Source organism: Salmo salar, chromosome 16 (assembly GCF_965601325.2).
Source record: "Salmo salar chromosome 16, fSalSal1, whole genome shotgun sequence".
NCBI lineage: Eukaryota > Metazoa > Chordata > Actinopteri > Salmoniformes > Salmonidae > Salmo > Salmo salar.
The window spans coordinates 6,827,156-6,899,244 of NC_138306.1; the positions used below are offsets into that span (position 1 = coordinate 6,827,156).

General features: G+C 42.3%; 2 non-coding genes across 2 annotated transcripts; both read right to left on the minus strand.

Moving 5' to 3' along the window:
• Positions 1-24,062: 24,062 nt before the first annotated feature.
• On the minus strand, positions 24,063-24,134 carry trnap-agg (transfer RNA proline (anticodon AGG)). The gene has a single exon. It is a non-coding gene; the product is annotated as a tRNA-Pro (tRNA).
• A 555-nt stretch (positions 24,135-24,689) lies between these two features.
• Positions 24,690-24,761, minus strand: trnap-ugg (transfer RNA proline (anticodon UGG)). Its single transcript has one exon. It is a non-coding gene; the product is annotated as a tRNA-Pro (tRNA).
• Between the last annotated feature and the right edge of the window lie 47,328 nt (positions 24,762-72,089).

Below are 72,089 nucleotides of genomic sequence, written 5' to 3' on the forward strand. Positions count from 1 at the left end.
GATTAGCTAACACAACGTGCCATTGGAACACAGGAGTGATGGTTGCTGATAATGGGTCCCTGTATGCCTATGTAGATATTCCATAAAACATCTGCTATTTCCAGCTACAATAGTCATTTACAACATTAACCTGTCTGGGCTAGGGGGCAGTATTTTCACGGCCGGATGAAAAACATACCCAATTTAAACAGCTTACTACTCTGGCCCAGAAACTAGAATATGCATATTATTAGTAGATTTGGATAGAAAACACTCTGAAGTTTCTAAAACTGTTTGAATGGTGTCTGTGAGTATAACAGAACTCATATGGCAGGCAAAAACCTGAGAAAAAGTCAACCAGGAAGTGGAGGATCTGAGAATTGTAGTTCTTCTTTCTAGTCCCTTTCAAAACTACAGTATCCGTGGAGTTACGTTGCACTTCCTAAGGCTTCCATTGGCTGTCTAAAGCCTTCAAAAAGTGGTTTGAGCCTTCTCCTGTCACTTGGCAGAGTATAGGAGCTCAGTTACTGAGTGGTCTGCCTGGCAACAAAGGGATTGGATATGCGCGGTCACGCGAGCACGCTGTTCCTTCTTTTTCTCCTTGAATGAATACGCTATCGCAATGTTACGTTAAAAATACCATAAAGATTGATTTTAAACAGCGTTTGACATGCTTCTAAGTACGGTAATGGAATATTTAGAATTCTTTTGTCACGAAATGCGCCATGCGCGTGACCCTTATTTACCATTCGGATAGTGTCTAGAACACACGAACAAAACGCCGCTGTTGGAACATAACTATGGATTATTTTGGACCAAACCAACATTTGTTATTGAAGTAGAAGTCCTGGGAGTGCATTCTGACGAAGACAGCAAAGGTAATAACATTTTTCTTATAGTAAATCTGATTTTGGTGAAGGCTAAACTTGGTGGGTGTCTAAATAGCTAGCCCTGTGATGCCGGGCTATCTACTGAGAATATTGTAAAATGTGCTTTCACCGAAAAGCTATTTTAAAATCGGACATATCGAGTGCATAGAGGAGTTCTGTATCTATAATTCTTAAAATAATTGTTATGTTTTTTGTGAACGTTTATCGTGAGTAATTTAGTAAATTCACCAGAGGTTTGCGGGGGGTATGCTAGTTCTGAACGTCACATGCTAATGTAAAAAAGCTGGGTTTTGATATAAATATGAACTTGATTGAACAAAACTTTTAGATTTTAGAGGAATTTGTATTTCGCGCCACGCCCATCATTGGATATTGGAGCAGGTGTTCCGCTAGCGGAACATCTAGATGTAAGAGGTTAACAGGTTCTCCAAACTGAAATAAACTCAATACAGACAGATAGTGGATGCATCCCTAATGGCAACCTATTCCCTATATCAGGGATCATCAACTAGATTCAGCCACAAGCCAATTTGTTTTGGAGCGAATGGTCTGGGGGGGGGGGGGGGGGGCAGAAAATACAGTAATTACAAACAATTTATAGACTGCAAATTGACTGCAAGAAGCCCAAACAGATATATTATTTGACTAAAACATAATCATTTCAAACGTTGCTTAAATTTGTATACAATCACGTCTCTTTACTATGTGTGGGAATACTTGGGAACAGATTTTCAAAATTAAAATCACTTGGAGCAGATTTCCTGGTGTTTTTACAGTATTTTATATAAAAAAGTATGTATTTTTATATATATACAGTGCCTTCGGAAAGTATTCAGACCCGTTGACTTTTTCCACATTTTGTTACGTTACAGCCTTATTCTAAAATTGATTAAATAAATTAAATCCTCAACAATCTACACACAATAACCCATAATGACAAAGCAAAAACAGGTTTTTAGAAATGTTTGAAAATGTATACAAAATTTAAAACAGAAATACCTTATTTACATAAGTATTCAGACCCTTTGCTATGACACTCGAAATTGAGCTCAGGTGCATCCTGTTTCCATTAATCATCCTTGAGATGTTTCTACAACTTGATTAGAGTCCACCTGTGGTAAATTAAATTGATTGGACATGATTTGGAAAGGCACACACCAGTCTAGAAAGGCTCCACACTTGACAGTGCACGTCAGAGCAAAAACCAAACCATGAGGTCGAAGGAATTGTCCGTTGAGCACCGAGACAGGATTGTGTCGAAGCACAGATCTGGGGAAAGGTACCAAAATATTTCTTCAGCACTGAAGGTTCCCAAGAACACAGTGGCCTCCATCATTCTTAAATGGAATACGTTTGGAACCACTAAGACTTCCTAGAGCTGGCCGCCCAGCCAAACTGAGCAATCAGGAGAGAAGGGCCTTGGTGACTAAGAACCCAATGGTCACTCTGACAGAGCTCCAGAGTTCCTCAGTGGAGATGGGAGAGCATTCTAGAAGGTCAACCATCTCTGCAGCACTACACCAATCAGGCCTTTATGGTAGAGTGGCCAGACGGAAGCCACTCCTCAGTGAAAGGAACATGTCAGCCCGCTTGGAGTTTGCCAAAAGGCATCTAAAGACTCTCAGACCATGAGAAACAAGATTATCTGGTCTGAACCAAGATTGAACTCTTTTGCCTGACTGCCAAGCGTCACATTTGGAGGAAACCTGGCACCATCCCTACGGTGAAGCATGGAGGTGGCAGAATCATGCTCTGGGGATGTTTTTCAGTGGCAGGGACTGGGAGACTAGTCAGGATCGAGGCAAAGATGAATGGAGCAAAGTACAGAAAGATCCTTGATGAAAACCTGCTCCAGAGTTCTCAGGACCTCAGACTGGGGCGAAGGTTCACCTTCTAACAGGACAACGACCCTAAGCACACAGCCAAGAAAATGCAGGAGTGGCTTCGGGACAAGTCTCTGAATGTCCTTGAGTGGCCCAGCCAGAGCCCGGACTAGAACCCTGATCGAACATCTCTGGAGAGACCTGAAAATAGCTGTGCAGCACGCTCCCAATGCAGCCTGACAGAACTTGAGAGGATCTGCAGAGAAGAATGGCAGAAACTCCCCAAATACAGGTGTGCCAAGCTTGTAGGGTCATACCCAAGAAGACTCGATGCTGTAATTTCTGCAAAAGATGCTTCAACAAAGTACTAAGTACAGGGTCTGAATACTTATGTAATAAATTAGCAAACATTTCTCTAAACCTGTTTTAGCTTTGTCATTATGGGGTATTGGGTGTAGATTGATGAGGGAAAAAAATATTTAATCAATTTTAAAATAAGGCTGTAAGCTAACAAAATGTGGAAAAAGTCAAGGGGTACGAATACTTTTCGAAGGCACTGTATATCTCAGCACAGGAAAGATTGTTTTAGTTTTAGTTTCCAGACCACTTGACTTTTTCCACATTTTGTTAGGTTACAGCCTTTTTCAAAAATGTATATTATAAAACAATCCCTGACGAAGGCCCTTCTCCCCCAATTGCTCAGCTTGAATGCACTGTATATTTATATTTTGTATATACAGTTGAAGTCGGAAGTTTAGCTTAGCCAAATACATTTAAACTCAGTTTTTCACAATTCCTGACATTTAATCCTAGTAAAAATTCCCTGTCTTAGGTCAGTTAGGATCACCACTTCATTTTAAGAATGTGAAATGTCAGAATAATAGTAGAGAGAATGATTTATTTCAGCTTTTATTTCTTTCATCACATTCCCAGTGGGTCAGAAGTTTACAATACACTCAATTAGTATTTGGTAGCATTGCATTTAATTTGTTTAACTTGGGTCAAACGTTTCGGGTAGCCTTCCACAAGCTTTCCACAATAAGTTGGATGAATTTTGGCCCATTCCTCCTGACAGGACTGGTGTAACTGAGTCAGGTTTGTTGACCTCCTTGCTCTCACACGCTTTTTCAGTTCTGCCCACAAATGTTCTATAGGATTGAGGTCAGGGCTTTGTGATGGCCACTCCAATACCTTGACTTTGTTGCCCTTAAGCCATTTTGCCACCACTATGGAAGTATGCTTGGGGTCATTGTACATTTGGAAGACCCATTTGCGACCAAGCTTTAACTTCCTGACTTATGTCTTGAGATGTGGCTTCAATATATCCACATCATTTTCCTACCTCATGATGCCATCTATTTTGTGAAGTGCACCAGTCCCTCCTGCAGCAAGCACCCCCACAAAGCACCCACGCAAGCCTTCCCCTTTCCTCCAAACATAACGATGGTCATAATGGCCAAACAGTTCTATTTTGTTTCATCAGACCAGAGGACATTTCTCCAAAAAGTACAATCTTTGTCCCCATGTGCAGTTGCAAACCGTAGTCTGGCTTTTTTTATGGCGGTTTTGAAGCAGTGGCTTCTTCCTTGCTGAGCAGCCTTTCAGGTTATGTCGATATAGGACTCGTTTTACTGTGGATATAGATGCTTTTGTACCTGTTTCCTCCAGCATCTTCACAAGGTCCTTTGCTGTTGTTCTGGGATTGATTTGCACTTTTTGCACCAAAGTACATTAATCTCTAGGAGACAGAACACGTCTCCTTCCTGAGCGGTATGACGGCTGCGTGGTCCCATGGTGTTTATACTTGCGTACTATTGTTTGTACAGATGAACGTGGTACCTTCAGGCGTTTGGAAATTGCTCCCAAGGATGAATCAGACTTGTGGAGGTCTACAGTTTTTTTTCTGAGGTCGTGGCTGATTTCTTTTGATTTTCCCTTGATGTCAAGCAAAAAGGCACTGAGTTTGAAGGCAGGCCTTGAAATACAGCCACAGGTACACCTCCAATTGACTCAAATTATGTCAATTAGCCTATCAGAAGCTTCTAAAGCCATGACATCATTTTCTGGAATTTTCAAAGCTGTTTAAAGGCACAGTCAACATAGTGTATGTAAACTTCTGACCCACTGGAATTGTGATGCAGTGAATTATAAGTGAAATAATCTGTCTGTAAACAATTGTTAGAAAAATTACTTGTGTCATGCGCAAAGTAGATGTGGTTGAAAAACGAGTTTTAATGACTCCAACCTAAGTGTATGTAAACTTCCGACTTCAACTGTATAGCTATAATAATCTCCAAGGATAATCAACATGGTGCTGATAACACTAATGAGCCTAATTCTGATGAATTTTGGACAAAATTGAGTCAATATTGGAAGAAGTAGCAGAAAAAACATGGGTGACCCCTCATCAACTAGTTGGGTACATACAGGAAGAGGGGCCTGCTTCTCCAGGAGATTTAAAGCCATACGTGTCTTGATCACTTGTTATAGGTTGACTCTCATGAAAACAGTGTTCTATGTTCTACGTCTACTAAGAGGCTAATCTTTTGTCACATGGAAACCCAAAGTGTATTTCTTGATATATACAATAATAATAAGTCACATCAGCAAAATACTTACATTTGGCCTATGCCAAATGTCTAAATACATCATTAAAAGATTTAATTTGTTTTAGAGATAAACTTGAAATATACTAAAACACTACCATTCCCCTCCTCCTAATAGACAGGCATGCAAGAAGAAAGCGATGAAAGATGGAAAAGAGGGTTAGGATGGAGGGGATTTGGTGATACTGACCTGCCTACTGTAAGTTCTAGTATACTCTGTGGAGTATGGTGGATTTCAATGAAACATTAACAATGTTACAAACTAAAATCTCCGTCTCTCCTTTCTAAATAATCTAGATTGCGAGCAAACAGTATCGCTAAAAAGCCAATTATTCCAATGCCTCGCTGACTAATGACAAAACAGGTGAAATAGTTCAGCACAATTGAAAACTGTACCTCTCTCTCATCCTCTTCATCTGTACTGTACCTCTCTCTCATCCTCTTCATCTGTGTTAAATAAGAAGCACTGAGTCATCTAGGGGGAGACAAAGAAAAAGGAAAAGATTCTAAAAGCTTCAACAAAACATTTGAAAACAAAACAGCTACCCGGCCTAATACATAGTCCATTGTGAATTAGCATACAGTACAATATAGTTGAGGCCTTATCTTCCAGTGATGCCTGAGAGCGTTTTCCTTATTTTGTCATTGCAATGAACTGTGATGTATAGGTATGAGGAAGGTGACTTATTTTTTTTGAAATGCTGCCAAAAGGATGATCAATTGCTTTTCATCTTCCACCAAAAAACTAGACCATATGGATCACTTCCGGAGACGATTTATAGTACAGGTATACCTACAGTAGGCATAAGTACCAGACTAGCCCTTTGTTATGCTTCAGTAAGCTCAAATAGCCTGACGCCAGACCAGTTTGTGCTATCTAGCCAACTCATTGTCGCTCATTGTAACGCCAAACAGTGTTTGCCATGACAATACAATAAGGAGTTGGAAAGAGGGCAAAAACAGACTGGTGTCAAGGCTGAAGCTATTGGATCAGATGAGAGCAATTTAGACAGGACAGGATTTGATGAGCCTTGAAGGCTGTGGAATCTATTTGTGTTTCTCAGAAGACTTAATCCTATTATGTCAATAGATACATCCCACAGAGGCCTAGGAAGGGCTAACTACTGTTGCTTGGTGGATAGTCTCTGCGAGGTAACTTTCTAAGGAAAGACAAATAAAACAGGCCTCTCTAAACTCTGTGACTCAATTAATAAGTATGGAATCTTCCATGGGGTGAATAGACAGTTGTATTGTGTCTGCTTTGCCTTCAATCCAATTGAACTGATTTAGGCCTATTTCAAAGTCACATGCCAGTAACGGCCATACGATTTAAAACATATTTGCGGAGTAGTGTCTGTTGTCAAGTAGTTTAAGAAATCTCAGACCATGGCAACATGATGGAACATTGGTAACATTGTGGGAGGCAACCGGTCTGTCTAAGGCAGGGATGGGCAACAATCTAAACTCATCATGAGGGGCCATAGTGACTCGCGAGTCTGTGTACCCACACCCACATGCAGTCAGAGCCATCCCTAGCCTTTTGGGGGGCCCTACATTTTTAGCGGTCCCCCCCTCTTGATAGCGGAGAGAGAAAAAAAAGGGGCTGCCAGTTAGGGCTGCCAGTTGCCCATCCCTGGTCTAGAGAGACTAGTTGTGAAGTGCACAGTTTGTGAGCAGAACAGGATACTCGTCTAAGCCGCTAAGGTGCCCTTATGAGATGGAGCTATATTACTTTTAATTCTGATCAGACATATTTACATAAAAAATGTAGGATTTGGGCTTTCACTGTTAACCTTCCTACAAACACCAACCTTTCACCTACAAGCTAATAACACTCTGAATGAACAGCTGGGAATAATAGGCTACAGAAAAAAGAGAACATAATAATAATCATAGTAGTTGTCGAGGGTGCAACAAGCACGTCCGGTGAACAGGTCAGGGTTCCATAGCCGCAGGCAGAACAGTTGAAACTGGTGCAGCAGCACGGCCAGGTGGACTGGGGACAGCAAGGAGTCATTATACCAGGTAGTCCTGAGGCATGGTCCTAGGGCTCAGGTCCTCCGAGAGAAAGACAGAAAGAGAGAAAGAGAGAATTAGAGAGAGCATATTTAAATACACACAGGACACCGGATAAGACAAGAGATATGAACCATTAACCGTTTTGTTGTAGGTCTGCAGTGCCATCAATGCCACATCTTGATCCCCCTTTTCCATGTTTTCTATAATGGCATTCAAATCCATGTTTATTATTATTATATTCCCGGTCCACCCGTACTGTATGTTTAGTACTGGGCTTTACCGATAGCTGCATGCACAATGCACATATGACTCAGTGTTCTCTTTACTCCTCCGCTCTGGTCCGTGGAACCAAAAAATTGGGTATAAGATTAGCGAAGGATTGCAAGTTTACCGCATAGCACATGGGATTTGTAGTTCAGTTCCGGTAAATGGCTATGGACATGTTATTATTTGGTAGGATCCTGTTCAGCACCGACCGTTATTATTTACACAGATGAAGATGATGATGCTGCTTGGGAGAAATTCACAGAGAAATGCTTAGACACGTTACAGAACAACAGAAAGCAGCATGGACATGGCCCTGAGGTCCACGCCTGTGGCAGAGGCCCTGAGCAATTGAACATTTTTACACGGGAGGTGTGCAATGCTTGCATTTATTGCACTTCGATGAGTTTCTCTGGTTAGTCACTGAACAATGTATCTACATTATGTCAAATGAAGTGTATCGCACTGTCAGAGTTTTTTTACCAACAGAAAAACAAATGGATATGGGCGGTAGGTAGCCTAGCGATTAGAGCGTTGGGCCAGTAACTGAAAGGTTGCTGGTTTGTATCCCTGAGCTGATAAGACTCTGTTTATGTGCCTTTGAGCAAGCCACTTAACCCTAATTGCTCCTGTAAGTCGCTTGGATTGATGGGAAACTGGCAAGATGAACAAACTCTGAGCTAGGAACTTCATACAGTTTCTCGTGTCACGATCACTTCATTTGTCCGAATTTGTTTTGAGGCATAGGTCTACCATTATCAGAACAGTCAGTAGTCCTATTAATAAAGCCTAAATTGTAAGCAAGTCCTGAGTATTATTATTATTGATGGCTATGTGATTATGATAGGCAAATTAACTTGCAGAGAAGGCTTCAGGATGGTGCAAAGTCTAGGCCCTTAGCTTTCTTTTCCTTTATTTTCTTAAAAATGTTTTTATATGAGTTACTTATGACTCATAACTGTTTTCTCCTGTGTGTGTCATCAGGAGCCTGCATGTGGTGATATTTGGCCCTTCATCGAAAGGCCCTCGTCTCTGCCCTGTGACCTCTGACCTGCGGTCTAAACACACTCTGGTTATCTACCGGTGGCCTCACTGAGGACATCGAGATCATCTGCCTACTCATCTTCGATCTCGACTCCATTGTCAAGCTAAGAAACCCAAAACCTACTTCTGATGTGTAGATAGCTGTTGATGTGTAACCCCAAGATTATGCTGTCTTGGTCCCACATCTGCTTGTGCTGTCTTGTCAATGCCTATTTGTGTGACAATGACAGTAGGAGATGGCAGACAGTACAAACAGATCTGGGACCAGGCTAGGATCACGCACCACTTGCATACATTTCTCAATCAATTTCATAGTGTAGGAAGCACATCATCATACACAACATCTTCACATGTTACTGTAAGGATGAGTAGCCTATTAGTTGGAAGTGATTCATCTTTCATGGAGTTACCTGATTGGTCATGAGGAGTTTTTGAAATGCCAAAATGGCTGGTGGGTTACATTGTGGTCATCTCAGTGTCTGTCATTGACAGGACATTATCCCAGAGCCTGTGAGGAGGTAAGCAAAGTCATATATCTACTCTCTCCTCTGGAACCAAAACACATGGTTGATAATGTAATCATATTTTCTATGATGTTCTATTCTATATTGAGTCTACAAGACTAGGTAAGCTTGTTTCATAATGTCCTTTGACCGTTCTGTCCTGATATCTCATTGTCATTTGAATTTCTAGACTGTAAAAATGAGAACTTCTTCATCCATTCTACCCCCTTCAAAATTCATCATTGATGAAGAACACCTTGAAATGCATCAAGAGAACACTACTGGAAATCACAAGGTAGTGAAGCAACAGTTTACTCATGCCAAATCATTTCTGTACATGTTCATGAAAGGCCATGGTTGCACAACTAACGCTATCTTGTACTAACACAGAAGTACGCTCTTAGAATAAGGTTCTAAGGTTCTACATGGAAACCAAAAAGGTTCTAACTGGAAGGAGTGCATTGTCGGTGCTATGTAATGTTTTGCTCCTCTCTTCAGTGTGATCTTGCTAGTGGTTCTTCACCATGTTTGGCATGCTGCTCTTTCAAGGGGAGAGGTACAGTGAAATCCCCTTTGTCAGTTCGCACTCAGCATATATTGTGGAGACTGGGACAAGGGTTATGTTTTTTATCTTAGGCCCTTAAGCCTATTTTGAAAAGTTTTAGATAGTTTATTTTAGTTGAATGGCAGTAGCTGTCAGGATTTTCAGAAGATTTACTTGATGACAAAATGTGTTTTTTTTTATATATATTTTATTTAAGCTTTGTTTAACCAGGAAGTTAGAGGTCACAAAAACTCTTTCTCAAGGGAGAACTGGCCAAGAAGGGCAGCTCAGTAAAAACACATAGATCATTCAAAACAAGTACAGTGCATAGTGTAGGGGGGCCGCAATGGCTCGCGGATCTGTGTACCCACATCTATACCCACGCATGTAGTCAGAGCTGGCCCCAGATCATCTGAACTGTGTACAGTACTTGCACTTTTGGTATTCCAAAACACAAGGAGATTCTAAAAGTGTGAATTCTACTGTATGCGTGCCAGTCATACAGTGGCTACATCCCCAGCGAGGCCTTCCGGAGACTGTTTGATGAGCTACACAAGGACAGGATCAACCAGGTATGTGCTTATATCTACAGATAGCGATAGATACTGTATTTATATGTACTGTAGTATATAGTATATGTCCAAAATAATCCCAAATATATTTTTACATCTCTACCACAATATGTATTTCTTACAATCTGTGCAGTGAGCTGACGGTCAGTCTAACCGCAATCATACTTTCATCGTTTGCCTTTGTGCTTGCACTTCCTGGAAGAAATAATATGGCTTATATAATAAACAAACAAACCTGAAAAGATACTTTAAAGTAAATGTCACAGCTTATTCAATTCATTGTTGTTTTTTTGTTGTAGCATCCTCCATTGCCTGAATACCAATCTAAGTTCCTGCAGAATGTTCAGTTTATCATCAGTCAGCATTATGTCATTGTGGTGGGGAATGCAGTGGCCCTGGCCAACGATGTCAGCACCTGTGTGAGTTCACTATGTCACAATTTCACAAGTTCACAATGTTACAATACTGTATTAAGTAGCCTTTACAATCGTACCCGTATACGGGTTGAAAAGGGCAAATTTGGGCACTGATAAATGGCTAAATTGGAACGCAGAGGCTGTACAGTAACATGCTGTACATGGTGTCAGAGCTCTGGATGAGCGGTTCACAGCACTGTATTGGTTTTGACTGACAGCCGTTCTGTACTTGAGCTCCTCGCATGACAAGAAGTTGCCCCCATCCCTTCTGCTAATTGGGTAACTTTAGCCAATTTTTGTTGTCTGAGTTCGGGAAATGTTATAAATTAAGACGAGACGTTGAGGATTATAATAAAATACCGCTTTGATGTCGTACAAGCAAGCAAGCCAAACACCCGTCCAAATGTGCACTTGACATTTCCATCATAGAACTCAGGTCATATACAGTGTCAACGTTTATGGTCACTATGTTTGCTGTACATTTACATGATGGGTTGTTCGGAACAGAATGAGCCCATGTGTGTCTATTGTGAATTATACAATGGGTGGGTCTAATCCTGAATGTTGAAAGGGGTTAAAACTGCATTCCAGCCGGTGTCTATTCCACAAGTTAACACCGGCTAAATCTTTGATGATAAAATGCCTATTAACTCTGTTCCATATGACTACACAATCCACTGTCTCATCAGCCAAGCACTTTATTTAACCAGGCAAGTCAGTTAAGAACAAATTCTGATTTACAATGACAGCCTAGGAACAGTGGGTTAATTGCCTTGTTCAGGGGCAGAACAACAGATTCTTACCTTGTCAGCTCAGGGATTTGATCTAGCAACCTTTTGGTTACTGGCCCAACGTTCTAACCACTAGGCTACCTATAAAAAGCATCTAGACATTATCTCACATTTCTTTTAGACTAACATTACATTTTCAACAGCGGAGATTTGTATAAACCTTGCTGTCTGTCTCTCCAACATTTGGAACATTGATTCAATATTCATAATCGATCTCCAGCTGTCCCATAGTAATGCATGTGTTGGGAATCGGGACGAGACAGACAGGCGGGCAACGTTTCTCAGCCAGTTGAAATCATGGAACAGCTGGCATCATATTTATGGATATATACAAAGAATGTCAATTGAAAAAAGGTTAAACGAAATGAAGTGCAGCTAGTTTGCAGTCTTTACACCTTCAGTTTGAAATGATTGTGTTAGCTGTGTTGTTGGCTATCTCCTCTGAACTACAATGTCTTGACGAGAGAGCACATTTTCTATGCCAGGCGAAATCGCGACCTCATTAGCTCATTGTTATGGATGTATCCACATAAATGTCACTACAAAAACAGCTTAAACAAATGCAAATGCAGCTACTTTGCTGTTATTCTGGCTGCACTGTTTGACTTGACTGTAAGTTAGCCGTAGTTGGCTAGCTAGCAAGCAAGGGATAAGAATGTTGCCAGACAGTATGGCATGGAACATGTAGAACTAACGACTGGGTCGCATCCATAGATACAGAACAAAAAGACTAAATGACTGGGTTGCGACTCTGGGAACTGAACCAATAGAACAAACGACCAGCCGGATTTGGTAGGAACCCTAGATTTGTGTCAGGAATATATTTTTGAAATAGTATGAATAAATTCATCACAGTAAAGTTTTTAATTAAAATATGTAAATGATTATTTGAATATTTTGGTAACCCGTTGTATAAAAGTTATAATGCCCTCAACGCCGGTGTTTGGAGGATATATTGGCACAGTTTGCTGGCCGGAGACGAACAACATCCGTGTCAATATATCCTCCAAACACCGGCTTCTCTGGCGTTATCACTTAAAGAATATTTCCCACGGAACACGCGCCTGAATGCGCTCATGACTTTTTTTTAACGCGGACCAATATTATGGTCTGTTTCCCTGAATTGCATTGTGAAAGCCTAACACTGTTATATCGTCATGTTGGCAAAAGAACAGGCTTTCAAATGATGCCCACTTGACCCAGATTGCGATTTATAATGGACCTTTTTTGGGATTGCGTAAACAGCAACTGTAATTGTGTGATGGCGGGGATGCAAGGTTGTGTTCCAAACAAAACAACTACAAGTGTGCTTGCTCTAGTTCCTCAATGGCAGAGCTAGAAGAGCAGAAAAATAAAACACCTTATAGTTGAAGACTTCTTTGAGTCATAAAAGTGCATTGAAATGAGTAGGAACTGTGCACACGTTGGACAGGTGTGTGGCTTCTCACTCAAACCCTTGTAATTTTGTTGTCTTATGTTGCACATACCATATAGGCCAATTCCCACGAGTGTAAAAGGTTAATTTATTTGTTTGTGTTTCTGCTTGATCCTCACGGAATATTCACTAGTCTGTAATCCAAGTTGATATGCTCCATTTCACCATTGTTTGGAAACAAAGTTCATCCGTTTGGATTCCAGTCTACTTATTTACAGTAATATAGGTACTTGGGTGAATGCACAAATACTTCGTTCACTATGTATTTATACTGAGGGGCGCAGGTAGCCTAGTGGTTAGAGCGTTGGACCAGTAACCGAAAGGTTGCTACATCAAATTGTTCTGCCCCTGAACAAGACAGTTAACCCACTGTGTCTGGGCTGTCATTGTAAATAAGAATTTGTTCATAGCTGACTTGCCTAGTCAAATAAAGGTAAAAAAATTAACTGAAAGTAATTTAAGTTCTTAAAAGTAGGGACCTCTTGCATTTTAATCAAGAATCATACCCTTAAACCAACAAGCCTATAATAAGGTTAAACAACCAAGAGTTCAAATTCTACTGCCTGCCACGTGTATGTGGAATCCTCTTAGGTCATGCTGTTGCATGCTCAGTAAAACCGCTCAGAGACGGCCATCTAGTGGTTCCTATAAGCACTGCACAAACATCGTCAGATATTGAAAAGGCCAGGTCACATTTCATGCATTTCGTTCAGCAAAGTGTCTCATGAGGGAGGTTTAGATGTACTGTACAGTATATTCATTTAACTTTCATCAGTATTCCTCAAGATTATCCTGGTGATTGACTGTGAGAAGACACTGAACGGAAGGACTACTAGGCAATTCAAGAACATTTTATGTGGTACAAGGACAGTATTTACTTCACCTACTCCGTTTCTCACATAAGTGATTCATTTAGGTGTAGCTAGTATGGGTCATGCATGTCTATGCCTCCATGAGATTGATAGATGTTATACTGTTTCTTCATCCTCTACTACCTGCTGGAGATGTTGCTGAAGATGGTTCCATTTGGCTGGAAAGGATGTGTGTCCTAATAGTGGAAGTAACATATTTGATGGCACTCTCACAGTTCTTCTTCTGGCAAGTTGCAGTTCAATTACAACGTCAGTGAGAATAATACAGTTGAAGATTCTATCTAAATGTATGTATATTACTGTCACACAAATCAAAGTCACTTGTTGACATTGTAAGTTATATTCCATACTCAGTGGATTTTGTTTTATCTCTTTTTTATGAAAGGGTCTAAATATATCCATATTTGCTACTTACAGACCACCATTTTATTATCATTTTTTTGGTATTCTTCTTTTGGTTGTAGATCAGCTTTAATGTTGCAGATAGATTGTAGCTTCCATAAATATAATTGTCTGCATAAGTTCCAATCCCCCATTATATTTTTTGTAAATATAAACTCAGCAAAAAAAGAAACGTCCTCTCACTGTCAACTGCGTTTATTTTCAGCAAGCTTAACATGTGTAAATATTTGTATGAACATAAGATTCAACAACGGAGACATAAACTGAACAAGTTCCACAGACAGGTGACTAACAGAAATGGAATAATGTGTCCCTGAACAAAGGGGGGGGGTCAAAATCAAAAGTAACAGTCAGTATCTGGTGTGGCCACCAGCTGATTTAAGTACTGCAGTGCATCTCCTCCTTGTGTACTGCACCAGCTGTGCCAGTTCTTGCTGTGAGTTGTTACCCCATTCTTCCACCAAGGCACCTGCAAGTTCCCGGACATTCTGGGGCTGAATAGCCATAGCCCTCACCCTCCAATCCAACAGGTCCCAGACGTGCTCAATGGGATTAAGATCCGGGCTCTTCGCTGGCCATGACAGAACACTGACATTCCTGTCTTGCAGGAAATCACGCACAGAACGAGCAGTATGGCTGGTGGCATTGTCATGCTAGAGGGTCATGTCAGGATGAGCCTGCAGGAAGGGTACCACATGAGGGAGGAGGATGTCTTCCCTGTAACGGTCAGAGTTGAGATTGCCTGAAATGACAACAAGCTCAGTCCGATGATGCTGTGACACACTGCCCCAGACCATGACGGACCCTCCACCTCCAAATCGATCCCGCTCCAGAGTACAGGCCTCGGTGTAATGCTCACACTTTTTGCCAGTCCTGTCTGGTCCAGCAACGATGGGTTTGTGCCCATAGGCAACATTGTTGCCGGTGATGTCTGGTGAGGACCTGCCTTACAACAGGCCTACAAGCCCTCAGTCCAACCTCACTCAGCCTATTGCGGACAGTCTGAGCACTGATGAAGGGATTGTGCATTCCTGGTGTAACTCGGGCATTTGTTGTTGCCATCCTGTATCTGTCCCGCAAGTGTGATGTTCGGATGTACCGATCCTGTGCAGGTGTTGTTACACGTGGTCTGCCACAGCGAGGACGAGCAGCTGTCCGTCTTGTCTCCCTGTAGCGCTGTCTTAGGCGTCTCACAGTACGGACATTGCAATTTATTGCCCTGGCCACATCTGCAGTCCTCATGCCTCCTTGCAGCATGCCTAAGGCATGTTCATGCAGATGAGCAGGGACCCTGGGTATCTTTCTTTTGGTGTTTTTCAGAGTCAGTAGAAAGGCCTCTTTAGTGTCCTAAGTTTTCATAACTGTGACCTCAATTGCCTACCGTCTGTAAACTGTTAATGTCTTAACGACCGTTCCACAGGTGCATGTCCATTAATTGTTTATGGTTCATTGAACAAGCATGGGGAACAGTGTTTAAACCCTTTACAATGAAGATCTGTGAAGTTATTTGGATTTTATATATGAGTTTATATACATACATACATACATACATACATACATACACACATACACACATACACACATACATATAAAATACATATACCCCTCCCATTTATTTCTGAAGGCCATCCAGTTTGATTACTATTTGCCATATATTTTAAACTTTGCTGTTTCACAAAAGGTATAAACCTGTGCATTCGGAAAGTATTCAGACTCCTTGACTTTTTCCACAATTTGATACGCTACAGCCTTATTCTAAAATGTATTAAATACCAAAAAATCCCTCATCAATCAACACACAATACCCCATAATGGCAAAGCAAAAAATGGGTTTTTAGTAATGTTTGCAAAAAAAAAATACAGAAATACCTTATTTACATAAGTATTCAGACCCTTTGTTATGAAACTCAAAATCGAGCTCAGGTGCATCCTGTTTCCATTGATCATTATTTGGAAAGGCACACACCTGTCTGTATAAGGTCCCACAGTTGACAGTGCATGTCGGTGCATAAACCAAGCCATGAGGTCCAAGGAATTGTCCCTAGAGCTCCAGGCCAGGATTGTGTCGACGCACAGATCTGGGGAGGGTACTAAAACATTTCTGCTGCACTGAAGGTCCCCAAGAACACAGTGCCTCCGTATTTCTTAAATGGAAGAAGTTTGGAACCACAAAGACTCTTCCTAGAGCTAGCCACCTGGCCACTCTGAACATTTAGGGGAGAAGGGCCTTGGTCAGGGAGGTGACCAAGAAACCGGTGATCACTCTGACAGAGCTCCAGAGTTCCTCGGTGGAGATGGGAGAACCTTCCAGAAGGACAACCATCTCCTAAAGGACTCAGACCAAGAGAAACAACATTTTCTGGTCTGATGAAACCAAAGTATTTTGCCTGAATGCCAAGTGTCACGTCTGGAGGAAACCTAGCATCATCCCTACGGTGAAGCATGGTGGTGGCAGCATCATGTTGTGGGTGGTGTTTTTCAGTAGCAGATACTGGGAGAGTAGTCAGTATTGAGGGAAAGATGAACAGAGCAAAGTAGAGAGAGATCCTTGATGAAAACCTGCTCCAGAGTAAAGGTTCATCTTCCAACAGGACACCGTCCCTAATTACACAGCCAAGACAATGCATGAGTGGCTTTGGGATTTATTATTTAATCCATTTTAGAATAAGGCTGTAACGTAACAAAATGTGGAAAAAGTCAAGGGGTCTGAATACTTTCCGAATGCACTATATATAACATTCTATTGGTCCTTAAATGAAACTGGTATACTTTTTATTTATCACAATTTTCTTTAACCAATTTTGGTCTTTAATGCAGGGCCGACAGACAAGTTCCTTACTTTCTCCCACGGTTCACTTGCTTCTTTCATTTTTGCGGTAATGCTGCAATTAGTTGGTTGTAATTTTGGGTAGAGCAGACATTTCCATATATTTTTTGTTAGCTGCATGTGTGACATAACTCCACCAGTCCTATTTATGATATCATTCAAAAAGATTATACTTTTTTTTATTATTCCAAAAATAATGCATTTTTTTGTCGATTAGTACATTTGAGTTTAACCACAACATTTGTTTTATTATTTGTTCTGTCTTCTCTGGTGGATTAAACTGAAGTTGCAACCAGCTTTCTATGGCTTGTTTTAAAAATTGCTACATTTTGTAGATTATTTCATTTTCATTCATTTCATGTTTTTCCACAAATAGGCAGTTATTTTCCTTTCCATCATAGCAAGATTTTATCTATTTTTGCTAACTTTCTATTAAAATGTATTGTAGTGAGATCATTTATTTATTTTGCGATATGTATACCGAGTATGTCCACATCACCGTCAAACCTTTTAATTGGTAAACTACATGGTAATGTTAAAGTTTTATTTTTTTGTGATCCAATATGTAATATACTGCTCAAAAAAATAAAGGGAACACTTAAACAACACAATGTAACTCCAAGTCAATCACACTTCTGTGAAATCAAACTGTCCACTTAGGAAGCAACACTGATTGACAATAAATGTCACATGCTGTTGTGCAAATGGAATAGACAACAGGTGGAAATTATAGGCAATTAGCAAGACACCCCCAATAAAGGAGTGGTTCTGCAGATGGTGACCACAGACAACTTCTCAGTTCCTATGCTTCCTGGCTGATGTTTTGGTCACTTTTGAATGCTGGCGGTGCTTTCACTCTAGTGGTAGCATGAGACGGAGTCTACAACCCACACAAGTGGCTCAGGTAGTGCAGCTCATCCAGGATGGCACATCAATGCGAGCTGTGGCAAGAAGGTTTGCTGTGTCTGTCAGCGTAGTGTCCAGAGCATGGAGGCGCTACCAGGAGACAGGCCAGTACATCAGGAGATGTGGAGGAGGCCGTAGGAGGGCAACAACCCAGCAGCAGGACCACTACCTCCGCCTTTGTGCAAGGAGGAGCAGGAGGAGCACTGCCAGAGCCCTGCAAAATGACCTTCAGCAGGCCACAAATGTGCATGTGTCTGCTCAAACGGTCAGAAACAGACTCCATGAGGGTGGTATGAGGGCCCGACGTCCACAGGTGGGGGTTGTGCTTACAGCCCAACACCGTGCAGGACGTTTGGCATTTGCCAGAGAACACCAACATTGGCAAATTCGCCACTGGCGCCCTGTGCTCTTCACAGATGAAAGCAGGTTCACACTGAGCACATGTGACAGACGTGACAGTCTGGAGACGCCGTGGAGAACGTTCTGCTGCCTGCAACATCATCCAGCATGACCGGTTTGGCGGTGGGTCAGTCATGGTGTGGGGTGGCATTTCTTTGGGGGGCCACACAGCCCTCCATGTGCTCGCCAGAGGTAGCCTGACTGCCATTAGGTACCGAGATGAGATCCTCAAACCCCTTGTGAGACCATATGCTGGTGCGGTTGTCCCTGGGTTCCTCCTATTGCAAGACAATGCTAGACCTCATGTGGCTGGAGTGTGTCAGCAGTTCCTGCAAGAGGAAGGCATTGATGCTATGGACTAGCCCGCCCGTTCCCCAGACCTGAATCCAATTGAGCACATCTTGGACATCATGTCTCGCTCCATCCACCAACGCCACATTGCACCACAGACTGTCCAGGAGTTGGCGGATGCTTTAGTCTAGGTCTGGGAGGAGATCCCTCAGGAGACCATCCGCCACCTCATCAGGAGTATGCCCAGGCGTTGTAGGGAGGTCATACAGGCACGTGGAGGCCACACACACTACTGAGCCTCATTTTGACTTGTTTTAAGGACATTACATCAAAGTTGGATCAGCCTGTAGTGTGGTTTTCCACTTTAATTTTGAGTGTGACTCCAAATCCAGACCTCCATAGGTTGATAAATTGGATTTCAATTGATTATTTTTGTGTGATTTTGTTGTCAGCACATTCAACTATGTAAAGAAAAAAGTATTTAATAAGATTATTTCATTCATTCAGATCTAGGATGTGTTATTTTAGTGTTCCCTTTATTTTTTTGAGCAGTGTATATTCAATATGCTGTAAACTTTTGTCTTTTAACAGTTTCACTCAATTCATTCTAATCAACCTAATAATTATGACACACCCCTCACTATTGTCATTGGTTGCACTAATTGCACTATTGTGTCTACCTAACCTGTTTCAAGTATTCATGACATTACCCTGAAGAAGACACAGTGATGCCGAAACGTTGGTGTTTTACCCAATAAATGACTGGAAGTTTATCCATATGGAGTGTGCGACTCATTGTCACGTCCTGACCAGTAATAGGGATTATTTGTTATTGTAGTTTGGTCAGGATGTGGCAGAGGGTATTTGTTTTATGTGGTTCGGGGGTTATGTGTATGTAGAGGGGTGTTGTATTTATGTGTTCCGGGGTTTTTGGTGTATGTTCTTGTTTTGGTATTCTAGGTTTTTCTAGTTTGTGTATTTCTTTGTTGGTCTGTGTGGCTCTCGATCAGGAACAGCTGTACATCGTTGTTCCTGATTGAGAGTCATATTTAGGGAGCTTGTTTTCACCTGGTTGATTGTGGGTAGTTGTATTTGCACTGCTGTGTAGCCTGCAAATCTGTTAGCTGTTGTTTATTGTTTTTCCATGTTTGCTTTAATAAATATAATTATGAGCACGCAACCCGCTGCGCCTTGGTCTATACATTACGACACCTGTGACACTCATTTTGTTTTTATGACTCTGTCATTTGTAGCAAGTTTTAGTAAATTATTTTGGGTAGCATTTCTATGTTGAAGATTAAAAAATAAATTGATGCATTTTCCTACATATTCCATCCAGTTTGCTTTATTTGTATAATATATTACACTTTATCTTTCTTGAATAAGTTCCTCCATTTCTTTTAGTTTTTCATCTAACTTATTCTGTGCCTCTATGGTAAAGTTTCTATTGCTATCTATCTATACAATTAGACCTTTCATTTCCTTTAATATGGACTCTTTTGACCTAAATTGCTTCTGTTTTAGAGATGAGTACTGAATGGCATGCCCTCTAAAGGCACGTTTAAAAGTGCCCCATACAATAAGGTGATCTGCTGGACCTATGTTTGTCATGTGTGCTCCCTCTCCAGCCTCTAGGTCACCAGGCTGCTCGTTAGAGCACACACCTGTCACCAGCATTACGTGCATAATGACACTCACCTGGACTCCATCACCCTTTATATGTCACTCCCTTTGGTTTCTTCCCCAGTCGTGATTGTTCCTGTTTCCAGTGGCGGTTCTAGACCATTTCAACTGGGGGGGGCCAAGCTGGGGCCAGTTACATTAGACGTTATTGTTGTCATATCGTTTTCTTCACTGCATTGCAGGCATTAGCAGGCAAAATACCATGTTCATAATCATTAGTGTTCCGCGTTGCCACTGTCTAATAACGGATGTAAAAAAAGAACGATAGCAAAAATTAGTTATGTCAAAATTATTTCATACTCCACATTTAGGGGGGCCACAAGGGGGTCCAAAATTGTTGTCACAGGGGCACTGGCCCCCCATGCCCCCCCCAGAACCGCCCCTGCCTGTTTCATGTCGGTGCGCTGTTTGTGTTTCTTGTTTTGTTCATTTATTTATTAAATGTATTCACTCCCTGAACTTGCTTCCCGACTCTCAGCGTACATCGTAACAATGTTATCTCTGAAAAAGTTAGTTATACATTTTTCTGTCCTAATTATAAACAAGTTATCATCCAGTAGGTTTAGATTAAATGTCCAATATCCTCGCCCATGTGGAAATTCTGTAAGAGTAATGTCTATGCCAATTTTTTGATGGTCCGACCGCATTCTGTTCCCTATCAACACATTTACATTTTTTGGTGCTAACGAGAATGACATAAGAAAGTAGTCAAGACGTCTAGCTTGATTGAGCCTCCGCCATGTATACCTCACTAGGTCAGGATATTTAAGCCTTCATATATCCATGACATTTGTGATTTCCTTAAGTGCATGAGGGTGATTTCCTTTACGGTCCATCGAGGTATTTAAAACCGTATTATAATCTCCAACTGTAATAATAGTCTTGTTTTGCTTGAAGGTTTGGTTTATTATATTTTCAAAGAAGCGTGGATCATCCTTATTTGGACCATATAGATTAATGAGCCATATCTGTTTATGGTCCATTAACATATTAGAAATCATCCATCTACCTTGCGGATCTGTTTGGACATTTTGCACATATCATCACCCTTTTTGAGTTTCTTTGGCCATGGGAGAAGTATATTTCCCCCCCCCCCCACCCAGTCCTTTTTCCACACAACTTCATCTAAAATTGCTGACGGAGTTTCCTGTAAACAATAGATATTATTGTCCATCTCTTTTAGACAGGTAAATACGGATAGTCTTTCCTCATTATCTGCTAAGCCATTACAATTATAACTGGCTATACTTATTTCACCATTTACCATAATGACATAAAAGTTTAAATTATATTTATCATAATATACAGTCTATTCTACTGCTGCTCTTAAATAATTTTTTAATTTTAGATATTTTTCTTAAAACTGCATTGTTGATTAAAGGCTTGTTAAGAAGGCATTTCACTGTAAGGTCTACACCTGTTGGATTCCGCACATGACAAATTAAATTTGATTTGATTTGTATTCGGAAAGTGTTCAAACCCCTTGACTTTTTCCACGTTTTGTTACGTTACAGCGTTATTCTAAGATAGATAAAATATATTTTTCCCCTCATCAATCTACACACAATACCCCATAATGACAAAGCAAAAATAGGTTTTTAGAAATTTTTGCAAATGTATTAAAAATAAAAAACTGCAAAAGTCTGGGTAGCCATTTGATTAGCTGTTCAGGAGTCTTATGGCTTGGGGGCAGAAGTTGTTAAGAAGCCTCTTGGACCTAGACTTGGCGCTCCGGGTACCGCTTGCCGTGCAGTAGCAGAGAGAACAGTCTATGACTAGGGTGGCTGGAGTCTTTGGCAATTTTTAGGGCCTTCCTCTGACACCGCCTGGTATAGAGGTCCTGGATGGCAGGAAGCTTGGATGGTGCCAGGTTTCCATCAGATGTTGGCTTTCAGGCCAAAGAGTTCAATCTTGGTTTCATCAGACCAGAGAATCAGACCAGAGAACCAGTCTGAAGTCCTGAGCTCTCTGAAGCCGATTTTCATCAAGGATCTCTCTGTAATTTGTTCTGTTCATCTTTGCCTCGATCCTGATTCGTCTCCCTGGCCCCGTCACTGAAAAACATCCCCACAGCATGATGCTGACACCAGCATGATTCAATGTAGGGATGGTGCCAGGTTTCCTCCAGACGTGACGCTTGGTATTCAGGCCAAAGAGTTCAATCTTGGTTTCATCAGACAAGAGAATCTTGCTTCTAGTGATCTGAGAGTCTTTAAATGCCTTTTGGCAAACTCCAAGCGGGCTGTCATGTGCCTTTTACTGAGGAGTGGCTTCTGTCTGGCCACTCTACCATAAAGGCCTGATTGGTGGAGTGTTGCAGAGATGGTTGTCCTTCTGGAAGGTTCTCCCATCTCCACAGAGGACCTCTGGAGCTGTCAGAGTGACCATTGGGTTCTTGGTCACCTCCCTGACCAAAATGTCAAAAAACTGTTTTTGCTTTGTCATTATGGGATATTGTGTGTAGATTAACGAGGAAAAACACAATTTAATCAATTTTAGAATAAGGCTGTAACGTACCAAAATGTGGAAAAATTCCTAGGGATCTGAATACGTTCCGAATACACTGTTTATATACACAGTACCAATGAAAAGTTTGGACACACCTACTCATTCCAGGGTTTTTCTTATTTTTTAAAATGTTTAATACATTTGGGAAAATTGCTAAAAACCTGTTTTCACTTTGTAATTATGGGGTATAGTGTGTAGATTGATGAGGATTTTTTATTTATTTAATACATTTTGGAATAAGGCTGTAACGTAACAAGATGTAGAAAAAGTTGATGGGTCTGAATTTTTGTTTGTAAACTTACCATTAAATAGTACCATAGTGATTAAGTGTCCATATAGCTGTTCCATGATATTTGCTTTGCTATGTGACCATCTATGTGCAGTCAGATGTTTGATTATTTTGTTCCACCAGGGCCACAATAATTTGACCCCTCTCTGATTGTCCGAGTGTTACCCCCTCCCGATGGCTTACTGTAGCAAGTGTTGCCAGCACTGCCACTACCTGGGAGGGGGTACCACACCAGAATCCCCACTGGCTAGGTACAAGGTCATCAAGGTTCTCATTAGCAGCTTTGAGAAACTCCTTGTATATTATGCTCACCCATCAGGGGGCTTTGGCTTTGTAGGACCAACCCTGCCAGGCAGGCTCAGAATCTTTACGGGGCGATGCTGCTTTAGTGGGTCTCTGGCCTCATTTATCTTTCTGTTTTGGCTGTGTATAGGCTACTTACAGTAGGCCCAGAAAACAGATAAAGTCTTCTCCTTAGTGTATGTGTCGCTCAGGTGGGGTGTAAAAATGTATATCCCATATCACAAAATTGAAAGCTCTCTCTCAAAACCCCTGCTCGCAGACACACATGGGCTCTGGGATTTGCAACCATTTTCCTTTTTCACTCACTTAATGCCACACTTTTCCAAACACAAAAACACACACCCCACCTTACATCACTATACACCCGCACATACCTACATACTGTGCCTTCTATGTCCTCTGTTTGCTGTGTTTTAATCCCTACCATGTTGTGTTCCACTTCTATATATTTAGTATTTAGCTAATTATCCTTTCTTCTAATGCTGTCTTATCTATTCATAAAATACTATTAATAGAAAGTTGAATACTAATTATTTTACAAACTTGAATATAGTATAGTGTAGTTGTAGTTAATTTTTTTTACAGGCTACCATTTTCCTATTGTTACAATTTTTCTTACCACTTTATCTGTGACTTTTCAATTACTAATAGAACCACATTAACCCTAAATATAAGCAACCTTTTCCACCAAAAGCTGGGCTCGTCCGGGATTTGAACCCGGGACCTCTCGCACCCTAAGCGAGAATCATACCCCTAGACCAACGAGCCATCACTAGAATTCTTATCCCATAGTTAAAGTTTCGTTTCTTCCGCCTCCTCATAGGTCTGTGTGTTCATTTCCAGAGTATGTGATGTGGCAGGTTTTTTTCTGAATACAGTTCTACTGTTAGACTGCCCTCTGGTGGTAATCACAAACACTGTTTTGGAAGTTTTAAATACGTTGTCAGATTTGCAAACAAAAACCTTTGTCTTTGACTGACATGTTTATGAAGAACTGTAGGCTTGCCTGTTATCGTTGGATTGTGGAAATTGAGGACTATGCAGGACTATAGTGTTATAGGTAAAAAAAACATGGAATTTTAGGTGGCTGACAGATAAGAGAATTTATAAAGTAGACTTGCCAGTTGTTGACAGTCCTTATAATACTAAGCAATAATGCCCGAGGAGGTGTGGTATTTGGCCAATGCACCACGGCTAAGGACACAGCCCTTAGCCACCAACAAAACGGACTGGGAAATCCCACCTAATACTTAAACGTCTCCTCGTTCTCATAGGCTCTACGTATTCACAAACTGAATAAAGGCAATTCATTTCCTCAAAAAAGGGCTCGTCCGGGATTTGAACCCGGGACCTCTCGCACCCAAAGCGAGAATCATACCCCTAGACCAACGAGCCCTGAGGAAAAAACAGTACACATAGATTTTAAATTCTGCTTCCTGTCACTGACATCAAGTATGTGTGAAATTTGAGATATGTCCTCAGTGAAACTGTGACTTCACTGACCTCAAATGGTAATCACATTTTTATTTATTTATTTTATATAACCTTTAATTAACTAGGCAAGTACATTAAGAACAAATCCTTATTTACAATGATGGCCCACCAAAAGGCAAAAGGCCTTCTGCAGGGACGTGGGCTGGGATGAAAAAATATATTGAAATATATTTTTTTAAATTAAGAAAAAAAATATAGGACAAAAGACACATCACAACAAGAGAGACAACACACCACTACATAAAGAGAGACCTAAGACAACAACATAGCTAGGCAGCAACACATGACAACACAACATGACAACAACATGGTAGGAGCACAACATGGTAGCAGCACAAAACATGGTACAAACATTATTGGGAACAGACACCAGCACAAAAGGCAAGAAGGTAGAGACAACAATACATCATGCAAAGCAGCCACAACTGTCAGCAAGAGTAGCCATGATTGAGTCTTTGAATGAAGATATTGAGATAAAACTGTTCCGTTTGAGTGTTTGTGCAGCTCGTTCCAGTCGTTAGCTGCAGCGAACTGAAAAGACAAGCGACCCAGAGATGTGTGTGCTTTGGGGACCTTTAACAGAATGTGACTGGCAGAACGGTTGTGGTATGTGGAGGATGAGGGCTGCAGTAGATATCTCAGATATTGAGGCGTAAGAGGGTTTTATAAATAAGCATCAACCATTGGGTCTTGCGATGGGTATACAGAAATGGCCAGTTTACAGAGGAGTATAGAGTGCAGGGATGTGTCCTATAAGGAGCATTGGTGGCAAATCTGATGGCCGAATGGTAAAGAACATCTGGCCGCTCGAGAGGACCCTTACCTGCCGATCTATAAATTACATCTCCATAATCTAGCATGGGTAGGATGGTCATCTGAATCAGGGTTAGTTTGGTAGTTGGGGTGAAAGAGGAGTGATTACAATAGAGGAAACCAAGTTTAGATTTAACTTCAACCTGCAGATTTAATATGTGCTGAGAGAAGGACAGTGTACCATCTAGCCATACTCCCAAGTACTTGTATGAGGTGACTACCTCAAGCTCTAAACCCTCAAGGGTAGTAATCACACCTGTGGGGAGAGGGGCATTCTTCTTACCAAACCACATGACCTTTGATTTGGAGATGTTGAGAGCAAGGTTAAGGGCTTGTTGGACACTAAGAAAGCTTGGTTGTAGAGTGTTTAACACAAAATCCAGGGAGGGTTTGTATACTGTGTATACCGAGTCATCAGTACAGACAGGTAAAGAACTAATGAAAACACTACGTCAGATAAATGAGACAATACAGTGCATTCGGAAAGAATTCAGACACTGACTTCTTCCACATTTTATGTTACAGCCGGATTCTAAAATTGATTAAATACGTTTTTTCCTGATACACACACAAAACCCCATAATGACAAAGCGAAAACATTTTTGCAAATGTATAAAAAATTTAAACAGAAATACCTTATTTACACAATTTCTTAGGGCTTGGCCCCCTTTTTTCTCAATTTCCGCCTGAATGACTTGCCCATAGCACCCTCTGCTATGAGACTCAAAATTGAGCTCAGGTGCATCCTGTTTCCATTGATCATGCTTGAGTTGTTTCTACAACTTGATTGGAGTCCACCTGTGGTAAATTCAATTGATTGGACAACTTCTCCCCCTCAGGAGACTGACAAGATTTGGCATGGGTCCCCAGATCCTCAAAAAAGTTATACTGCTGCACCATCGAAAATATCCTGACTGGTTGCATTACCGCCTGGTATGGCAACTGCTCGGCATCTGACCGTAAAGCGCTACAGAGGGTAGTGCGTACGGCTCAGTACATCACTGGGGCCAAGCTTCCTGCCATCCAGGACCTATCTACTAGACGGTGTCAGAGGAAAACCCAAGAAATTGTCCAAGACTCCAGTCACCCAAGTCATAGACTGTTCTCTCTGCTACTGCACGGCAAGCGGTAATGTAGCGCCAAGTCTAGAACCAAAAGGCTCCTTAACAGTTTCTACCCCCTAGCCATAAGGACGCTGAACAATTAAGCAATTTGTCACGATCTACGTAATGAGCGGACCAAGGCTCAGCGTGAGTATAGTTCCACATATTTTTAATCTCCGTGAAACAAACAAAACAATAAAGAAACAACGAAATGTGAAGTCATGACGTGCACACAGGCAACCAAACACAAACAATATCCCACAAAACACAGGTGGGGAAATGGCTACCTTAATATGATCCCCAATCAGAGGCAACGATAAACAGCTGCCTCTAATTGGGAACCATATTAGCACCAACATAGAAATAGACATACTAGAACACCCCCTAGTCATGCCCTGACCTACTACACCATAGAGAAACAAGGGCTCTCTATGGTCAGGGCGTGACAGTACCCCCCCCCCCCCCCCCCCCAAAGGTGCGGACTCCGGCCGCAAAACCTGAAACCAAATGGGGGAGTTAGGGGGGTGACTAGTGTTGGTGGCGGCTCCGGTGCGGGTCGTAGCCCCCCCCAGACCCCGGATCCGACCATGGCGCCGGTCTGAACGCCATGCCTGGACTGGGCACCGGCGCAGAGGAGGGCTCCGGCCATGGAACTGGGCTGGCCGCCGTGCCTGGACTGGGCACCGGCGCAGAGGAAGGCTCCTGCCCTGGAGCTGGACTGGACGCCGTGCCTGGACTGAACATCGGCGCAGAGGAAGAATTCGGCCTTGGAGCTGGACTGGACGCCATGCCTGGACTGGCCACTGGCGCAGAGGAAGGCTCCTGCCCTGGAGCAGGACTGGACGCCTTGCCTGGACTGGCCACTGGCGCAGAGGAAGGCTCCTGCCCTGGAGCAGGACTGGACGCCTTGCCTGGAAGCTCCAGACCGTTGACCATCGCTGGAGGTTCCGGACCATTGACTGTCGCTGGAGGTTCTGGACTGTTGACCGTCGCGGGACGTTCCGGACCGTTGACCGTTGCGGGAGGTTCCGGACCGTGGACCGTCGCGGGAGGTTCTGGACTGTGGACCGTCGCGGGAGGTTCCGGACTGTGAACCGTCGCCGGAAGCTCTGGACTGTGAACCGTCACCGGAAGCTCTGGACTGGGAACCGTCACCGGAAGCTCTGGACTGTGAACCGTCGCCGGAAGCTCTGGACTGTGAACTGTCGCCAGAAGCTCTGGACTGTGAATGCGCACTGGAGGCCTAGTGCGTGGAGCCGGTACAGGTGGCACCGGACTGGTCACACGCACTTCAGGGCGAGTGCGAGGAGCAGGCACAGGACGTACCGGACTGGGGAGGTGTACTGGAGGCCTGATGCGTGGCGCCGGTACATGTGGCACCAGACTGGTGACACGCACTTCAGGACGAGTGCAAAAAGCAGGCACAGGACGTACCGGACTAGGGACACGCACTTCAGGGCGAGTGCGAGGAGCAGGCACAGGACGTACCGGACTGGGGACACGCACTTCAGGGGAGGCTTGATGCGTTGGGCCGGCACAGGTTGCACCGATCTGCTAACCGGATCTTCTGGTTGAATGTTGAGCAGAACACACTTGCACAACATCTCTCTCATCTCTCTCTCTCCCAACTTATCCATTGCCTCCCTGACAGTCTCTGACTCTTCCCGCGGCTCAGCTGCCAGCTCCATGTGCCCCCCTCCAAAAAAATCTTGGGGTTTCTGTGACCGTGGTCTGACGACACGCTCCTCCAGAGTTTGCCATTCGGGCTCTGGCACTCTCCTCGGCTCGACCGGCAACCCCTTGTGCCCCCCCCCCCCCAAAAAAAAATATCTTGGGGTTGTCCTTGGGCTTTCTGTGGCCGCGAACCCTGGCGTCGTCGCTGTCTTTCATTATTACCTTCCGTCTGCCGCCAAGGAAGGGTTTCGCATCCACCCATTACTTCTTCCCATGTCCAAAACTCCTTTACCTGGTGAACACGCTGCTTGGTACTAGTTTGGTGGGATATTCTGTCACGATCGTCGTATTGAGCGGACCAAGGCGCAGCATGAGTATAGTTCCACATATTTTTAATCTCCGTGAAACAAACAAAACAATAAAGAAACAACGAAACGTGAAGTCATGACGTGCACACAGGCAACCAAACACAAACAATATCCCACAATACACAGGTGGGGAAATGGCTACCTAAATATGATCCCCAATCAGAGGCAACGATAAACAGCTGCATCTAATTGGGAACCATATTAGCACCAACATAAAAATAGACATACTAGAACACCCCCTAGTCACGCCCTGACCTACTACACCATAGAGAAACAAGGGCTCTCTATGGTCAGGGAGTGACACAATTGGCCACCCGGATTATTTCCAATGACCACCCCACCCTTTTTTTTAACACTGCTGCTACTCGCTGTTTATTATCTATACATACTCACTTTACCCCTCTACCTACATGTACAAATGACCTCAACTCAACTGTATCCCCACACATTGACTCGGTACCAGTAACCCCTGTATATAGCCTCGTTACTGTTATTTTATCGTGTTACTTAAAAAAAAAAGTGCTTTAGTTTATTTAGTAAATCTTTTCTTAACTCTATTTCTTGAACTGCATTGTTGGTTGAGGGCTTGTAAGTAAGCATTTCATGGTAAGGTCTGCAACTGTTGTATTCGGAGCATGTGACAAATACAATTTTATTTTATTTTATTTGGAAAGGCACACATCTGTCTGTACTTGGCTCATTGAGCTCTAGCGACTCCTTGTGGCGGGCCAAACCCTTGCAGGCTGACTTCGGTCGTCAGTTGGAGAGTGTTTCCTCCGGGTTAAGTGGGCGGGGGTTAAGAAGTGCGATTTGGCAGGTCATGTTTCGGAGGATGCATGACTCGACCTCCCAAGCCCGTTGGGGAGTTGCAGCGATGAGACAAGATTGTAATTGGATTGCAATTGGGTATCATGAAATTGCGGGTACAATATGTAAATAAATGGAACAAGTTTGGAACCACTAAGACTCTTCTTAGAGCTGGCCACCCGGCCAAACTGAGCAATCAGGGGAGAAGGGCCTTGGTCAGGGAGATGATCAAGAACCCGATGGTCACTCTGACAGAGCTCCATAGTTCCTCTGTGGAGATGGCTTTTATGGTAGAGTGGCCAGATGGAAGCCGCTCCTCAGTAAAAGACACATGGCAGCCTGCTTGGAGTTGGCCAAAAGGCACCTAAAGGACTCAGACTATGAGAAACATTCTCTGGTCTGATGAAACCAAGACTGAACTCTTTGGCCGGAATGCCTAGTGTCATGTCTGGAGGAAACCTGGCACCATCCCTACGGTGAAGCATGGTGGTGGCAGCACCATGTTGTGGGGATGTTTTTCAGCGGCAGGGACTGGGAGACTAGTCAGGATCAAGGGAGAGATGAATGGAGCAAAGTACAGAAGGATCCTTGATGAAAACCTGCTCTAGAGCGCCCAGGAGCTCAGACTGCGGCGAAGGTTCACCTTCCAACAGGACAACAACCCTAAGCACATAGCCAAGACAACGCAGGAGTGGCATCAGGACAAGTCTCTGAATGTCCTGGAGTGGCCCAGCCAGAGCCCGGACTAGAACCCAATCTAACATCTCTGTAGAAACCTGAAAAAATCTGTTCAGTGACGCTCTCCATCCAACCTGACAGAGATTGAGAAGATCTGCAGAGAAGAATGGGAGAAACTCCCCGAATGCATGTGTGCCAAACTTGTAGCGTCATACCCAAGAAGACTCAAGGCTTTACTCTCTGCCAAAGGTACTTTAACAAAGTACTGAGTAAAGGATCTGAATACTTATGTAAATGTGATATTTCCGTTTTTTATTTATAATACATTTGCAACAAATTAAACAATAAGCGTTTTTTCCTTAGTCATTATTATGGAGTGTGTGTAGATTGATGAGGGGGAAAAAACAATTTAATACATTTTAGAATAAGGCTGTAACATAACAAAATCTGGAAAAAGTCAAGAGGTTTGAATACTTTCCGAATGCACTGTAGCTAGCTAGTAAAATTCTTTACAGTTGCTGATGTATGCTAACAATGTTTGCTAGCAAGTTACAAATGTGAGCAGTGGTGCAAAACAAGTTAGCAAGCGCCAGGGTAACTAGCTAGCCAACTCCAGTCATGTGTTAATGTTTGCTGGTAAACCTAGCTTTACAGTGAGGGAAAAAAGTATTTGATCCCCTGCTGATTTTGTACGTTTGCCCACTGACAAAGAAATTATCAGTCTATAATTTGAATGGTAGGTTTATTTGAAAAGTGAGAGACAGAATAACAACAAAAAAATCCTGAAAAACGCATGTCAAAAATGTTATAAATTGATTTGCATTTTAATGAGGGAAATAAGTATTTGACCCCCTCTCAATCAGAAAGATTTCTGGCTCCCCGGTGTCTTTTATACAGGTAACGAGCTGAAATTAGGAGTGTGCTCCTAATCTCAGCTTGTTACCTGTATAAAAGACACCTGTCCACAGAAGCAATCAATCAATCAAATTCCAAACTCTCCACCATGGCCAAGACCAAAGAGATCTCCAAGGATGTCAGGGACAAGATTGTAGACGTACACAAGGCTGGAATGGGCTACAAGACCATCGCCAAGCAGCTTGGTGAGAAGGTGACAACCGTTGATGCGATTATTCGCAAATGGAAGAAACACAAAAGAACTGTCAATCTCCCTCGGCCTGGGGCTCCATGCAAGATCTCACCTCGTGGAGTTGCAATGATCATGAGAACGGTGAGGAATCAGCCCAGAACTACACGGGAGGATCTTGTCAATGATCTCAAGGCAGCTGGGACCATAGTCACCAAGAAAACAATTGGTAACACACTACGCCGTGAAGGACTGAAATCCTGCAGCGCCCGCACGGTCCCCCTGCTCAAGAAAGCACATATACATGCCCGTCTGAAGTTTGCCAATGAACATCTGAATGATTCAGAGGACAACTGGGTGAAAGTGTTGTGGTCAGATGAGACCAAAATTGAGCTCTTTGGCATCAACTCAACTCGCCTTGTTTGGAGGAGGAGGAATGCTGCCTATGACCCCAAGAACACCATCCCCACCGTCAAACATGGAGGTGGAAACATTATGCTTTGGGGGTGTTTTTCTGCTAAGGGGACAGGACAACTTCAGCGCATCAAAGGGACGATGGACGGAGCCATGTACCGTCAAATCTTGGGTGAGAACCTCCTTCCCTCAGCCAGGGCATTGAAAATGGGTCGTGGATGAGTATTCCAGCATGACAATGACCCAAAACACATGGCCAAGGCAACAAAGGAGTGGCTCAAGAAGAAGCACATTAAGGTCCTGGAGTGGCCTAGCCAGTCTCCAGACCTTAATCCCATAGAAAATCTGTGGAGGGAGCTGAAGGTTCGAGTTGCCAAACGTCAGCCTCGAAACCTTAATGACTTGGAGAAGATCTGCAAAGAGGAGTGGGACAAAATCCCTCCTGAGATGTGTGCAAACCTGGTGGCCAACTACAAGAAACATCTGACCTCTATGATTGCCAACAAGGGTTTTGCCACCAAGTACTAAGTCATGTTTTGCAGAGGGGTCAAATACTTATTTCCCTCATTAAAATGCAAATCATTTTATAACATTTTTGACATGCGTTTTTCTGGATTTCTTTGTTGTTATTCTGTCTCTTACTGTTCAAATAAACCTACCATTAAAATTATAGACTGATAATTTCTTTGTAAGTGGGCAAACGTACAAAATCAGCAGGGGATCAAATACTTTTTCCCTCACTGTAGGTGGCTGGTTGTAACGTTGTAGCTTGCTGTTTAGTAACTAGCCATATCGTCGACTAAAAAGAGAAGAGGTTTTATAATCAAGATGCAAAATAACTTAATCTTTAATTTACAATCTGTAGAAAATATGAAAATCTAAAGTTTCTGAACTTTTGTGAAATGTTACAGCACCGTTGAAAAATATATGGCAAATATAAATTAAAAAGGGATGTTGTCAAGAGGTAGATGGGACGGGTTGAAGGGAGCTAAAAGGTGGGACTAAAAACAACAAAACAACTAATGTAAAATATACTGCATCTGTAAATGTGTGTAGGTTCAGAACTTTTGTGAAACAGCACAGTTAAAAATATATAGCAAATAGAAATCAAACTGGATGATCTCCAGAGACACTGTAGATGGGAGGGGTTGAGGGTAGCTGAAGGATGGGATTAAAAACAAACAAAAGAGAACTATTGTAAAATACCTTGTGTCCGTAAAATGTATATAGTATGTATAAACTGGAAGTAGAAGCTTATGTGTTGTTGTCCATTAGTTTACTCCAATTAGGGGAGGGGTGGAAGGGACAGGGGAAAATAAAGTAAAATATACTTAAAGATAATATACATTGATGGTATTGACACGGCTGGATAAAAAACGTACCCGATTTAATCTGGTTACTACTCCTGCCCAGTAACTAGAATATGCATATAATTATTGGCTTTGGATAGAAAACACTCCAAAGTTTCTAAAACTGTTTGAATGGTGTCTGTGAGTATAACAGAACTCAAATGGCAGGTCAAAACCTGAGAAGATTCTGTACAGGAAGTACCTTGTCTGACCATTTCTTGGCCTTCTTTGCCATCTCTATCCATTACAAAGGATCTCTGCTGTTACGTGACACTTCCTACGGCTGCCATAGGCTCTCAGAAGGCGGCAAAAAGCTGAATCGTGGCTTTGCAGGCTCTGGCTGAAAAAAAGTAGCGCGTTTGGGTAGTGGCTGGTTACAGTACTGTGAGACTCAGGCTCGTGCCCGCGTCGACCGAATGCTTTGTTTTCTTTCCTCTGTTTACCTAAACGGAGATTCCCGGTCGGAATATTATCGTTTTTTTACGAGAAAAATGGCATAAAAATGGATTTTAAACAGCGGTTGACATGCTTTGAAGTACGGTAATGGAATATTTAGAATTTTTTTGTCACGAATTGCGCCATGCTCGTAACCCTGATTTACCATTTCGGATAGTGTCTGGAACGCACGAACAAAACGCCGCTATTTGGATATAACGATGGATTATTTTGGACCAAACCAACATTTGTTATTGAAGTAGCAGTCCTGGGAGTGCATTCTGACGAAGACAACAAAGGTAATCAAACCTTTGTAATAGTAAATCTGACTTTGGTCAGGGCTAAACTTGGTGGGTGTCTAAATGGCTAGCCGTGATGGCTGGGCTATCTACTGAGAATATTGCAAAATGTGCTTTCACCGAAAAGCTATTTTAAAATCGGACACCTCGATTGCACAAAGGAGTTCTGTATCTATAATTCTTTAAATAATTGTTATGTTTTTTGTGAACGTTTATCGTGAGTAATTTAGTAAATTGTTAGTAAATTCCCCGGAGGTTTGCGGGGGGTATGCTAGTTCTGAACGTCACATGCTAATGTAAAAAGCTGGTTTTTGATATAAATATGAACTTGATTGAACAAAACATGCATGTATTGTATAACATAATGTCCTAGGTGTGTCATCTGATGAAGATCATCAAAGGTTAGTGCTGCATTTAGCTGTCTTCTGGGTTTTTGTGACATTATATGCTAGCTTGAAAAATGGGTGTCTGAATATTTCTGGCTGGGTACTCTGCTGACATAATCTAATGTTTTGCTTTCGTTGTAAAGCCTTTTTGAAATCGGACAGTGTGGTTAGATTAACGAGAGTCTTGTCTTTAAAATGCTGTAAAATAGTCATATGTTTGAGAAATTGAAGTAATAGCATTTCTAAGGTATTTGAAAATCGCGCCACGGGATTCAACTGGCTGTTGCGTAGGTGGGACGAATTCGTCCCGCCTAGCCCAGAGAGGCTAAACTTGCGTACTATTGTTTGTACAGATGAACGTGGTACCTTCAGGCATTTGGAAATTGCTCCCAAGGATGAACCAGACTTGTGGAGGTCTACAATTTGTTTTCTGAGGTCTTGGCTGATTTCTTTATATTTTCCTATTTTGTCAAGCAAAGAGTCACTGAGTTTGAAGGTCAGCCTTGAAATACATCCACAGGTACACCTCCAATTGACTCAAATGATGTCCATTAGCCTATCAGAAGCTTCTAAAGCCATGATATAATTCTCTGGAGTTTTCCAAGCTGTTTAATGGCACAATCAACTTAGTGTATATAAACTTCTGACCCACTGGAATTGTGATACAGTGAATTATAAATGAAATAATCTGTCTGTAAAAAAAAAATTACTTGTGTCATGCACAAAGTAGATGTCCTAACCAACTTGCCAAAACTATAGTTTATTAAAACAAGAAATTTGTGGTGGTTGAAAAACAAGTTTTAATGACTCCAACCTAAGTGTATGTAAACTTCCGACTTGAACTGTATAAACAAATAAAACAATAAAAAGATTCAAAAGATCTCTGATTGTAAAAGATCTTGTATTTTCAGTCATAGAATGGTGTTATAGTGTGGACATCTTTAAATTCTCAGTCTGCTCTGGTTCTCCAGATGAACAACTGGAATGTCTTTCAGAATGTATATGCCAGATACACCACTGAGTAAGTCACTTTATAGAATAGTATAGAATAGTATAGTATAGTCCTGGGCCGTATGCACTACCCTCTGCAGCGCCTTGCATCGGATGCCGATTAGTTGCCATACCAAGTGGTGTCAAGATGCTTTCAGTAGTGCAGCTGTATAACTTTTTGAGGATGCCATTCCAAGCCAGTCAAGATGCTCTCAATAGTGCAGCTGTATAAGTTTTTGTGGATGTGATGGCCCATGCCAAATCTTTTCAGCCTCCTGAGGGGGAAGAGGCATTGTCGTGCCCTCTTCACGATTGTGTTTGTGTGTATGGATCATGATAGGTCCTTAGTGATGCAGACACCAATAATCTTGAAGCTGTCAACCCAGTCCACTACAGCCCCGTCGATGTAAATGGGCGTGTCCGGCCCCCCATTTCCTGTAGTCCACGATAGGATCCTTTGTCTTGCCCACATTGAGGGAGAGGTTGTTTTCCTGGCACCATACTGCCAGGTCTCTGACCTCCTCTTTATAGGGTTTTTCATCATCATCGGTGATCAGGCCTACCACCGTCGTGTCATCGGCAAACTTAATGATGGTGTTGGATTTGTGCGCGGCCACGTAGTCGTGGGTCAATAGGGAGTACAGGAAGGGACTGAGCACTCATCCCTGAGGGGCCACTGTGTTGAGGGTCAGAGTGGCGGATGTGTTGTTGCCTACCTTCAGCACCTGGGTGGCCCGTCAGGAAGTCCAGGATCCAGATGCAGTGGGAGGTCCCAGGGTCCTTAGGTAAATGATGAGCTTGGAGGGCACAATGAAGTTGAACACTGAGCTGTAGTCAATGAACAGCATTCTCACAAAGGTGGTCCTTTTGTTAATGTGGGAAAGGGCAGTGTGGAGTGCAATAGAGATTGCGTCATCTGTTGATCTGTTGGGGCAGAATGCAAATTGGAGTGGGTCCAGGGTTTCTGGGATGATTGTGTTGATGTGAGCCATGACCAGCCTTTCAAAGCATTTCATGGCTACAGATGTGAGTGCTATGGTGTAGTAGTCATTTAAACAGGGTACCTTGGCCTTCTTGGGAACAGTGACTATGGTCTTTTGCTTGAAGCATGTAGGTATTACAAACTGTGTCAGGGAGTGGTAAAAAATGTCAGTGAAGACACTTGCCAGCTGGTCAGCTCATGCTCTGAGTATGTGTCCTGGTAATCCACCTTGTTAATGTTAACCTGTTTATTAAAGGTCTTACTCAATTCGGCTATGGGGAGCTTGATCATACAGTCTTCCAGAACAGCTGGTGCTCTCACATATGGTTCAGTGTTGTTTGCCTCGAAGCAAGCATAGAGGGCATTTAGCTCGTCTGGTAGGCTCGCATCACTGGGCAGCTCTTGGCCAGGTTCCCCTTTGTAATCCGTGATAGTTTGCAAGCCCTGCCGCATATTATGAGCGTCAGAGTTGGTGTAGTAGGATTCGATCTTAGTCCTGTATTGACACTTTGCCTGTTGGACGATTCGTCAGACGGCATAGTGGGATTTCTTATAAGCGGACGGATTAGTGTCCCGCTCCTTGAAAGTGGCAGTGCTAGCCTTTTGCTCAGTGCGGATGTTTCCTGTCATCCATGGCTTCTGGTTGGGATATGTACGTACGGACACTGTGGGGACGACGTCGTCGGTTCATATAATGAAGCTGGTGACTGATGTGGTAAACTCATCAATGCCATATGATAAATGCCAGAACATATTCCAGTTTGTGCAAACTAAACAGTCCTGTAGCTTAGTTATTATGGATCATATTTATATTACAGGGGGAGAGCTCCATTCCTGACAGACTGATCATATTCAATAGCAACCTCAGAGGCGCATAAATCAGGATGCTGCCTTGTAGGATGTTTTATAGGTAAGGCTGCTTGCAGGCAGATTAGTTGTCAAAGTGATTTATAGGCAGATGCATATCTTATCCAGATGCTCTATTCCGGGCAGGCTGATCAGATTAAATTTCAGTCTCAGAGGCTGATGTCATGTTGCTGCCTTCTAGGTTGTTTCATAAGTAAAGCGCCTTGCAGGCAGATTAGCTGTCAGCACTTTATAGGCTGATGCATGTAATCCACAGTGGGTGAACTCTATTCCTGGCAGGCGGATCAGATTCAATAACAGCCTTAGAGGCTGATAAATCAGGACATCCGGATGCTGCCTTGTAGGCTGTTTCATGTGTAAGGCTCCTTGCAGACAGCCTACAAGGCAGCATCTTGATTTATCAGCCTCTGAGGCTGCTATTGAATCTGATAAAGCTCTGAGGCTGAAAATGAAACTGATCAGCCTGTCAGGAATGGCGCTCACCCACTCCGTAAATGTAAATATTATCCATAAAACATGGTGTCCATTACAGTAATACATATATCAGTTATGCAAAATAAAAACCACATAGATAACAAGCTAGCTATCTAGCTAATAAGACTACCTAGCTAACCAGCTAGCTCGCTCGCTAGCTCACGAGACTAGCCAAGTAAGCTGCGTTGTTGCTTGCATGCACAGTGTTGCTGTCACGACTTCCGGCGAAGTCGGCTCCCCTCCTTGTTCGGGCGGCGTACGGTGGTCGACGTCACCGGCATTCTCGCCATCGCCGCTCCATTTTTCATTGTTCCATTTGTTTTGTCTTGTTCCCCCGCACACCTGGTTTACATTCCCTAATCACACTGCATATATATATTCCTCTGTTCCCCCCATGTCTTTGAGTGGAATTGTTTTGTTTTGTGTTTGTTGTATCGCGCCAGTCTGGTTTTTCACCCTGGGCATTGCCTGTACCCTATTTGGGGAATTATTGGTGAACCTTATTGTTATATTATTGATGGTATTTTGCGCTTGTCACTTTTGCCCGTTAGCTTGAATTGTAGCTGTTTGCGCCAGTCTGTTTGTTGCTCTTGGCTATTAAAGTCGCCTGATCACCTATTCTCTGCTCTCCTGCACTTGACTCGAATGACCAACAGCGAAAACCCTGACAGTTGCCTGTCAGGGCTTAAATGCCTCACGAGGGTTTAGCTTCCCCACCAGCTCTTACCTCAAGGTAAGGGACATTTAGCTTGCTAACATTCCAATTTATAAACTCTTAATGAACTCCAAACACAAACAAAAGGATGATGTTAGCATGAAATGTACCATCCCTTAGTGTAGCAATAAAAAACAAAAACATGTGCTGATCCACCGTGGGCTCTGCCGCCTCAGCCATACTGTCAATCTATCATCAAAACGGCCATTCCTATTTACAGAGTTTATCTCGTGATCTCAACAAAACAACCTTTGTTAAGTCATGATCATGAGAAATGTCACACCCTGATCTGTTTCACCTGTCTTGTGATTGTCTCCACCCCCTCCAGGTGTCGCTTATTTTCCCTACTGTATAATATATCCCTGTGTTTCCTGTCTCTCTGTGCCAGTTCATCTTGTATGTTTTTCAAGTCAAACAGCGTTTTTCCCGTACTCCTACTTCTATTCTCCTGGTTTTTGACCTTTGCCTGTTTTCTGGAATCTGTATCCGCCTGCTTGAGCCTGCCTGACACTGTACCTCCTTGACTCTCTTGCCTACCCCTTTTGGATTGTTCAATAAATATCAAGACTCAAACCATCTGCCTCCCATGTCTGCATCTAGGTCTTGCCTTGTGCCCTTATAAGAAAATGATCCTGTGATCTCAACAAAACAACTTTTTTTATGTCGTGGTCATGAGATAAATAAATTGTGATCTCGACATAACGAGGGAATCATTTTTTTATTCACATGTCCTCTCTGGACTTCCGTAGTAATCTGATTACATCTTTTTTTAAGTAATCCGGTCTGATTACAGTTTCTTCATATTTGTTATTGGATTATGTAATCCCCATTACATGTAATCCATTACTGCCCAACCCTGGAAACACTGTAATTATGTTTCCCTTCAGGGCTCTTTTCTTCTGGCCGACAGGCCAATTCAATAATAGACCTAATGTCTGTTCTCAGTTTAAATTGCTGCCTGCACCTGTCCTAGACTGCATCTCAAATGACACCCTATTACCTATATAGTACACTACTATTGACCAGAGCCCTATACATGGAATAGTGTGCTGTTTGGGACGCACATCCAGTCACCACACCCTTCTACCTGACTAAAAGAGTGGCTGCGTGGCGGGGGCGGACCTTTAATCTGTGCCCTCTGACCCTCCAGCCCCGCCCTCAACACCTGTCTGCCAGGTGGACTTCTGTACCACAGCTGGTTCTGTGTGTGTGTGTGTTTATGTGTGAGCGGTTGATTAGCCTGCTGAGCGAGGAGGAGGTGGGTCTGCTACGGAAATGGTGACTTTTTACTTGGTTGTGACTTATGAGTGTGATTTATTTGTGTGACTAGAATGATTTATTCAAGGCAGTTTATAACACAGCATACAGTACATGTCAATCACATAGTCATTGAACCCTTAGAAGGACCTTAGCTTCCTGAGCACCGTTGTGCTAAGGCTGTGCATGTGTGCGTGAGTGTGTGCCACAGTCACATTACAAAGTGCCGCTCTGCTCTGGGGTTGTCCAGTTCAAAGAGATCTCATGACAGAACCTTCCGCCCAGCCAGCCTAGCCTAGTTCAGTTCAGTTCACCTGTAGACAATTAACCTGTGGTTAAAGTGCAATGTGTGGGTGTCAAGGAAAGGTAGGCCTTGATAACATTAGATTGTTATCACTGCATCTCCTCTGTATAAACCACAGGTAGATTTGCATAGAGGTGAGAGCAACCATGACTCATGACTGAATCAGGGTCTGTAAGGTTTGTCTTTAAGGTTTGTGGGGCCAAGCTGGAGGGTTGGTCGGGCAAGACACCGGGGTGGTGTTCAGATTAGACCTACTGTAGGTGCTGTATTAGGAAATGAATAAAGGTATTTTAGGTCAGTAGTGTTATGTTTGACACCCCTAAGAACTGAACACAATGTTGTTGTTAGTTGAAAGGACAGGGTTAGAGATGTACTGTATAGTGATGGTGTGATGTTAGAGGACAGCATGAGAGGTGACCACTGTCCATTAGATGTCCCTCTAGTCTACGGAAACACATAAAATCTCTGTTTTCACTGTAACATTCACATTTGAACTGAGGCAGCTTAACTGAGTACAGTGTATGCACAATTTAACATCAGTTATGTGAGAGTATTGTGACAGGTGCAAACAGACAAGTGAGAAATTCATATTTTTGTCCTAAATTTGATAGCCTTTGTCTTTTCGAAATCAGTCTTATTTCCCGTCTGAATGTGATCAATTGTTGCTGCTGACTCTAAGAATCAAATAATTTCCTGACTCTAAGAATCTAAGAATGTCCTGTCTCTAAGAATCTAAGAATGTCCTGTCTCTAAGAATCTAAGAATGTCCTGTCTCTAAGAATCTAAGAATCTCCTGCCTATAATAATCTAAGAATCTCTAAGAATGCAATACTGCCTTCCCATAAGACATGACCACTTTAGGATGAAGGCCAGACATTCTTTCATTCACAGATAAGGTGATGGAGAGAGAGGGGCAGGGAGGTAGAGAGAGAGTTTATCAGAGTCATCTCACGTGGCAGTAATGCATCGCCACATTGTAAATGTTTCAGTTCATGCAGCTAAAGTGAAAGGCAACAGGGTCACTCATATGGCATCTACAGTTTCCTGGTAATCACTAGAAGGACGTTTTTAGAGTTTCCCACAGTGGCAGGACAATGTACTCGGTCTTGGCTGAGTGGAACGTAGTTAGCTACCATCTCTTTCTCACCTCACTCCCTCCCTGTCCTCTCTCTCAATTCGATTCAATTCAAGGGCTTTATTGGCATGGGAAACATATGTCAACATTGCCAAAGTAAGTGAAGTAGATAATAAGCAAAAGTGAAATAAACAATACAAATGAATAGTAAACATTACACTCACAAAACTTCCAAAAGAATAAAGACATGTCAAATGTCATATTATGTGCAAAGAATTATAGTACAAAAGGGAAGATAAATAAACATAAACATGGGTTGTATTTACAATGGTGTTTGTTCTTCACTGGTTGCCCTTTTCTTGTGGCAACAGGTCACAAATCTTGCTGCTGTGATGGCACACTGGGGTATTTCACCCAATAGATATGAGTTTATCAAAATTGGGTTTGTTTTCAAATTCTTTGTGGGTCTGTGTAATCTGAGGGTAATATATGTCTCTAATATGGTCATACATTCGGTCAGAGGTTAGGAAATGCACCTCAGTTTCCACCTCATTTTGTGGGCAGTGTGCATATAGCCTTGCTTCTCTTGAGAGCCAGGTCTGCCTTCTCTCTCTCTCTCTCTCTCTCTCTCTCTCTCTCCTCTCTCTCTCTCTCTCTCTCTCTCTCTCTCTCTCTCTCTCTCTCTCTCTCTCTCTCTCTCTCTCTCTCTCTCTCTCTCTCCTCTCTCTCTCTCTCTCCTCTCTCTCTCTCTCTCTCTCTCTCTCTCTCTCTCTCTCTCTCTCTCTCTCTCTCTCTCCCTAACCTTTTGGCTTTGGAGGTGATCCAACATATTTTCTCTCATCACATGATGGGATTGTACTGCTGTAAATGTTGATAGGGTGGAGGAGAAAATGCCTTTGTCGGATCCCAAGGGGATGGTGACTACATTTGGACCTGGACACAAAATCACTTAATTTTTCTTATATTATGGTTATTATGATTTTCTGTATGACTGATAAATTAGTAGTTCTCAGGAAATAATTTTGCATTTATTCTTTTATAGTATCCAATATAGTACATTAGGCTACATACACTGCATTCGGAAAGTATTCAGACCCCTTGACCTTTTACACATTTTGTTACGTTACAGCTTTATTCATCAAACAAAATACACCACCCCATAACGACGAAGCAAAAACAGTTTTTTAGAACATGGAAATGTATAAAAAAAACTGAAATATCACCTTTACATAAGTACAGCGGTTCTTCCTTTAAAAGTTGTGTCATAGCTGCCGCAGAATTCTATGGCAAGTTATGTAATTGTCAGCCATTGTTACCATTAATGCTAGTTAATGCAAATTTGACCATTCTTTGAGAAGAATTTGATAGCCTTCAATATTGGTTATACTAGAGAATTTAAAACTTTTTTGTAAGAACATATTATATGTGATTGATTTTATAAATTTTGCTTAATTAATTAGATTAATATTATGGTGTTACTATTCCAAGAAAAACGAAACCCTCCGGGTTTCCATTAGGATGGAACAGAAAATATGGTGCTGTAGAATGTGACGGTCGGGAGTAGGCTACAGTACTAAGAGCATAACATGTCCACACCCTAATTGTAGTCTAACCAATGCCCAAACTGAGTGAAATAAAAATCTCATTGATTTATCAAGACCAGTCCCCATGCTTGTCTCAGAGCAGCGCGAAACGGTGCTGAAATAGTTGACCACAGCGAGTAGGCTACTGCTTAAAATCCTATTGCTTCTAACTTCAATATGCTTTTTAAATAAATAAGACCTACATTGCTTTTAACAGCACATTACTCAACACTAGTGAGACTAATGTCGCCTACGGTAGGACTACAGTATATCGATTTTTTTTTCAATGACGTGACTCTCAGCCAATAATAAGATTTAGAGGATTGGAGGATTCTAAATTAATATCTAAGGAGCATTTTTTTGTTAGGACAAATCTTTATTCAGACCCTTTACTCAGTACTTTGTTGAAGCACCTTTGGCAGTGATTACAGTATCGAGTCTTCTTAGGTATGACGCTACAAGCTTGGCACACCTATATTTGGGGAGTTTCTCCCATTCTTCTCTGCAGATCCTCTCAGGCTCTGTCAGGTTGGATGGGGAGCATTGCTGCACAGCTATTTTCAGATCGCTCCAGAGATGTTCGATCAGGTTCAAGTCAGGGTTCTGGGTAGGCCAAGACCATTCAAAGACTTGTCCCGAAGCCACTCCTGCCTTGTCTTGGTAGTGTGGTTAGGGTCATTGTCCTGTTGGAAGGGTAACCTTTGCTCAGACTGAGGTCCTGAGCACTCTGGAACAGGTTTTCATCAAGAATTTCTCTGTACTTTGCTCCGTTCATCTTTACCTCGATCCTGACTAGTCTCCCAGTCCCAGCCGCTGAAAAACATCCCCACAGCATGGTGCTGCCACTACCATGCTTCACCATAGGGTGCCAGGTTGCCAGGTTTCCTCCAGACGTGACGCTTGGCATTCAGGCCAAATAGTTCAATCTTGGTTTCATCAGACCAGAGAATTTGGTTTCTCATGGTCTGAGAGTCTTTAGGTACCTTTTGGCAAACTCCAAGCGGGTGGTCATGTGTCTTTTACTGAGGAGTGGCTTTTGTCTGGCCACTTTACCATAAAGGCCTGATTAGTGGAGTGCTGCAGAGATGGTTGTCCTTCTGGAAAGTTCTCCCATTTCCATCAATGGAAACAGGATGCACTTGAGCTCAATTTCGAGTCTCATAGCAAATGGTCTGACTACTTATGTAAATAAGGTATTTCTGTTTTTAATTTTTAATAAATTAGAAAAAATGTCTAAACATGTTTTTGATTTGCCATTATGGGGTATTGTGTGTAGATTGGTGCTGATTTTTTTTTTTTTTACATTTAATCCATTCCATAAGGCTGTAATGTAACAAAACGTGGAAAAAGCCAAGGGGTCTGAATACTTTCCGATGGCTCTGTACAGCCTCTTTCCCACAATGCATACAGTATCATTTATTGTGGGAAAGGCCTTCTTTCTAGTGATGCTATTAGCCTGTGGCAGGGACTTTACCTGGTACATGCATCTTATTATACTTCACACAAACCAGGGTGAAAACAGCAGTCAATCTCTATGTCAGAGGGACAAAGGGTTGAATGGTGAGGCGATCAGGGAGCCCAGAGATACAGAAAGGTAATCTGTGTGAGGGGACGTGGTTCACACGCTACGACTTTAACCTGGGGGCATCATTAACTTGGGGCTCGTGGTGGTTTAAACAGTGTTGGGGAAAGTTCCCTTCTCGTTTCCCATATTAAGACGACTGGCTGGCTGCTTCTGACCTACAAGGGTAGACGCTATCACTGCGTCATGGCACAAAGTTAATGCACTTTCTCCTTACTTCCTCCACAAAGCCTCAATTTCCCTTCCCAGTCTTAGCTGGTCTCTGTGACGGTGGGGTTCTGTTATCTTACTGTAGCTGGTGTTAATATCATGTAGAGGAATGGTCCTTACCTCAGATGAAAATATAAGATGATCTTTAAAAAGTCTATAACATGGTATTAACAGCAGCTACTGTAATGTAACATGCCTGATGGTCCCAAAGAGGGCTTGAGGCCGGCTTTGATGGATCAGTCAGTATGGCTGTCAGTCAGTATCAATATAGAAATCATGACAGTTCAGCTGTACCCATGAGAATACGGGTCACAAGAGGTTATTGGGTCAAGTCCCACCTAGAGATGGGGGAAAAAACAATACAATTACACTACCATTCAAAAGTTTGAGGTTACTTAGAAATTTCCTTGTTTTCGAAAAAAACAGCCCATTTTTTTGGCCATTAAAATAACATCAAATTGATCAGAAACACATTGTAGACATTGTTAATGTTGTAAATGACTATTGTAGCTGGAAACGGCAGATTTTTTTATGGAATATCTACATAGGCGTACAGAGGCCCATGATCTGCAACCATCACTCCTGTGTTCCAATGGCACGTTGTGTTAGCTAATCCCACTTTATCAATTTGAAAGGCTAATTGATCATTAGAAAACCCATTTGTAATTATATTAGTACTGCTGAAAACTGTTGTTCTGATTAAAGAAGCAATACACCTGGCCTAGCAATAAACCATTGCCATAACAAATTGATGTCATGGCAATAGTGGGAAAGTGTAGCACCTGATGACAATCAGCTGCAGTGTGACACAAGAATGCATTTGAGACTGAAGATTTCAAATACAATTTTATTTGTCACATGCGCCGAATACAACAGGTGTGGCCTTACTGTGAAATGCTTACTTACAAGCCCTTAACCAGCAATGCAGTTTTAAGAAAAATAAGAGTTAAGAAAACATTTACTAAATAAAGTAAAATATTTAAAAAAGTAACAATAAAATATGCAGATCAATGCAGATGAATAAGAAAAGTTCTACAGCTGCACCATCGAGAGCATCCTGACTGGTTGCATCACCGCCTGGCATGGCAACTGTACGGCCTCCGACCAAAAGGTACTACAGATGATAGTGTGTATGGCCCAGTACATCACAGACTCGGTCAGGGACAGGTTGAAAATGTCAGTGAAGACACTTGGCAGTTGGTCAGCGCATGCTCTGAGTACACGTCCTGGTAATCCATCTGGCCCTGCGGCCTTGTGAATGTTGACCTGTTTAAAGGTCTTACTCACATCGGCTATGGAGAGCGTGACCATACAGTCGCCTGGAACAGCTGGTGCTCTCATGCATGCTTCAGTGTTGCTTGCCTTGAAGTCATTTAGCTCATCTGGTATGCTCGTGTTGCATGAGAACATTGTAGAGAAGGATAGTAATGAATGCTATTATCTTATCTGATTATCTCAATCGTATCATGAGGATAAATTGGTGTGATTCTTATCAGACTGGTCAGATTGGCTGCTTTAGTTATAGAGATGGTAATAAATTCAGCTCAGTGTAAAAAAGTGCTATCTAGAACCTAAAAGGGTCCTTCGTCTTTCCCCATAGGAAAACCCTTTGAAGAACACTTTTTGGTTCTAGTTAGAACCTTGTTGGTTCCAGGTAGAACATTTTGAGTTCCATTTAGAACCCTTTCCACAGATGGTTCTACATAGAACACAAAAGAGTTCTACCTTGAATCAAAAAGGGTTCTCTTATGGGGATAGCCAACAAAAAAAAACATTTTGGAACCCTTTTCCTAAGAGTGTAGGACCCAGGAAGTGGAGAGGCATGCAGACAGAGGGCCTGAAAAGGGATGGCCAAAAGATTTCCCGACCGGAAGAACGCTAATCCTGCTGCTGTGTCCATAGCTCTGGCTGACACTCCCCCTGTAGCGGTGACTAGTGAGGCATACAGAAGACCTGAAATGGCCTGGATAGCTCCCCTAAGAGTCATCCAGACTGGCCCACCGTGCACACATCCCCCTGGAACTGCACATTCCTCTGGCCTGTGTTCACCGTGGGGGAGACGAGTGGTCAAGGTCAGGGTCAAGGTTTTGTGGTTCTGTGGCTTGGCATTCAGAATCCTACCTCTTCTATTTGAGCACTGTCCTTATAAACTCCTGCCCAGATGGACAACATGGCCTTGTCTCAGACTTCCAGTCACTTGTAAACTTCCTTCAGTCCAATAAAACTCAACACATCACATCCAAAAGTTCACCCTATTGCAGCCTACTTCAAGGCACACGCAGACTATGAATGTGAGAATTAGGCCTATTCTATTCGGTCTTGTGAAAGGGATGGTTTAAGATGATAATATCAGGTGGTGGATGAAATATTGGGAGGCAAAACAAAAATACTTGTATATTTTATTGAGAACGTCATATTATTCCATCAATGAAACCTCTGCGTAGTAAAATCCTTGCAGTAAAACAACGCTTCAGATAGGGGGCATCATCTTACCCCTTCTCTCTTTCCCTCTGCTCCCTCTCCCCTCGCTTCGCCTGATTAACACTGCCAGTATTTAGCGACCTGATATACATACCTCACACAGTTGCCGTCGTTAACAACAGCCTGTCAACCATTCTTGTGCTGTGTGCTGTGCTGCCTTTGTGCCGGGCTGTGGCGCGGGCGGCCAGCGGGCCCTGCAGCTGTCGTGAGGCCTGGCCCGGCAGCCTCTGATCAACCAGGCATGAAATCAGCCATGAACAGCCCCACATTCACAGGCCCAATGGGCTCATGCTCGGCCTCCCCCTGCTTCAACACTAAATCTTCTCGAGGCATGCAGGCATCGGCAGCCGCTGGCGCCAGCTATTTGATGCTCCCTTTTCCATTCCCCTACCCGTTCCCCCTCGACCCCACCACAAGCACCCCTTCTTCAGGTTCCCCATTCCCTCTCTTCTACCCCACACACACCCCTTCTTCCCTTGTTCTCATCTGCAACCTATAGTCACCTCACTCTTTAGTTGAGACTTTCATTTTCTATATCTGTAATAACTTGTTTACAAAGTAACAACTATTTTGTGATTTTAGAGTGGAACAATGCAAATGAGCCCATTGGTAGCTTATTTGGTAGCCTATGTAGTATGTACAATTCAGTGTTGGGGTCGTTACAATTTAAAAAAAAAATTCTCTATTACTTGTTAGTTCTTTCAGCAATAACAAAATTACTTAAAGTAACTAGTTACGCAACTCGTTATATTACTTTGCATTACACCCCAAAACGTTGCGTGTCCTAAACAATGTCAAAGTTACGTTAAGAAGGCCTATACACCAACACAAGTAGCCTAGTAATGACAGACACAAAAATAGGGTGATTCTACCGTGGATAAGGGCAGCATTTCCTCTACTACATACCCAGCTACACGCGTGTTCAGCTCTCCCTGGGTTACAGCCTGTCCTCCTGAACGATTAAAATCAAGGCTTGGTTGTTTGGATGAGGTAGGCCTACCGACATCTTAAGCAGCAGTGGTCAGGTCTCGGGGTTTTTTGTTGGTGTGTTGCCTTTGTAGATAGTCGTGTTTCTTGCAGTGGAGAGGGTTTTTTATCGCCTGGGCAGTGGGCACAGTTTACACTTTACAGTTATATTCTTGTCATTTTGTCCTATCAAAGTAATGGAAAAACTGAGAAAGTCAGTGACGGTTCCGCCATTTTTCACCTCCCTCACTAAAGTAGTTAGTATTACTGCGTGCGTAAGCAGGAACTCGGTAAGAGGACAAAAACAATCAGAATCTGGGGCGGGGGGGATTTTAAATATTGTGCCAACAGAGAGGGAATAATAATCATCACAAATATCTACTTGGATCAATAACTGTAATAGGAAGGGGATGATAACAGTAACTGTAATATTGTTAATCAATCTGGAACAGTAACTCCGTCATATTGTAAGTTACTGCAAAAAGTAATATTATTACTGTAACAGGTTAATTTGTAACGCATTACCACCACCACTGGTACTATGTAGTTTGTAGTATGTTGATCAGTTTGAGGATTTATCAAGGGAATAATACCACTACCCTTGCAACAGCTGCATGCCATGGGATCTGTAATTAGCTATGACAGCTTAAAACCTTTGCAATGATTGACGGTACCCTTTGGAAGGCAGTGTCCCCAAATGCTGTCTGTCCTGACCTTGGCCACAAAGGTCTCCATCTATAGATCACAGAGAGGAGTGCCCCCTACTGAGATACACTATAATGTTCTATTTATTTCTGTGGCAGCACCCACCCTCCTTCCTCTACCATCAGTAGCTCGCTATTGTTCCCAGAGAACCAGCCAGGGATGGGCATTGTGATCAAAGTGCTCAGCTCTTCCTCAATCTTCCCCAATTGTTGTCTGGAGAACATTTTTCTTTTATTGCGAACCTGAATATGAGCTTGCTGCCCCGGCACTATGACAGACTAGACTATAATGAGGCTTTAGCAGTGCATCAGAAATCATGTCAGGACTCAATTATGACGGGAGCAACAATGACTTCACACCCTGTCTTTGTGACGGATGTCAAACGTAGTCACAGCTAGGCCATTGTCTGTATGGACCGGCCTGACCCAGACAATGATGTATCTAGAGTCCCTTGTGTGTGGTCCACTGCCCCAATATCCTATGGAATCATGGGAACAGAAGACGCTATCCTTGGTTTTAACAGCAGGGTTATTGACTGAGGTAAATCCTATTTAACAGGTAGCGACCAAATGGTGGATGTTAATGGAAAACATTCTAGTGCGAAGGGGATTAGCTGTGGGGTCCCGCAAGGGAGCAGCCTTGGCCCATTTCTCTTCCTACTGTACATTAACGATATGAAATCACCCTGCTCTCATAATTTGTTTTTGTATACGGATGGCTCGGCTCTACTGTGTCCCATAACAATAAAGCCTCCGTAGAAGAGATCATTACTGCAGAGTTATCCAGTATCAGTAAATGGCTTTCAGGTAACAAACTTTCTCTGCATCTTGGGAAAACAGAATCAATTTTATTTGGTTCCCCGGTTATAGTGTCAAAGTGGGCAACTCAGGGGTTACACAAAATCCTCAGTCAGCTGCCTTGGTTGTGAATTGGATAGGTACAGTGCCTTGCAAAAGTATTCACCCCTTTGGTGTTTTTCCTATTCTGTTTCATTATAACCTGTAATTTAAATTGATTTTAATTTTGATTTCATGTAATGGACATACACAAAATAGGCCAAATTGGTGAAGTGAAATGAAAAAAAATGTAAAAAATAAAAAATGGAAAAGTGGTGCGTGCATATGTATTCTCCCCCTTTGCTATGAAGCCTCTAAATAAGATCTGGTGCGACCAATTACTTCAGAAGTCACATTATTAGTTAAATGAAGTCCACTTGTGTGCAATCTAAGTGTCACATTATCTGTCACATGATCTCAGTATATATACACCTGTTCTGAAAGGCCCCAGAGTCTGCAACACTACTAAGCAAGGGGCACTACCAAGCAAGCGGCACTATGAAGACCCAGGAGCTCTCCAAACAGGTCAGGGACAAAGTTGAGGAGAAGTACAGATCGGGGTTGGGTGATAAAAAATTTGCAAAACTTTGAACATCCCACAGAGCACCATTAAATCCATTATTAAAAAATTGAAAGAATATGGCACCACAGCAAACCTGCCAAGAGAGGGCCGCCCACCAAAACTCACGTACCATGCAAGGAGGGCATTAATCAGAGAGTGTAACGTCTTGTCTGTAGTGTGGCGGAAAGAAGCGCAGGAAGCAGCGAACACTGTGTGGTAATTTTAATGGAACCACCAGTACAAAAATAAAAGGTCTCCCAACAACAGGGAAAAATACAATAGACAAGCACCGTCGAACAAACGCAGTCGACACACAGAAAAACAATCCCGCACAATAGGGTGCGGGCCAGCTGAACTAAATAGCCCTCTTAATTGCCTAACTCAGGGCAGGTGAGAAAACATAAAAAAAAGGGAAAAACAAAAAGGGAATCGGTGGTAGCTAATAGGCCGGTGACGACGACCGCCGAGCGCCACCCGAGCAGGAGGGGGCGCCACCGTCGGTAGGAATCGTGACAGAGAGGCAACAAAGAGACCAAAGATAACCCTGAAGGAGCTGCAAAGCTCCACAGCGGAGATTGGAGTATCTGTCCATAGGACCACTTTAAGCCACACACGCCACAGAGCTGGGCTTTACGGAAGAGTGGCCAGAAATAAGCCATTGCTTAAAGAAAAAAATAAGCAAACACCTTTGGTGTTTGCCAAAAGGCATGTGGGAGACTCCCTCCCCAAACATATGGAAGAAGGTACTCTGGTCAGATGAGACTAAAATGGTGCTTTTTGGTCATCGAGGAAAATGCTATGTCTGGCGCAAACCCAACACCTCTCATCGTCCCGAGAACACCATCCCCGCAGCGAAGCATGGTGGTGGCAGCATCATGCAGTGGGGATGTTTTTCATCGACAGGGACTGGGAAACTGGTCAGAATTGAAGAAATGATGGATGGCTCTAAATACAGGGAAATTCTTGAGGGAAACCTGTTTCAGTCTTCAAAAGATTTGAGACAGGGATGGAGGTTCACCTTCCAGCAGGGCAATAACCCTAAGGATACTGCTAAAGCAACACTCGAGTGGTTTAAGGGGAAACATTTAAATGTCTTGGACCTAGTCAAAACTGAAAACCTCAATCCATTTGAGAATCGGTGGTATGACTTAAAGATTGCTGTACACCAGTGGAACCCATCCAACTTGAAGGAGCTGGAGCAGTTTTGCATTGATGAATGGGCAAAAATCCCAGTGGCTAGATGTGCCAAGCTTGTAGAGACATACCCCAAGAGACTTGCAGCTGTAATTGCTGCAATAGGTGACTCTACAAAGGATTGACTTTGGAGGGTGAATAGTCAGTTATGCATGCTCAAGTTTTCAGTTGTTTTGTCTTATTTCTTGTTTGATTCACAACAAAAATATTTTTCATCTTCCAAGTGGTAGGCATGTTGTGTAAATCAAATGATACAACCCCCCCAAAATCTATTTTAATTCCAGGTTGTAAGGCCACAAAATAAGAAAAATGCCAAGGGGGGTGAATATTTTCACAAGCCACTGTACCTGACTTGTGAGACTATGGCCCTAAAGGTTTTAACAAAGATAAACCAAAACTTTTCATTCCTAGCTCGGACCTCAAAATATCTTGATAGTGACACCCTAAAAACATTGGCAGGAGCGCTAGTTCAGTGTCATGTAAAGAATAAGCTACAGACCAGCCAAAACAAGCTGCTGGGAGTTGGACTTAAACTCCCCCTCGTACTCTTCTGGAGGTCGAGCATTTTAATCAGGCTGGCTATCTGTAGAGGAAAGGATCATATTAATTCAGCTTGTTCTGGTCCATAGAATTATTACTTATTCAGCCCCCATGTACCTATCATATTATTTTACTTACACTGTATATTAGATGTTCACCAATACAAAACCAGTTCCAGAGACTCTGATATTGACTGTTTAAATGTAAGAGTCTATCTGGTAAGAACCTGTTTTTGCTTTGTCATTATGGGGTATTGTGTGTAGATTGATGAGGGGAAAAAAACAATAAGGCTGTAACGTAACAAAATGTGGAAAAAGTCAAGGGGTCTGAATACTTTCCGAATGGACAGTAGTTTTGACTGTACAGTACCAGGCAAACGTTTGGACACACCTACTCACTCAAGGGTTTTTGTTATTTTTACTATTTTCTACATTGTAGAATAATAGTGAAGACATCAAAAATATGAAATAACACATATGGAATCATGTAGTAACTAAAAAAAGTGTTAAACAAATCCAAATGAATTGTATATTTTAGATTCTTCAAAATAGCCACCCATTACCTTGATGACAGCTTTGCACACTCTTGGCATTCTCTCAACCAGCTTCACATGGAATGCTTTTCCAACAGTCTTGAAGGAGTTCCCACATATGCTGAGCACTTGTTGGCTGCTTTTCCTTCAGTCTGCGGTCCAACTCATCCAAAACCATCTCAATTGGGTTGAGGTCGGGTGATTGTGGAGGCAAGGTCATCTGATGCAGCACTCCATAGTTCTCATTTTTGGTCAAATAGCTCTTACACAGCCTGGAGGTGTGTTTTGGGTCATTGTCCTGTTGAAAAACAAATGATAGTTCCACTAAGCACAAACCAGATGGTATGGCGTATCGCTGAAGAATGCTGTGGTAGCCATGCTGGTAGCCATGCTGGCCATGCTGCTGCCTTTTCATTTTAAATAACCACTATTACTAACAGTGTCACAAGCAAAGCACCATCACACCTTCTCCTCCATGCTTCACGGTGGGAACCACACATGCGGAGATCATCTATTCACCTACTCTGCGTCTCACAAAGACACGGCGGTTGGAACCAAAAATCGAAAATTTGGACTCATCAGACAAAAAGACAGATTTCCACCGTTCTAATGTCCATTGCTCGTGTTTCTTGGCCCAATCAAGTCTCTTCTTCTTATTGGTGTCCCTTTGTAGTGGTTTCTCTGCAGCAATTCGATCATAAAGGCCTGATTCACGCAGTGTCCTCTGAACAGTTGATGTTGATGTGTCTTTTACTTGAACTCTGAAGCATTTATTTGGGCTGCAATTTCTGAGGCTGGTAACTGTAATTTATCCTCTGTAGCAGAGGTAACTCTGGGCCTTCCTTTCCTGTGGCGGTCCTCATGAGAGCCAGTTTCATCATAGTGTTTGTTGGTTTTTGCGACAGCACTTGCCATAATATGGACTTGGTCATTTATCCAAATAGGGATATCTTCTGTATACCACCCCTACCTTGTCATAACACAAACACATAACACAAACGGTGGCTACTTTGATGAATCTCAAATATAAAAATGTATATTTGTTTCACACTTTTTTACTTACTACATGACTCCATATGTGTTATTTCATAGTTTTGAAGAAAACTTGAATGAGTAGATGTGTCCAAACTTTTGACTGGTACTGTGTATATATATTTTTTTTCATGTCTGTATGCAATGCTCTAAGCTATGACAATGTCATCCTGTTCTTTGTTTTGTTATTAGTTATGTGTAACCAAAGTATACCTAGAATGCTAGGTCCACTGTGTAGCCTAGGCCTACTATGTTTATGTTTGTTCATTTGAGTCATTTCTTTAAGAGGACCACAATGGAAATACGTTTTCAAACTTTTTTGTGTCATCTTCGATGATTGTAAATGCATTATCCAAATGTGTGGTTGTAATGTATTTTAAATTGTCAAATCTATCTATCTATCTATCTATCTATCTATCTATCTATCTATCTATCTATCTATCTATCTATCTATCTATCTATCTATCTATCTATCTATCTATCTATCTATCTATCTATCTATCTATCTATCTATCTATCTATCTATCTATCTATCTATCTATCTATCTATCTATCTATCTATCTATCATTAGAATGCCTATGGCCAACCTGTAGCTAGCTAGTGCTGGATAATCAATGTACCAAACACTGTTAGTGGACAGGAGAGAATTCTGCTGGGTTTCTCAGTACATTGGGTACAGTACCATCTACCATCTGTCTTTAGACTACAAGAGTCAGTCCCAAAACAAAACAGGGGTCAGAATGTGATGTCAGAATAAGATGGTCTTTGTGAGGCCATGGGAAATTCATACATCTATGAAATGAATGAGAGAAAAGCTACAGAAAGGGTAAGATGGAGTGAGCAGGAAAAGAGAGTAAGAAAGATATAGCGAGAAGAGAGAGAGAGAGAGAGAGGGAGAAGTGTCTCGAGGAGCAGCTGCCTCTGTGGCTTGTTTTGAGATTACGTCAATGCTGACGAAGAAAGAGAAGAAGGAAGACTTAGAAAGAGTGTGAGAGGAGGAGAGGAAATGGGGGTGAGGCACACTTCAGAAACCGGGACAGGGGTATACAGACTTCTTTTTTGCCTCCTTTGAGTTCCTTTGACAAAGCTGTCATTGTTAAAAGGCTAGAGGGAGAGGGTGAGTCTTGGCTGAATTGGGTGTATAGCTTGGGCTTATGTCCACCCCCACTCCTAACATTTTGACAGTACAGCACAAGTTTCTTGTCTGTTCATGATATGCTCAGAATCACACATCCTCACTGTTACAGTCCCTGCATCTCTGGAAAAGTTAGTCATATTAGTAATCCCGTATGTTGATCTCTGCCACTTTCGTACTTGATTGAGTTTCATTTGCTGACTAGATGTCTGTTAGAAACTCAAGTTTTAATGTCACATTCACAAGTACAGTGAAATTCTTGCAAACTCAAAACCCAACAATGCAATAATCAATAACAATGAAAAAAATAAACACACGAGAAATAAGAAGAAATATGAGTCAACTGTGAGTCATTTCTCTCTGGGATTGTGTAATGTTGGACTTATGCTTATTGCACTATCCTGCGCATTGATTTAGCCCTTTTAGCCAATATACTGTATCTCTGTAATATGATGGAGAAAGCATTGGGTGGAATTAGAAAATGAAAGAATAAGACAGAAGAATATTATGTGTAAGTATTATGACCTCACCTCTACCCCTCTATCCCACCCTTTGCGGCCCCCTGACGTACTTGGATGGCAAAGGTGCATGTGTGTTTGTGTGTTTGTGTGTGTGTGTGTTTGTGTGTTCATGTGTGTGTGTCCACTGGATGATGGAGTGGCAGCAGTGGGTGACAGTCAGAGGTAAAAGGGAGGGAGGGGTCCTCAAGCAGCCTGTGTAACGGTCTCGGTCGACGGGTTCTCCAGAGCAGACCCCCTGCAGAGTCCCATTTATCATCACTGTCAGTCATGCTTTCATTGCATATGACATTGTTTAAATCTAGATGAGTGAGATCAGCAAATGGAACAACATATGTGACTTTTTACTTAGAAACCTATTCCTTGCCTGGGGGATCCTAAGATTTAGGATCCAAAGGTTGAGGCCAAATGAGAATGAACATTGAAACAATGTTACGGTTAATAAAGAAGTGTGAAGTACTTTCACTTCCATAGTATCCCAAAGTAGCGCACGCACACCCACACACCGTCTCTGACACAGGAAAGAAGGTGGAGAAAGTGTTTAGGAATGTGATGGGGGACAGATGTCATAATAAAACCCTGAAGAAGGAGGAGACCTGAAGAAAGGCTACCCTCCCTGTAAGCATAGCTAGGTTACAAGCCCCCTCAACCCTCTGTGTAGGCACAGGTTACAAGCTTAGTCAAAGTTGATGGCCTCTACAAATGGTGCTAGATAAGGAGCAACGTTCTCTGGCTGAAACTCTTCGTCCCCTGGGAGTCTAGGACAGAGAGAAGGGACATCCATGAAACCAGGATAGACCCTCGAGGTTACAAGGGCGACTTTGACACAGAGAGGATCCACACAGCATCATCCCACTGTCACTGATGTTGCTGTTACTGTTGAATTCTCTGAGATGGACATTCCTTCATTCAGGCCATAGTAAGTAAGTGGCCAGTCTACAAACACAGTCCCATACTGAAGCAATCTCAGTCTGACCTTAAAACAGACAAGGGTTTCCTGGGCATGATGACTGTGTCCAGTTAAAGGGTTAGTCTGGGTCAACCTGGATGTCAGGACCCTAAAAACCACCATGTTGACTTAACAGCTAACAGCCCCTAATGGGCCAACCAGGACCGAGTCCCAAATGGCACCCTATTCCCTACATAGTGCACTTCTTTTGACCAGGGCCTATAGTCAAAATAAGTGTGCTTGATAGGGAATCGGGTGTCATTTGGGACACACGGCAGCACTCCTGTCATGAGAGATGCCCATAAAGTTGGCCCGACTTCCCCTCAGTGCCGCTCTCTGCCTCACGTGGGGAACCTTTGAGGTCTTTAAAACACAGTGTAAACAGAGAGTTTGACAGTAATGTTTGGGCTCTTCAAAAGAGGCCTGGTTTGTATGTCATATGGCATCCCTTGAAAGGGCATGTGTTGTCTTGATAGGGTCTTCAAAGACCTCTGACAGACTTTAAATCAGTTATGTAAGTTTTTGCTTAAGTTCCCCATTATGTAAAGTAATATTGATTATTGATTTATTGATTGATTCGTGTTCGATTATTTTGGTTTCATAGTATGTTAAAATTAGATGTGTGTTTATATTTACATACGTTACAGGTTTCAATGTCATATCAATTAGCACAACTAGCACAACTTCCGTCATTGTTGATTATCATATTCATATCATTTTCCCCTTATAATAGGTTTGACACTGGTATGCCAATGTGTTATAGCAGCTCCCAGGGGCACAACTTTCACTGGGGATGAGGGGGACATGACCCCCCCACCGGCACACACACACATTCTGAAATGTTATCATTGCACTGTGATACAAGACACTGCACTGGTGTGCTTTAGGACCATGCGGACGCCTCAGAGTGGACGGGTAAGCTGTTTTCCAGTTTCAGCCTGCTAGATTTAGAACCACATGGAGAGAGCAGAGTGTGCGGACAGGCTACAGTATGTGAAGGCAAAGCTTCTGAAAGGTTGCTGTATAGGACCAGCGTGGGAGAGATGAACAGAGGCAGCTGCTGTCTGTGTTGCGCTTTTTCTCAGAGTTTTAAAAGCAAGCAGAGCAGAAACTGGCTACACTCTAGTTGACTGATCTAGCTGGCTCTAGTTGACTGATCTAGATTTAGCTGCTGTTTGACAGAAAAAACAAGTATTTATTCCCAGTGCTGATCTAGTAGTGTAACTGACATGTTACGTTAGCTAATGTTTCATCCCTTCTTGACTGAAGTGAATGAACTAGTAGCTAGTAGCTAGTAGCAACCACAGCCAGTTCAGCTCTAGTGTATCAGTGAATGGATACAAAGTTCCATCTTGAGTTGATGGGTAGGCCACAGTCTAGGATCTGGGAATAATGGTAATTTCAATTATTGAACCATTGATTCTATTCATGGAAAATATAATATATCAATGTACACCAAGGTAGTTCTTTGTCATGCTTCATCTGAGCAGGATCAAAAGGTGACAGGGGTCTCAGCAGGTTCAGGCAGCAACGGAAGACCAGTCTGTGACAGCGCAGAGGTGAACTTTTGCAACACTTTATTCTCTCTGTGCAGCAAACACTGGACAAGCAAGAAGCTTCAAAGATTGAAACTATTTTAAGGCAGTATGACAAACCTCTAAAGTTGATTTCCAAACTTTATCAAGGGTTGATAGAGGCTTTTCCCAATGACACAAAACATGTAAAACAAAAATGTGAGGAAGACATGGGAGACGGTATTGATGATGATGAATGGATACAGATATGTTAGAATGCCCAGTCATGTTCATAATATCGCAGACATAAATTACTGCAGTTTAAGTCCATCTATAAAATGTACTATATGCCAGTGAAACTGAATATCATGCACTCAGAAATGTAATTCTTCTGTTGGAGGTGTAAAACACATAAGGGGACATATTTGCATATGTTATGGTCTTATGAAGGCTGACTGAATTCTGGCAAAGAGTATGTTCTTTTATCTCAGCATGTCTACAGATTCTCCCTTCCCCCTGTTTTTGTTTGCTTGGAAATGTTGATACTGGAGACTCTTATCAGAAGAATCTGTGTAACCTACCATTTATAGCAGGTAAGAAATGTATTGCCATTAATTGGAAGGTTGCTTATCCTCCCACAATGGATGGAAGAAATGTCCAGTTATGTATCACTAGATTTTATTTATTACAAGATTAAGGGTATACTGTACAAATTTCATAAGATCTGGATGCCTTATATGGAATACTGTACGACAAAAGGAGTCTGTATTGAAATCATGCCCACATCAAGGGAAAAACCTATTTTGGCAATCCCTAGCTGCTGGGCTGCTCAGTTCTGGCCCTGGGAGTCTGCCGTACTGTTGGTTGCCACTCCAGCCTTGGCCTAACACACTGAAACCCATAATGAATGTTTCACTAAGATCCTAAAGCTGAGTGTGGTGTGTTGGTGGACCCCTTGAGCCAGGACGAGGTAACCCAGCTATATTGTGTGCAAGTAAAACGACCTCTACAGTACTATTAGGTCTATGAATTATATGGAGGGTGTACTGTTTCGGTGTGTTAATGTGTAGTTGTATGTCTGTTTTTATTAAACTTTTGTTTTCCAAACCTTTCCCTTGATACATAAAAAAAGATAGGAAGGAAGTTGTATTGGGGAGAGAATTAATGTATTGACTAGGAGGTCTGGATGAAATTTGATATAGAGGATGTCTTAATAAAGACAATGAAAAGAATTTGTACTTTATTTATAAGAGTTGTTCATTTGTTAGGCTATTGGTTAAATGTGCAACGCAATATTTATTATCTTTGATCTAGTTCAGTCTTATCAATCACTTAAACGTATTTAATAATGTTCTCCGACCTAGCTTCATGTTTGTGGGCATTTTTGCTTACTTTTTGTTGTTCTATATAGAGACGGCTAGAAGGGCCATGGGTCATATTAGATTGTGTAGAAATGCAGGAAATTAGCTTTAGATGCCCCCTCCACTTCTAAAACCAAAGTTGCGCCCCTGGCAGCTCCTACTGTACCCACTGCTCCAGCTTTCCAATAATGTCACACCTCCAGAGTCTCACAATGATAGTGACAACCATCTAGAGAGAAACACCAACACAACAAAGCCACAACACCCTGTCTCATACCAGTGGCACCTTGCCTTTCCACCGGCACTATCAGCTGTTGAGTGGCTAAATACTCTAGCTATCAGAGCTTCAAAGGACTACTCTGGGGGCTATGGGGCTTGCGGCGTTGGGTCGGTGTAAATCAAGTAGCGGTTGTTATCAGTGAATGGCTCTCACGAGGGGACAGTCTGAGGTGTCTCTGGAGCATCAGGGGTCAGGGGTCTGGGGTCATAGAGGATGACTGGATGATTCTCCTACTACCGTGGGAAAACACTGATGTCTCCTAGCATCCTCTAGCCTATATACATTGGGGGAATTCATGTACACAACTTCTTATTTACAATGACTTCCGGAGAAGGCCAGCTCAGGGATATGCTAGTTAGGCTAGTTAGCTAAGGATGATGAGGTAGTGGGTGACATGCACTTAGAGTAAGAGCAGTGGTAGGCTGAGGGTCTTTTGTATTTCATCAATATCCTGTAAGTTAACACACGCTCTGGGTCGTTCTTTAACCTATAAGTCCCTTTTATGATGTGACCCCTAATCAACCTTTTACTGTAACAACACTGTCTGTTGAGAGCCAGTGAGATGTGAAGGATGGAGGAGGGATTACGATTGGGAGAGCAGGTCCTATAGTCTCTGTAGACCCCAAGACCCAGATGCAAGCCTATCACAGGGGTGGAAAATGGGAAGAAAATAAAGCCTATCTGGGAACCCACAAATGTTGAATTCACATTCAAAAGCAAATGTTTACATGTCAAAATGTGACTTTCAAGGAGCCCACAGGGCATCAGGTAGGCAGCTATTAGTGACACAGAGCAGGCGTGTGTTTGGCATTCCTCTACAGGAATCGGAGACTGGGGATGGATGGATGGGTGGATGGATGGATGGATGGATGGGTGGATGGAAGAGAGAGAGGGAGGAAATAATATAAGGGTTGTTTATGTTTCTCTGTCTTTATGCTCCTGGGATCTCTTGTCCTACACATTTTCCTTTTTTCTCTTTTCTTTTTTTCTTTTTCTCCCCGTCTCCAACCTGGGTGTTCTGTTCTCTAGTCATGGTGGTTACCTTGCCACAACACACATGATTTATTATCTCTTTGGCAGTTTCTATTTTAAGTAGACTTGAAGAGTACGTAATGGGTACTCCAGAACTCTCCTTCATTCAATATAGTGAACTTGATTTAGTAAATCATACAGTAATGTTCATAGTAAATGTGTATTGGAGATGCAAGTTTATGAGTATGTGTACAGTAAGTGCATTTATAAAGCATTGATGCAACTCATCCATGAAGTCACTATTCAACTAGCGCCAAACGTGCCAATCACATAACCTCAACCAATCAGTTTCACTCAACCTAGTCTCAGAGCTTTTTGTATTATTCTGTAAGTCTAAGACACTCCATTTAGTTTGATATATTATGTTTCGTGTGGTATGTATTCATTCGTGGATGTCCATCACTCATTTCGTATGATATGTTACGAATTACAATTCGTATTATGTTACAAATTTGCAAAACATATCATATCTTATGAATTCTAGGTAGGTGGCTAGGTGGCTAACATTAGCTAGCTGGCTAACACTAGCTAGGCTAGGGGTTAAGGTTAAGGTTAGGGTTGAGTTTAGAAGCTAAGTTAAAGGGTTAGCTTCAAGGGAAGGGTTAGCTAAAAGGGGTTAGCTTAGTGTTAAGGTTAGGGTTAGCTAACATGCTAAGTAGTTGCAAAGTAGCTCTAAAGTAGTAAGTAGTTGAAAGTTGCTAATGAAGTAAAATGCTAAAGTTGTCCGTGATGAGATTCAAACTCACAACCTTTGGGTTGCTAGATGTTTGCATTATACACTTACACATCCACCCGACCAACCACCCTACTTTCATTTTAATTTGGGTGTCCTGGATTTACATTTACTATATTACGTCTAGGCTATTAAACCAGGCTGGTACACTAATAGTCTAACCGGAATAGGATTTCCAGTATTCCAGTGAGATTTCCATTTCTAATGGTATGACCATCCATTTATGGTATTTTATGAAGCACATGTCAAGCGTATCCTACTGTTGAACCCATGATTTCCCAGCCAGACCAGACCACATTCAGCAGCTATCACCATTCATATATGTGTAATTTACAACCCATATAAACTCTACTAACCAGGGTCAGCCAGAGGCATGGGGTTAGTGAGACAGCCTCTGACACACTGCAGCACTTTGTTCCTCAGGGACCAGGGGTGATTTCCCATGAAGTTTTCTGATAAAAATGTATTAAGTGGCTAATCACCTACTTACAACTTCGTCCGGCTATTAGACAATAACCAAGACTTAGTCATTATAAGCACTATTATGAGCCCAGCACACATTAAGTGATTGCATGGGATGGAATGAGACATAAAATATAGGGGAACAATGTTGTGTCCATCTAGCAATTCTATTTCTATGGTGGAGTTAATAGGCTTGCCTTGTCCGTTATGGAAAACACCATTTAGACCTTTTGAATAGAAGACATGTTCTAAACAGTGATTTGTGAGAGAGAGAATAAGAAGAAAAAAGTCCCCTTAAAGCGACAATCAGCAGTACTCCCTGAAGAAGTGTAACCACAACCAAGTTCATAGAAATACCTGAAATTCACAGACAGAGCTATGGATGCTAAGGACTCACCATTCATTATATCAAAATTGTTGTTTTAACCATATTTTGAGGCTATATAGTGTTTGTTTACATGTACTTTGTTTATACACATTGGAGTTAACCAAGCTTGTATTTTGGGTTCTGATGGGGTACAACAGTTGAACTAAGCTCACAAAGCATTTATAAGTTAAATTCTGCATGAATCAGTGGGTACATACCATTCATTTATAATTCCAAAAATGGTTGAAGCAACTGCAGATTGCCCCTATCAAAAGTTATACCGCTGCACCATTGAGAGTATCTTGACTGCTTGGTATGGCAACAGCACCGCCCTCAATCGCTTACAGGGGGTGGTACGGACAGCCCAGACCTCAATATCAGGCGGTGTGAAAGGAAGGGCCGGAAAATTGTTAGACTCCAGCCACCCAAGCCATAGACTGTTCTCTCAGCTTCCGCATGGCAAGCGGTACAAGTCTGACACCAACAGGCTCCTGAACAGTTCCTATCGCCAAGCCATAAAATAGCTAACAGAAAGGCTACACAGACTATCTGAGTTGACAATCACCATTTACGCTGCTGCTACTCTGTTTATCATATCCTGATGCATATTCACCTTACCCCTTTACATATCTACCTCTATTACTCCAGCATCCCTGCACAATATAAATATGGTACTGGAACTGACCCTGTATATACTGTAGCTTCTTACTTTCTCGTGTTCTTCGTGTTTCTTATTTTAATTTATTTTGTGTTTTTGTTCTACCTTATGTTATTTTTAGTGCTACATTGATATTGATTACCGCATTGTTGGGTTTGGAGTGTGCAAGAAAGGCATTTCACTGTACTTGTGCATCAGACATTAAAACTTGAAACTTAAACAGCAAAGGGAGGACTGTATAAAAATGCTGCCTCAGGAAGCCCTGTTGGTCACAACATGTTGCAGTTTGTGTCCTGCTGTAACCTTTGACTATTTTTGGGAACTGGGAAAGTGATTTAACTTTGGCTCCCAGTGATTTCATCTAAATATGACCAGCACTATAACTGTAGAGAGAGAGCAAACTTAGTAATCTTTCAATTCATTTTCCTCTTTGTTATCCATTCAACAATCAGCTCCAAAGAGAACCGTGTATTTCCTTAGTCCTTTCACTATTTAGACCTCTGAAAAAAGTTGTAGAAGGTGTTACCAACACCAGTTTCCATTTTAAATCACTGACCTTTGGTCTGAATCACACGTATCAAAGGTTCCTAACTGCTGTATCTGTCTGAAACCTCCATTCTGTCAAGCTCATACTCATTCAGCTAGCAACAGGGAGCTCAGCTCTTTGCTCAAATAGACCTTGCTCCCTCAGTCTAACCCTGTCTCCAGTCTTCAATCTGCACATACATTTAGATGCTTGCATTTAGTGAAAGAGTAATTACAAGGCATTGTGTCTGCCAACTATGGTGTACTGATTGGCTGTCCACTTGGATTAGGCTAACTTGATTGTCTGGGCATTTTAGGGCTGAGTCCCAATTGGCACCCTATTCCGTATATAGTGAATTACTTTTGACCAGGGCCCATGGGTCTCTGGTCAAAAGTAGTGCACTATGTAGGGAATAGGGTGCAATTTGGGATCAGCCTAGGTATGCATTCTTTTTGATGGTTTGAACTACGCTGTGCTGCGTCTATGGGTTTGTGTAGTTTGTCATTGCGTTTGTCACGTTACAGGATAAGGCTTAGGTTGAGGAGATATGAATGAGAGGAAAGAACACTTGCGTATGCAAGAAACTACACAAAATGTTTGTCTTTTGTGGTGGTGAAGCTTTCATGGACTTGTGAGATGGTAAATAGTTTTCTTAAAGTGCTTTAACCCTCGTGGGTGAAACTATTGACAGGCCTAGCCTCAGAGGGATGAAGAGAAGTGCTATGCAACACAAAGACAAAGCTAAACAAACCGTGATTTTTTTACTCTTAGATGTGTTGTTTAAGAAGTTGAAGTACTCTGGGAACTAACCAAAGCAGAAATGTAATGTTGTAGGTCATGAATTAATTAATGAGCTTTTGCCTTGAATCACAGTACAGTAGTGTGATTAAAGAATGATGCCACCTGTACGACCGTGTCTCAGCTCTAGACCACCATACATGGCACCAGCCCCTAAAAGTGTGTGACCTCATGCTCTATGGCTCCACTCCAGGATCCATAGAAAAACTGTACATTTAATAGTACAGTACAATTTATGTTGAAGAACAAAGAACAATTGAAAAAAGTGTGCATCTAACCAAAGTGTGGGGGGGGGGGGGGGGGGGGGGCAGGCAGGTTGTTGTATTTGTTCCCGGTGCTTGTTAACGAGGCAAACGGGCGTGGCTGGCGAGGCGAGCGCATGTACGGAGGGGGATGCCAGAAATGAGGATGGCACTAATAATAGGACAAACCCTGTTTGTTGGCGCGAGTGAATGAAAGCAGATGTAGGACTGAGTCTCTCTCTGTCCTCTGATCTGAACATAACCTGGCGTAGGGTACAGCAGACTACATGAATGACTGCTCTGGCTGGGGACATAGAGGGGCGGAGGTGGGGGTTGTGGCGAAGGGTGGGAGCAGACAACGGTAGCCTTGTGCCCAACGCGTGGCAGGCCGGTATGGGGACCAATTTCCCCATGGCTGTAATCATCTGAGGTGGTTGGGGGCCAGTCTAGCAGGTGCTGGTTTTGTCTTTGCATTGGACCGGTGCTCTCAGACAATAGGACCAGGCTGATGGACCTCGGTCGGTCGGCTCCCGGCCCCGTGCATGACATGTAACCTATGCAGTCGCTTGACAGTAAGGGCAGAGGGTCAACCCCTGACCCCTTTGGCTCGGCTGTCTTGACTGAGGCTCCATCTAGCACCCACTGTTCAACGCATCTCCGGACTTCAATGGGGAAGAAACAGAGACTGTCTATTTCAGTAATCACAGATCAGATTACCCTGGATACTCATTTCATCTAGCACTGTGCTGCTGAGGGCAATCAGATCACCTGTAGCGTGAGGTGATTTTGCCATGTGGTAGTTTTACTAAAAGTTTGAATCACAAGTGATTGCTTGTTTGTATCTCAAGGTGGTCAATAGCCTATAATCAGGCCAATAGCCTATACTGTGTGGATAATAAGGAACAATAACTAAAAGAGAGCCTTAGCTCCACCAAATACCCTACAGCCACTGCCCTACCATCTCAACCTCTTGTCCACTAGTGTGCATTACTGTCCTCACCAAATATAAGCAAGTGCATTAAGTTATCTGTCATCTGCACAGACAGCCTGACCTACATCATCCGCAGGCCTTACACTGCTTGCTACTGCGAAGAGGTCTATTAAACACAACAGCTTTCCTGGAAGGGCACAACAATAGTAAAACAAAAGATACACTCTAAATATCAAGAGCAAAGGTTTTGGTGCTACAGCCAAGTGCTAGTAAACACAAAGCACCAAGCCGAACCCTTCCTCCTATTAAGTTTCTGAGAAATACATTTTCCTGTCATGCAGAACAAATGTCTGTCTTCCCTCTGTACAGAAAAGATAGATAGAAATGATGAACAAAGAATCCAAAATATATTTCAAGACAATAAAAAAAGGGCTTCACTCCAACAGATGTCATGTCACCTCGTAGTTATTAATGCAAAGAATGGTGTTTTATGTTTATGTAGTTGTGAGTGAGATCCATCATCCTTCTGTCAGCACAGCTGAGTCAAGAATCTTGGCACTATTGAGATCAGTTATTTGATTCAACTTTTTACAGACCCACATACACACTAAACTGTGCTTATACACTGAGCGTACAAAACATTAAGGACACCTGCTATTTTCGTGACATAGACTGACCAGGTGTATCCAGTTGAAAGATATGATCCCTTATTGATGTCACTTGTTAAATCCACTTCAATCAGTGTAGATGAAAGGGAGGAGAAAGGTTAAAGATGGATTTTTAAGCCTTGAAACAATTGAGCCATGGATTGTGTATGTGTGCCATTCAGAGGGTGAATGGGCTGGAAAGGATTTACAGTGAGGGAAAAAAGTATTTGATCCCCTGCTGATTTTGTACGTTTGCCCACTGACAAAGAAATTATCAGTCTATAATTTTAATGGTAGGTTTATTTGAACAGTGAGAGACAGAATAACAACAACAAAATCCTGAAAAACGCATGTCAAAAATGTTATAAATTTGCATTTTAATAAGGAAAATAAGTATTTGACCCCTCCGCAAAACATGAAGTACTTGGTGGCAAAACCCTTGTTGGCAATCACAGATGTCAGACGTTTCTTGTAGTTGGCCACCAGGTTTGCACACATCTCAGGAGGGATTTTGTCCCACTCCTCTTTGCAGATCTTTTCCAAGTCATTAAGGTTTGACGTTTGGCAACTCGAACCTTCAGCTCCCTCCACAGATTTTCTATGGGATTAAGGTCTGGAGACTGGCTAGGCCACTCCAGGACCTTTATGTGTTTCTTCTTGAGCCACTCCTTTGTTGCCTTGGCTGTGTGTTTTGGGTCATTGCCATGCTGGAATATCCATCCACGACCCATTTTCAATGCCCTGGCTGAGGTTCTCACCCAAGATTTGACGGTACATGGCTCCGTCCATCGTCCCTTTGATGCAGTGAAGTTGTCCTGTCCCCTTAGCAGAAAAACACCCCCAAAGCATAATGTTTCCACCTCCATGTTTGACGGTGGGGATGGTGTTCTTGGGGTCATAGGCAGCATTCCTCCTCCTCCAAACAAGGCGAGTTGAGTTGATGCCAAAGAGCTCCATTTTGGTCTCATCTGACCACAACACTTTCACCCAGTTGTCCTCTGTATCATTCAGATGTTCATTGGCAAACTTCAGATGGGCATGTATATGTGCTTTCTTGAGCAGGGGGACCTTGCGGGAGCTGCAGGCTTTCAGTCCTTCACGGCGTAGTGTGTTACCAATTGTTTTCTTGGTGACTATGGTCCCAGCTGCCTTGAGATCATTGACAAGATCCTCCCGTGTAGTTCTGGGCTGATTCCTCACCGTTCTCATGATCATTGCAACTCCACGAGCTGAGATCTTGCATGGAGCCCCAGGCTGAGGGAGATTGACAGTTCTTTTGTGTTTCTTCCATTTGCGAATAATCGCACCAACTGTTGTCACCTTCTCACCAAGCTGCTTGGCGATGGTCTTGTAGCCCATTCCAGCTTTGTGTAGGTCTACAATCTTGTCCCTGACATCCTTGGAAACCTCTTTGGTCTTGGCCATGGTGGAGAGTTTGGAATCTGATTGATTGATTGCTTCTGTGGACAGGTGTCTTTTATACAGGTAACAAGCAGAGATTAGGAACACTCCCTTTAAGAGTGTGCTCCTAATCTCAGCTCGTTACCTGTATAAAAGACACCTGGGAGCCAGAAATCTTTCTGATTGAGAGGGGGTCAAATACTTATTTCCCTCATTAAAATGCAAATCAATTTATAACATTTTTGACATGCGTTTTTCACGATTTAGTTGTTGTTATTCTGTCTCTCACTGTTCAAATAAACCTACCATTAAAATTAGACTGATAATTTCTTTGTCAGTGGGCAAACGTACAAAATCAGCAGAGGATCAAATACTTTTTTCTCTCACTGTAAGTGCCTTTGAACTGGGTATGGTAGTAGATGCCAGGCGCACCGGTTTGTGTCAAGAACTGCAATGCTGCTGGATTTTTCACGTTCAACAGTTTTAGGAAGGGGTCCTTAATGTTTTGTACACTCAGTGTATATGCTGTTTTTTTTATGATGAAGTTATGTCTCAAAGACAATTGAATTATAGAATAATATCCTGATGTATGTCAGCTCCATGTAACATTTAGTGTAGCTAAGTTCTAAGTTTCACTTAGACGTTCTAAAACCTTTTTTTTCCAACATACCCAGAAATAATTGATTTAGTGAAGTATGTATGAAATGTAAATGAACATAATCTTCTGAATAAGGCACATTTCTCCCCATATAGATTCTGGTTTCACTTAATTAGAGTTGTGTGAGTTTGGCTTCTCTTCACCCCAATACTGGTTGGGTTTGGAGCAAGCACTGCAGGGGGGCATGGAGTGTGTATGGTGCCCCCTCTCCCATATGCATTTGTGAACGCAGCGCTTTGTCCTACCACAAGCCCAGTTCTAATCATGTCGACAGCCTTTATTTGGAGAGTGGGCCCTGCCACCAACAAATCATCATTGTTCACTAATATATTTCTGTTTGCTATTGTTTGAAGTATCTAGGTTGAGTCCAATCGATGGCTGCATATGCACAAAGAGAAAGGACCTTGGTTGGGTCAGTTCAACCATAGGGCCATTGCCATCTAATACACAATGGGAGGGAGGCTTGGTGGCAGGGAAGGACAAGTTATTACAAATCATAATGTACCTTATCATGCATGTCTTTTCGTTAGTAGGCCTTTGAAGTTTTCTGCCCTCATATTTTTTAAGACCGAAATAAGTTAGTTATTCCAATTTCAACATAATATATTCTTCACATTTTATAGAGGAAAGTAAAGTGATATAGCACTTAATATCTAGCCAATCTATGTTATAAACAGGACATATGCTTTATTCAAAGAGTCCTGACCTTCTTTTGTTGTGGCATCACCAGAGGACCACAGACAATTGAGATTCCAGAGGTGACGGGTTCAGACAGTAGAGTTCTAAAGTTGGACTATTCAGGAAGTACATTAGTTAGCTAGAACAGTGCAGAGGAAACCCTACCCTCATAGACACACAGCAGAATGAGAAGAACAATACCATCCATCCCCTCTTTCCTCTCTCTGACTTCATCTTTTCTTTCTGGCTCCAGGAGAGACATGCATGCTGTTAAAAATACACTGTTATTTTAAATCAAGGACAAACCGACACACTTAGTCATTTCACACTGCACATAATGTATTTCTTCTGTCAAGGTTCTTTTGTTGAGTCATCACCTTTGTTTTCATGTATTCCTCAATGACTTCTATTTCGGGATAATACGATGATTTCACCAGACCGAGATCATTCATCATCCACCACCTACAAAACCATTCCAGTCCACTCCTTATAAGTGTATATCAAATAAATACAAACTCTGTTCAAGTACAGGTTATCGTAGCCCACTACCCCAGTCTCATACTTTACGTGCTGTATCAACCGTTCTATCGCAAGCTGCATCATATTTAAGAGGAACTGACAGCTTTTTATCAACATTGAATCTTATTAAAATCTGTTCAAATACACCCCCAGGAAGAATATGACACCTTTTTGTTTATGTTCTGACAAGCGAGCACTTAGATATGGTCATTTTCACGTTTTCATAAATTCATAGAATGTTTGGGAATGACTAAGGCATTTGTGAAAATTCAATACCAATGTAGAGTGGGAAAGCGGCCATACGTTTGGGCAATTACTGCAGGAAATAAAAACATCTATCTTGTCCAGGACCAGTGTCAACTCAGACCTGTGCGCCATAGAGGAATGGAATCTATTTGCTCTGATTTGGCTATGGCGCACCGGTCTGCGTTGATACTGGTCCTGGACAAGACAGATGTCCAGGACGATGGAGCTCAGTAGGCCTATATGCAAATAAGCCTAAATGCAAATAAGCCATTTGCCACACCGGCCTGCCATCATTCCCTTTGAACTGGACTGTGTGTTTACAGGCAGTAGCAACAGCACGACTTTAGATAATTAGAACGTATTCGCCAAAAGCCACAAAATACACCTGAATGGATTTCTGCAACTATGGAAATACCACGGGAGTCCTCTTACATTTGGGAACTTCACAGTTGTATTGATCATACAACCATGAACAGGTAGGCTCTCTCCCTCAGTTGCCTATGCACATCAACAACATCAAGATCAACAGCTAATGCTAGCCAGAGTGAGATGAGCTAAATTCTAACAAGGGAACACTAGATTGCACTGATTAACGATGGGGAATAGTAGCCTGCTCGTCCTTCTTCAGCTTGCCTGCCAATGCATGCTTGTCCCAATGCACGTTTTGACAACTGACTGGTAACTTGCCTGCCTGCCTGCTAAATACATTTGATTGACAAGTAAGAGATATGCTAACTGTGGATAAGTCATTCAATTTCAGCATAGCTAGCTAGCTAGTAAAACGATTCAATTTTTTTGCTAGCTAACCAAATGACACCTGCATCTCTAGCTGTTGCCACTGAAAAACAATATGAGGGGAAAATGTTGGTCACTCTCCCACTCCTCCAATGACATGATATCCTTCCAGCAACTAGCTAGCTAACGTTAGACTCCATGTTTTTAGCTTGTTAAATAAATAGCTACATAAATAGATATGCTAGCCTAGGGGTGTAAAACTCAGTCAGCGCACGGCCCATATATTTGCAGGCCAGACATAGACTGTTTGTTTTTACAACAACAAAAAACGTGCAACTGAGACCCAAACTTGCCATTGTTTTATTTGAAAAAAAAGATGTCCTTTTGTAATGTCCACTTATGTACTGTACATAAGATGCTGTATATAGCGTTTGAACATGTTAAAACAAAAGAAGAGATACATACAGTTGAAGTCGTAAGTTTATATACACCTTAGCCAAATACATTTAAACTCAGTTTTTCACAATTCCTGAAATTTAATCCATGAAAAATTCCCTGTTTTGCGTCAGTTAGGATCACCACTTTATTTTAAGGATGTGAAATGACAGAATAATAGTAGAGAGAATGATTTATTAAAGCTTTTATTTCTCTCATCACATTCCCAGTGGGTTAGAAGTTTACATACACTCAATTAGTATTTGGTAGCATTGCCTTTAAATTGTTTTACTTGGGTCAAATGTTTTGGGTAGCCTTCCACAAACTTCCTTCAATAAGTTGGGTGCATTTTGGCCCATTCCTCCTGACAGAGCTGGTGAAACTGAGTCGGTTTTGTAGGCCTCCTTGCTCGCACACGCTTTTTCAGTTCTGCCCACAAATTTTCTATGAGATTGAGGTCAGGGCTTTGTGATGGCCACTCCAAAACCTTGACTTTGTTGTCCTTAAGCCATTTTGCCACCACTTTGGAAGTATGCTTGGGGTCATTGTCCATTTGAAAGACCCATTTGCGACCAAACTTTAACTTCCTGTCATGACTTCCCCCGAAGTCGGCTCCTGTCCTTGTTCGGGCGGCATTCGGCGGTCGACATCACCGGCTTTCTAGCCATCGCCGCTCCATTTTTCATGTATCCATTTGTTTTGTCTTGTTCCTTGCACACCTAGTTTTCATTCCCCAATAAATTCATATGTATTTATTCCTCTGTTCCCCATCATGTCTTTTTGTAGGATTGTTTGTGTTACGTGTATTTTGATATTGTGGATATTGTTACCCGCATTACTTTTTGTCTATGTTCTGTGTTTTGGGCACATTTTATGTTATTTATGTGCTGTCATTTTGACCGGAATAAAAAGTGCACCTGTTCACTACACTCTGCTCTCCTGCACCTGACTTTGCCTCCGATACACACTCCTAACACTTCCTGACTGATGTATTGAGATGTTACTTCAATCTATCCACATAATTTTCCTACCTCATGATGCCATCTATTTTGTGAAGTGCCCCAGTCCCTCCTGCAGCAAAGCACCCCCACAACATGATGCTGCCACCCCGTGCTTCATAGTTGGGATGGTGTTCTTTGGCTTGCAAGCCTCCCCCTTTTCCCTCCAAACATAACAATGATCATTATGGCCGAACAGTTCTATTTTTGTTTCAGCAGACCAGAGGACATTTCTCCAAAAAGAATGATCTTTGTCCCCATGTGCAGTTGCAAACCGTAGTCTGGCTTTTTTTATGGCGGGTTTGGAGCAGTGGCTTCTTCCTTGCTGAGCGGCCTTTCAGGTTATGTCGATATAGGACTCATTTTACTGTGGATATAGATACTCTTGTACCTGTTTCCTCCAGCATCTTCACAAGGTCCTTTTCTGTTGTTCTGGGATTGATTTACACTTTTTTCACCAAAGTTCATCTCTAGGAGACAGAACACATCGTCTTCCTTGAGCGGTATGACGGCTGCGTGGTCCCATGGTGTTTATACTTGCGTACTATTGTTTGAACAGATGAACATGGTACCTTCAGGCGTTTGGAAATTGCTCCCAAGGATGAACCAGACTGGTGGAGGTCTACAATTCTTTTCTGAGGTCCTGGCTGATTTCTGTTGATTTTCCCATGATGACAAGCAAAGAGGCACTGAGTTTGAAGGTAGGCCTTGAAATACATCCACAGGTACACCTCCAATTGACTCAAATGATGTCAATTAGCCTATCAGAAGCTTCTAAATCCATGACATCATTTTCTGGAATTTTCCAAGCTGTTTAAAGGCACCGTCAACTTAGTGTATGTAAACTTCTGACCCACTGGAATTGTGATGCAGTGAATTATAAGTGAAATAATCTGTCTGTAAACAATTGTTGGAAAAATGACTTGTGTCACGCACAAAGTAGATGTCCTATCCGACTTGCCAAAACTATAGTTTGTTAACAAGAAATTTGTGGAGTGGTTGAAAACCGAGTTTTAATGACTCCAACCTAAATGTATGTAAACTTCCGACTTCAATTGTATTATTTGACGGGCCTTTAAGGCTATGCTTGCAGATGTGCATAATATGC